A 72089-nucleotide genomic window follows, 5' to 3' on the forward strand; every position below is an offset into this window, starting at 1 on the left:
CTGTGTATTTGACTAGGTTGCCCACAAGGCTGTTCTTTTCTGACACAAAATGTAGGTACCCCCAAAGCAATTCTTTTTCCTATCATTTGCCCTTGAGGATCCATTACTATATTGCATCTTTTTCATATGCACTGTTAATTGCCAGAGTGAATGATTTTGTGAAAAATAATTTTCCTTTCCTCGGTAATGGGAAATTCTTTTCATGCCGTCCAAGTATAATAAGTACCATTTATTCAGTGTTTATATATGCCTGACTACACTAAATTCCTTACATAGTCTCATTTATTCGTCTCAATATGCCTCTAAAGTCGGTATTATCATGATTCTATATTTTTACATATGAGGTAACCGAAGCCCAGAAAGTATAACTGACCTGCCTAGAGTCACGTGACCCATAAGGGCAGAAGCCAGTACTTAAACCTAGACCTTTCCCCAAAATTCCTGCTCTTAAACTGATTGATATGCATAGGCAAGAATATGCAGTGGGAAGCAAGAGGGGACTGATATATTCATACAAGATGGGAGAATATTCTAGCTTCCACCTTCTCACTTGCATGTTCATTCAAGTCCATTATAGGTAAATAAAAAATCCCCCATTACAGATTTGTGGGAGTCTTCTGGGGACTCTTTTACCTACCAGCAAACTTTTCAGTAATGGTGGGGATTATTTTTAAAAAACAAAAAGGAGGAGAAAAGTGAGAAGTGGAAATGATGGAGAATATTTTCCCCTCTGGGTCCAGGCAAATGCATTTGTCTTATTAACTATCTTGACTCCTGGTGAAAAGACAGACACTCAGCAAGTGAAAGTAGTGCTCTTCCCTAGTACCTGTCCTACCTGTGTGAGGACTAGACATAATCAGGGGAGAATATCCTATTCAATCTTCTGCATCACATGCTTATTCGATTGGCATTGCTCCAGAGCAAATAAATTACTATGGAAGGAGCAGCTTTACTTGAGTTTCGACTAAACAATAAAAACATCAACAAAACAATAACAATAATAGCAAAAAATAACCATATTAACCACTGTGGATTTGTGTGCCACCTGGATTTTTCAGGAATATGAGGTCCACAGCCCTGATGTGTCTGTTGTTTAGTGCCTGGTCTTCTATGGTACATACAGATCAAAAACTCTTCCCTGAAAACTCATGAGAAATTTACATACAGTGAATTCACAGAACCCTCAGTTTTTTTTGTAACAGAACCTGAACGATCATACTTTATTCCTTTCTACTTGACTTTCAAAAGTAACATTTTATTATGCAGGGACATCAAATGTCACATAATTTGCATATATTTGAAGAAATTAACAAGTTATATTTTTTATTCATTTAGTACCTGGCTCAAAATACCAACCTTGAAACATCTCAGAAGAATCCTTATTAATTAGAACTCTCAGTTTTTTTTTTTTTTTTTTTTTATTATTATTTTATTTTATTTTTTTGGGGGGTACACCAGGTTCAATCAACTGTTTTTATACACATATCCCCATATTCCCTCCCTTCCTTGACGCCCCCCCCTCGATTCCCCCCCACCCTCCCTGCCCCAGTCCTCTAAGGCATCTTCCATCCTCGAGTTGGACTCCCTTTGTTATACAACAACTTCCCACTGACTATTTTACAGTTGGTAGTATATATATGTCTGTACTACTCTCCCGCTTCTTCTCAGTTTCCCCTTCACCCCCCGCCCCCTCCCATACCTCGAGTTCTCCAGTCCATTCCCTGTATCTGCTTCCCTGTTCTTGTCACTGAGTTCATCAGTACCATTTTTAGATTCCGTATATGTGAGTTAGCATACAATATTTGTCTTTCTCTTTCTGACTTACTTCACTCTGTATGACAGATTGTAGTTCTATCCACCTCATTACATATAGCTCCATCTCATCCCTTTTTATAGCTGAGTAATATTCCATTGTATATATATGCCACATCTTCTGTATCCATTCATTTGTTGATGGGCATTTAGGTTGCTTCCATGTCCTGGCTATTGTAAAGAGTGCTGCAATAAACATGATGGTACAAGTTTCTTTTGGGATTATGGTTTTCTTTGGGTATATGCCCAGGAGTGGGATTACTGGATCATATGGTAGTTCTATTTGTAGTTTTTTAAGGACCCTCCAAATTGTTTTCCATAGTGGCTGTACCAACTTACAGTCCCACCAACAGTGCAGGAGAGTTCCCTTTTCTCCACACCCTCTCCAACATTTGTTGTTTCCAGACTTTGTGATGATGGCCATTCTGATTGGTGTGAGGTGATACCTCATTGTGGCTTTGACTTGCATTTCTCTGATGATGAGTGATGTTGAGCATCTTTTCATGTGTTTGTTGGCCATCTGTATGTCTTCTTTGGAGAAATGTCTATTTAGGTCTTCTGCCCATTTGTGGATTGGGTTATTTGCTTTTTTGGTATGAAGCTGCATGAGCTGCTTGTATATTTTGGAGGTTAATCCTTTGTCCGTTGTTTCATAGGCAATTATTTTTTCCCATTCTGAGGGTTGCCTTTTAGTCTTGTTTATGGTTTCTTTTGCTGTGCAAAAGCTTTTAAGTTTCATGAGGTCCCATTCGTTTATTCTTGATTTTATTTCCATGATTCTAGGAGGTGGGTCAAAAAGGATGTTGCTTTGATGGATGTCAAAGAGTGTTCTGCCTATGTTTTCCTCTAGGAGTTTGATAGTGTCTGGCCTTATATGTAGGTCTTTAATCCATTTGGAGTTTATTTTTGTGTATGGTGTTAGGAAGTGTTCTAATTTCATTCTTTTACATGTTGCTGTCCAATTTTCCCAGCACCACTTATTGAAGAGGCTGTCTTTTTTCCATTGTATACTCGTGCCTCCTTTGTCAAAGATAAGGTGCCCATATGTGTTTGGGCTTACTTCTGAGTTCTCTATTCTGTTCCATTGATCTTCCTTTCTATTTTTGTGCCAGTACCATACTGTCTTGATCACTATGGCCTTGTAGTATAGTTTGAAGTCAGGAAGCCTGATTCCACCAACTCCATTTTTCCTTCTCAAGATTGCTTTGGCTATTCGGGGTCTTTTGCGTTTCCATACAAATCGTAAGATTTCTTGCTCTATTTCTGTGAAAAATGCCATTGGTAATCTGATCGGGATTGCATTAAATCTGTAAATTGCTTTGGGTAGTACAGTCATTTTCACGATGTTGATTCTTCCAATCCAGGAACATGGTATGTCCCTCCATCTGTTTGTGTCGTCTTTGATTTCTTTCATCAATGTCTTAAAGTTTTCTGCATACAGATCTTTTGCCTCCTTAGGCAGGTTTATTCCTAGGTATTTTATTCTTTTGGTTGCAATGGTGAATGGGAGAGTTTCCTTAATTTCTCTTTCTGCTCTTCCGTTGTTAGTGTATAGGAATGCAAGAGATTTCTGTGCATTAATTTTGTATCCTGCTACTTTACTAAACTCATCAATGAGTGCTAGCAGTTTTCTGGTAGAGTCTTTAGGGTTTTCTATATATAGTATCATGTCATCTGCAAAGAGTGATAATTTTACTTCTTCTTTTCCAATTTGGATTCCTTTAATTTCTTTTTCTTCTCTGATTGCTGTGGCTAACACTTCCAAAACTATGTTGAATAACAGTGGTGAAACTCTCAGTTTTTTATGATGCATTTGGTCAGGGACTAATTGCCATATCATAAACACTCTTTGAACAGCTGCTTTTTTTAAAATGTGTGTTGGTTTCTCGTTTCATCAAACTTAATACATTTTATTTCCCTTGAATATGGAATTCTAATTCAATATTTACCCTTGACTCAAATTTTACCCTTTTTAAAATAAAGACACATTAGTTTTGTAAAAATATTTTTTCCAATTATCTGCTAAGTAAACTTCTTTTCTCTTCTTTTACCTCTAACGGAAACAACTCAATCTTTATGCAAAGATATTTGATGATATATATAATACTGGTTTTACAGAATACCATGTCATTTCATTGCATAATTCATTTTAGTGCTTCTATCTATCAAAATACAGTATTTTGATATTCATCAGAAGTTTCTCTAATAATTTTCTTTCTCCTTTCAAATAGGCACATATAAATGAAGGAACTGCCTTACAACACGTAATTGGGCTGACTTATTTGCTTGTATTTGGGGATTTATACAGTGATTTGTCTCCAAAGAGCAACGGAAGTAATTTCTAAAGATGGGAAACATAAAAATGTTAATGTGAAGACGAGAGGGAAGGTTTTAATTAAGCAGAGGGCTGATGAATTGTGCTGGTGATGACAACTCTGACATCATTGCCTGTCTCCGTGAGGACACGAGAGACAAAACAGGAGGGTGCCTTTGGGAAGTCGTAGTTATCATTACCCAAGGCAATGAGCTGTTCAGTACAGCTTAATTACGACTGCTGCTTGTCACCCCGATACTTGACAATGCACCATGTGCACTTTCCTTGCTCTGTCAACTGCCCGCTCTGTCAGCCGACGGAGCATTTGCTGCCAAACGTGTGGCCGTCTTCCATCGCCAGAGAAGATGGATGGTTTACCCACATCTAGCCTCCAGGCAAGGGCCAACTCATTTTCTCCTCAAAATATCTTGTTTCCTGGGACAGGTTCCACCAGAAATTTGACGGGAAATTTGTTTGCTTACTTACCACATCTTAGGTCAGAAAAAAAGGGAGGGAAAAAAATCCCTCGTTTCTGACCGTTCTCATGAAAAATGACTGAAATTGGTCAGATGACAGAATAATTTTAAAAGGAAAACAGCTGAGGTTTTCCAGAAGCTCAGTGAGCTCCAGGAGCTAATGAAACAACTGTATCCTCCACAGACACAGCAAAGGAGCACAACGGATTCAAGGGCTGCTCTGCAGCTAACAGTTCTTTGAAAGTCTTTCATTTATTTCTCAGAAGAGATGAGCTCAAGTTGAATAAAGAATTGTTATTTTTTTAAAAAGACAGAGAATGGGAGGTTATAAAAAAGAGTATTTTAGATTCTTATACATGAAAAGACGCACATTTTTTAAAATTACAATCTCTCACTAATGAAGAATATAATTCTCCAGTTTTCAAAGAGTAAAAATTAATGTTAAATTCCAATTTTTTTTACAAATTGAATCATCCTTCAACTATTTCATGTGTTCACCATTGTTTTATTTTTGTTTTTTTATAGAAAATTGATACCATAGTTTAGGTAAATCAGCAGCCTTACAATTTTTTGTTTTGTTTTGTTTTAGTTAGGTAAAGTATTCTTTTCATGCATAAGTCCAAGACTCAAGAGTTAGTTTTCAGTGTTGGGCTGACAAATATGGCCTAGGTAACCTTTGCAATTATTTTTGCCTTTCAGAGTAAAAGACCTTTGTTCTTTAGCAGTTACACCACACACACACACACTCTCTCTCTCTCTCTCTCTCTCTCTCTCACAACTTGAAAACTGAGCTTCTGCCAGGCCCCTCTGCCATCTGCCCATGTATGAAATCGGTAATTTGATAGGCTGTATCACATAGACTGACCATCTGCAATCCTGGTAACAGTATTTAAGCTCTGAGATCCCACTAGGAAATCTGTTCAAATATAGATCATCCACTGCTTTATGTTTTCAACTATTTTAAAACTAGATAAAAGAGAAACCTTGGTTATATTCGTAGAAATTTCCTTTCCCAAAAGAGAATAACCCAAGTAAGCACTTTTGAAGTTTATATCCAGTTGCATACAATTAGACATTGTGCATTTCTGCAAAAATAGAAGGTTAGTTAGAGATATCAATCAGTAAACAGAGTCTGTAAAATGTTCAACAAATACAGACATTGACTTTGGCATATTCATAGAATTAATGTCTTTTTGGATATAATAGTAGATAATTTTTGTTCTTTAGAATTAACATAAGTTTACATAGTTACTTTCAGTAAATTTAATCACTGGAACTGAAAGAAAGCTGCCTATGCAGCAGTATTGAATGGAGCACTTACAATGTATCTGTAGCATAAGTGGAATGTGCTAGGGAAAAGAAAATTAGAAGATAACTTCAGGAAGAGTTCCATGGCAAAAATAATTTCTACAAATCACACAAAGAGCTATTTGTTTCCTCTCATAAATGTACAGTGAGAATATCTGGTTTAAGTTGTAAAAGATACACACAAAGGCTATCCATAAAGTATTTAATTAATTATACATTTTACAAAGGTACATTTCTATGTCTAGTTACTAATAGTATCAAAATGCCTTAGTGTTCCCCAATCTTATAAAACTTAATATTCAAGAATGGGTTTGATTTCACTGTTTGTTGTCCATTAAAAAAAAAACAGCTTCAATTAATCCAAACATATTCCTTATATTATTAGGCATTAGAGAAACACTGAAGCATCTGTGGCTCCAACAATCCTTCTTTCTAACTCTGGGCACCTACGTGCCAACAGACAACGCAGAGTGGAGCAGACAGTAAACACCTGCTCTTCAGGATCAGTGATCATTAACCCTGGAGCTCTTCCTAGCAATTCTCTTCCACTCTGGATCTTACCTCCTTACTTCTCTATTCCGCCCCCCCTTAGCCAACTTCCCTGATCACTGCTGTTTGTTTCCTTAAACCTTTAACATCTTCCAGCTCTCTCCTCTCCTCTAGATTTCCTGTGGGAGCCTCCTGACCACCTTGCTCAATTGTCACTTAGTACCTCAGGATTACAGTCTGTGTCTTAACTCTCCTACAAGATTCAAAGCTCCTCAAGGGTATACACATTTTATGCTTCAACCATACAAAGTATTTTGCTAATTACATTACTCAGTAAATTTAAGTCAGTCTCTAGGGCCATCCGATTTCAGCATCAAATTCGCTGGACGAGATCAAAAATAGTCAGAAGATTTTAATCCGCAGGACCCTCCGGTTTATTGGAACTGGCTGCCTGAAAAAAGACTGCATAGCAATACCTGCCATGTCTGTGGGAGGCGGGAATAATGACACACGTGCAAATGTCTGCTCCCCGAGACTAAGTGATCTTGGCACGAATTAAATACAAGACGTTGCAGCTTCTCACCCAATTGTTTTCAGAAGATTCTGCAGAAAAAGAATCTTTGACTGGACTTTTATAGGATAATACATGTCCCTGGTTATATGCGCTGCTTCTGCTGAAATGAATATTTGCTTCAGATGAGTATTTATTTCCTTTAGACCAGTGGGTCAGACTCTGCTCAAGAGTCTGAGAAATGTGTTGGGTGCAGCCCAAAATGAATGCTTGCTTTTGGGGATGCAGATCTTTGGGCCTGCATAATATTATCCTTTATACGTACCCTGCTCCTACTCTAAGGATGGGCCGTGTGCAAGGATGTTCAGCCTCCACAAGGGACTGACTCTCCACTGTTTCAGATTTTAGTAGTAACAGCCATAACAATAGTAATTTCCTGATTTTATTTGCTTTGTTTTATTTTATCATATTTAATAGCAATTGTTGAAATTTTTACGACATAAAAACAGAGGCCAAGGCAAGTAGACTTGTATAAGCTTTGAAATTAAAATAAATGGTACTCTGCTTTTCCCAGAACATCCTAATCCCACAGACACTAAAGGATCCTGAGTGTCACTGAACGTGAGGCTTGGGCTCTCATCTCTCCATCTCACATCCTTCACTGCACTGCCAGAGCCAATCTTGATAACAGCTCCTTAGTAGTGTGTTCTCATCACAAAACACCACACACCACACTAAACAGCTAAGAAGTCAGCCAAGTTGCCATTTGCCTTTCATCACTGTCTTAAATCTTAGAAGTTTAGATTTCAGAAGACCAAACAGTACTTCTCTTGGAATTATAAAGCATTATGTAACCAATTCCATTACCTAAGAAAGTAAAAGCTAACATGACAGTTGCCTACTTGTGCCAAATGACCTACCTGTGCTTTAATTTCACTCAATTTACTCTTAGGATCTCACAGCTGCTATATCTTAAGAGCTGCTGGGGATGTTTTTCTACTAAATCTACAGAGGTCTTAATATATGGGGGTAATTTTCCTCCTGCATGGAGCGTAAATAAACTAGATAATCAAAATCAGGCTCTGTACTGATGGAAGCAGTGATACAAAAAATATATATATAAAAAGTTTCACACTTGGAGAAATAATTATGAGTGAAAGAAAAGAAAAACCAAACACTTAAAAAGTACAAAAAAAAAAAAGTACACAAATTTAAAATACTAACAGCATGTATAAACAAATGGGTTAGCCCATACTGTGAAGTGGTAAATGGATTGAGCAAAATGATATGTTCCACTTTCTCTTATCTACACTCGTCAAAGTTAATATTGTATAAAGACTTTTGGCTAGCTTATATGTTCCCATTTGTAAAAAAGACCTCTGCACACTCTTCGTATCTTTCCCCCTTTTTTTGTTGATAGGCAGGAAATTTCATATATACATTTTGCTTATTTTTCTCTGTCAATAGTTTCTTCAGGTCAGTGTAACATTAGAATGATTTGATCTTTTAAGAAAAAGTGTGCTACTGTTTTAAATAACTTTTAAGTAAAATTTTTATTTCATTTCTTTATGACGGAGTTGGCACATAAAGTTTAGAAGATTAAACATACTTTCTTTGATATACTGGTGTGGTTTTATTTCTCTTCTGTTACACGGGACTAAGAGTCACTTAAACACTCAAATGGGGTGATCTGTGGATTGTACAATGACAAATGCATTTTTAAATAAACCTCTCGCTGGTGCTTAGCTTTGCGGGAGAAGAACTAAATTAAAGGCAGAGAAGTGCATTCCATTTTCAACATACACATTAAGAAGAACTGTACATCATATCCTTCAAAGTCTTTCCAGTTTCATGGCCCTGTCGTTAAAAATGTGCTGAGTGTAGTTTCTCTTCTTAGCTTACATATAAGACATGCATATACTTACTCATTTTTGTCATTACTTTCCCACTCATGTCATACCTCTCCCACTAAACAGCTTACATGAGGTTAATTTTTACCCTGAACTTCAGAATGTTAGTACTTTGTATTCATATAACTTTAATTTTGTAGAAAACAAGAGTATTTAACATTCTCTCTAATGGAGTAGGGAAGGGGACAGGACATGCGAAAAACACCTTTTCCAAAATGGATTTGAGCTTATCTGGCACCTTGGAATTTACCAAAGCATCTTGGGAACTTACCAAGTCCCACTTGCATTTAAGGGACCTAGATATTCTCTGCTGAGGACGTGACAGGTAAGTTTGATTTCAATTCAAATACATCTTGCAAGTGAATATTTGCAAATGTGAATGACTCCGTAAAATGAAGAGTTACACCAGATACGGAAGAATTTTTAAAGCAAGGGATGCAATACACTTTGATATAACTATCAGAACATTTGTACACTGGGTTTCAACTTTTTCAGATTTAACAACATCTATCTTAATAGCTATGATTTTAACTATCACTAAGAAGACTGAGCAAATATTGTAATAAAATGTTAGAAAAATTGTTACACTTTTGTATAAACAATGTAACTTGTTTTAGATGTATTTTGCACATGCAGATGTTTAACCTGTCCCCCTTTTATTGATCCCACTGTTTTAATCCTGAGAATGCTTCGATATTTCTTTATAAATGTAAATATTTAAATAAGAATTTTGTCTTCATTGGAATTTTATTTGAAAATATTCACCAGGTAGCAATTACTTTCTATAACATTTTACGTTAAGCTTTCCTTTGATTAATCAGTTTGTTTTCCATATCCACTTTTTATTTTTTGGCCATGCCATGGCACATGGGATCTTAGTTCCCCAACCAGGGATTGAAACTGTGCCCTCTGCAGTGGAAGCATGGAGTCCTAACCCCTGGACCACAAGGGAATTCCCTCATAAATCCACTCTTTTTTTTAAATGTATTATTTTACTTATTTATTTATTTTTGGCTGCATTGGTTATTTGTTGCTGCCTGCGGGCTTTCTCTAGTTGTGGCAAGCAGGGGCTACCCTTTGTTGTGGTGCACAGGCTTCTCAGTGCGGTGGCTTCTCTTGGTTGCGGACCACAGGCTCTAGGCTCTCGGGCTTCAGTAAATGCGGCACATGGACTCAGTAGTTATGGCACACGGGCTTAGTTGCTCCACAGCATGTGGGATCTTCCTGGACCAGGGCTCAAACCCGTGTCCCCTGCATTGGCAGGCAGATTCTTAACCACTGCGCCAGCAGGGAAGTCCTATCCACTTTTATACTTTGTAGCTTTTGCCTTTTCAAGTGTTCTTTTGCAGACATAAATCTATCAAATCCAAATTTCTCCATTCAAATTTTGTAGTTTTGCTGTGTGTGGTTTTTACTGTCAATGTAAGTTTCTGTTGTTTATTTTCACTATTAATATTTACTGTGAATCCTCTCACATAATTAAATGAGGATTTCCACATTGGTCTAGGATAAATCTACTATAATACTATTTAATACAACCTACCAATTCTAAATATAAACTTTTGGAAAAAAGTCTTTTTTTTTCATAGTGACATAAAATTTAGTTGTCTTAGATTGACTCTTTTTAGAGTCAATGGAACAGTAATTTAATTTTCCAAACACTTATGCTCACTTTGGATATAATACACAAACTTACTATTGCAGAGCAAATGAAGATTAAAAACAGGCACAAGGTGATTTCAAGATCAAATCACTGGGTACAAATTGGCATGTGTCATTTTCCCTGTTCTCTATGACTTCTGCTATGCAGACAGGAGAGGTTTTTTCCCTCTTGCATGTGTCCTTTAGGCCCCCCTCAAATTCACATCAGCCAACTAAAATAATTATCAAATGGACTTCCCTGGTGGTGCAGCAGTTAAGAATTCACCTGCCAATGCAGAGAACACGAGTTTGATTCCTGGTCCAGGAAGATCCCACATGCTGTGGAGCAACTAAGCCCCTGAGCCACAACTACTGAGCCTGTGCTCTAGAGCCCATGAGTCACAACTACTGAGCCCTTGCACCGCAACTACTGAAGCCTGCACACCCTAGAGCGCGTGCTCTGCAACAAGAGAAGCCATCACAATGAGAAGCCTGTGTACCATAATGAAGACCCAATGCAGCAAATAAATAAATAAATAAATAAATAAATAAATAAATAAATATCAAATACTAAAGGAATCACCTTTTTGCAACCTACTGGGACTATTTTCTTCTGGTCAATTATCTAAAAGAAGTTACTCTGTCCCAGCCCAGTGCCAGACACAGAGCATGAGCTAAATAAATATTTATGTCTATTCTTGAGATGTAAGGGAATACAGAAACCAGTAGTTTTCGAAAGCAAGGTACATTGTGTACATTTATAACATTAGACATCAGTCTGGAAATACCACATTATCTCAACACTTTGCAAGTCTTTAAATAAGCATTTTGGACGTCTTAATGCTGATTTCCACACTCCCAGTCTATTGATGCATCTGTGAAAAACCTTTTGACAAAGATAATCTACATTTTATTTGTGTATCGCTTAAAGTAAAATTAAAGGAGTCGTTCAACAGCAGTAGAGAGCTCAACCAATACTCTAGAAGCAGCTGGAAGGCACCCAGTTGATACCAAGAGCATCCTTTACATGGGAATTCCTCCTTCATGGCAAAGAAAAGAGACAGAAACAAGGAGAGATGATAGAAAAGCCCTCAAACTTGTTGTCTCTGGAAGATTGTAAAAACTGTTTAGACCCAGAAAATTTAACATCAAGTTAGACTATTTGCAAAGAGTAATAACAAAGAGCTCCTAATGACACACATCCCTAGAGGGTTAATGTCCCTGAGTAAGTGTGGACAGAAACAAACTGGACAAACCTTGAAAGGTGGAAGAATGATAAGTTAAAAATTATGGGTGAGAAAGATGAGGAGGAGGAGGAGAAGCAGTTGAGAAAAACCTAAAGTAAATTATGCACATGTTAGATTTCTGTTATTTGTTGCTTTCTTTTTAAACTAGAACATTTCACAGGTAATATGTATATAGGAAAGTTAGTAGATGTATATTATTTTGATAAATCACTTCCAAACATTTTATTATATTATTACCTCCACATTTTTTTTTATAAAGACAAGATGTACTGGGGACAATATTTTAACATCTATGTGGACTTTGAGTTCTGGCCATGATAGAATACAGCCAGAAAAAACTACAGAACTGGAAAAACCATGTCAAGCTATTGCTTTTAGGCACTGGACAACAGAAAGAACGGGATATAATCCTTCAGAAAAGAGAAATGCATGAGGCTACACATTCACTCTGATTTTTTCCTGGGAGCCCTCTTTCCAAAATGAAGTGGAAGCAAGCTGAGTCCAAAAAGAAAACAGTGATCATACTGATTGGAGGAAACAGAAATCAATGTTTGGGGATGCTGAGGGAACTGGAATTTGCTGGAAAGGTACCAGAGAGGAATAAGATGTTCAGAAAAGGAACAGAAATCTTCACAGGATTCCACTGAGTCTGGGCCAAATACTACTTTATACTATGTACAGGGCAAAATGTTACAAGGACTAGAACAGAACAGTTACTGGGGGGCTGTGAGTTGAATAATGATTCTGGAGACAATATGATGCTAGGAAAAACTGGAATTCCAACTATCCACGGTGGAGAGAACTTGCTGAACATTCTGGGCATTTAGTTGAGAGCCCAAAATGGATCTGCTTCAGGGGAGTTACACTAAGGCCATCCCAAGCACAACAAAATAAAGTCTTAAACCAAGCCTCAATAGGATCAAGCTGACCCTCTAGTACATTACCTGCCCATAAGTATGAAACTCAATGATCTTTATATGAAAACAAGAAAATCTAGATTCTCAATAATATAGCATCTACAATTCCCTGCAGACTATAAAAAATGACTAGATGTGTGAAGACATAGGAAGGTATAATATGTAACCATGAGAAACAATAGACAAAACAAACAGTCTCAAAGATGACACAGATGTCGGCATTGGAAAGTAAGGTCTTTAAAAACAGCCATTTATAAACACACGAAGGGTTAAAAAAGTACACGTCAAGATGCTAAAGAGTCAAATTATCAAGAAATCCTATACAAACAGATGAAGGGACATACCATGTTCTTAGATTGGAAGAATCAATATTGTGAAAATGACTATACTACCCAAAGCAATTGACAGATTCAATGCAATCCTTATCAGTTTACCAGTGGCATTTTTCACAGAACTAAAACAAGGAATTTTATTATTTGTATGGAAACACAAAAGACCCTGAATAGCCAAAGCAATCTTGAGAAGGAAAGATGGAGCTGGAGGAATCAGGCTTCCTGACTTCAAACTGTACTACAAGGCTACAGTGATCAAGACAGTATGGTACTGGCACAAAAATAGAAAGGAAGATCAATGGAACAGAATAGAGAGCCCAGAGATAAACCCACGCACATATGGGCACCTTGTCTTTGACAAAGGAGGCAAGAACATACAATGGAAAAAAGACAGCCTCTTCAATAAGTGGTGCTGGGAAAATTGGACAGCAACATGTAAAAGAATGAAATTAGAACACTTCCTAACATCATACACAAAAAATAAAATCAAAATGGATTAAAGACCTACATGTAAGGCCAGACACTATCAAACTCCTCGAGGAAAACATAGGCAGAACACTCTATGACATAAATCAAAGCAAGATCCTCTCTGACCCACCTCCTAGAATCACGGAAATAAAATCAAAAATAAACAAATGGGACCTCATGAAACTTAAAAGCTTTTGCACAGCAAAAGAAAATCATAAACAAGAAAAGAAGACAATCCTCAGAATGGGAGAAAATATTTGCCAACAAAGCAACGGACAAAGGATTAATCTCCAAAATATACAAGCAGCTCATGCAGCTCAATATCAAAAAAACAAACAACCCAATCCAAAAATGGGTGGAAGACCTAAACAGACATTTCTCCAAAGAAGACATACAGATGGCTAATGAACACATGAAAAGATGCTCAACATCACTAATCATCAGAGAAATGCAAGTCAAAGCCACAATGAGGTATCACCTCACACTGGTCAGAATGGGCATCATCAGAAAACCTAGAAACAATAAATGCTGGAGAGGGTGTGGAGAAAAGGGAACCCTCCTGCACTGTTGGTGGGATTGTAAGTTGGTACAGCCACTATGGAAAACAGTTTGGAGGTTCCTTAAAAAACTAAAAATAGAACTACCATATGACCCAGCAATCCCACTACTGGGCATATACCCTGAGAAAACCATAATCCAAAAAGAAATATGTATCACAATGTTCATTGCAGCACTATTTACAATAGCCAGGACATGGAAGTAACCTAAATACCCACCAACAGATGAATGGATAAAGAAGATGTGGCACACATAGACAATGGTATATTACTCAGCCATAAAAAGGAATGATATTGAGTTATTTATAGTGAGGTGGATGGACCTAGAGACTGTCATACAGAGCGAAGTAAGCCAGAAAGAGAAAAACAAATACTGTATGCTAACACATATATGGAATCTAAAAGAATGGTACTGATGAACCCAGTGACAGGGCAAGAATAAAGAGGCACATGTAGAGCACAGATTGAGGACACAGAGGGTGGGGCAAAGGGGAAGCTGGGACAAACTGAGAGAGTAGCACTGACATATATACACTACCAAATGTAAAATAGTGGGAAGCTGCTATATAACACAGGGACCTCAACTCTATGATGGGTGATGACTTAGAGGGCTGGGATAGGGAGTGTGGGAGGGAGTCGTAGGAGGGAGGGGATATGGGGATATGTGCATAAATACAGCTGATTCACTTTGTTGTACAGCAGAAACTGGTACAACAGTGTAAAGCAATTATACTCCAATAAAGTGCTTAAAAAAATGCCGTAATCCTCTTTCAATGCACAGAATTTCAAACTACATACTTAAAAAAAATGAAAAAAATTAAAGGGAAGAACTGACAAAGCCACAATTATAGTTAGATATTTTAACATTCCTCTCTCAGTCACTGACAGAATAAGGAAACTGAAAAATCAGAAAAAATATAAAAGACAATATTATCAACCAATTTAATCTAACTGATTGTATTTATGGATACTACACCTAGCATCTAGAGAATACATATTCCTTTAAAGTGCACATGTAATATTCACCAAGAAAAATCCTGTACTGAGCAAAAAAGAAGTCTCAAAAAATGTAATAAGATTAAAATCATGCAAAGTATGCTCTCTGACCACAATAAAATTAAATTAAAAATCAATGAACAGGGCTTCCTAGGTGATGCAGTGGTTAAGAATCCACCTGCCAATGCAGGGGCACGGGTTCGAGCCCTGCTCCAGGAAGGTCCCACATACCGCAGAGCAACTAAGCCCGTGTGCCACAACTATTGAGCCTGCACTTTAGAGCCTGTGAGTCACAACTATCGAGCTCATGTGCTGCAACTACTGAAGCCCATGTGCCTAGAGCCAGTGCTCCGCAACAAGAGAAGCCACAGCAATGAGGAGCCCGCGCACCACAATGAAGAGTAACCCCCACTCACTGCAACTAAAGAAAGCCCAAGCACAGCAAAAAAAAGAAAAAGACCCAACACAGGCAATAAAATAAATAATAAATAAATAAATAAAATTAAAAAAAATCAATGAACACAAAATATCAGATATCAAATATTTGAAAATATCAAAATATTGGAAAATTAAGCAATACATTTCTAAATACTTCCATAGGTCCAAAAAAAGCATAGAATAATTAGGTAATACTTTTAACTAAATGATAATGAAAGCAAAACAGGTACAAATTTGTGCAATACGGCTAAAGGGAAATTTATAGCTCTATATTAGAAGAGAAGAAGTAAGTTCAACTTTAGCTTTAAAAAGAAAACTAAATTAAATGCCAATAAACAAAAGGAAGAAAATAATAAATATAGAAGCAGAAATCAATGAAACAGAATTTAAACAAACACTAGAGATAATCAACAAAGTCAAAAGTTGATTCTTTGAAAAGATTAATAAAATTGATAAACCTATACCTAGACTGACCAAGAATAAAAGAGGGGGAAAAATACTAGCATCAAGAATGAAAGAGGGTGTCACTAGGGAAACTGCATACATTATATATCAAAAAGTACTATTATTAAAGATTTTTTGCTGAAAAACTGGACAACTCAGGACAAATGCAAGAAAAAAACTGAGGGGAGGAGACACAAATTGCCAAAACAGACACAAGAAGTTAGAAAATCTGAGTACTACAACATCGCTTTGAATTTGTAATCAGAAGCTTTCCCTCAAGGAAAATTCCAGGCTAATCTGGAGTCTCTGGTGAATTCTACTAGCATGTAAGGAAGAAATAATACTAATTCTAAACAATTTTTTTTCAGAAAATAGAAGGAGAAGAAATACTTTCCAACTCATTGTATGAGGCTCAGATAATCTTGATACCAAAACCAGATAATGACATTACAAAAAAAAAATTTACAGACCAATATCTCTCATGAACATAGACACAAAAGTCCTTAACAAAATATTAGTAATTAAATCTAGCAATGTATAAAAGAGAAAATATACCACATCTGAGTGAAATTTTTCACAGGAAGGCAAAGTTAGTTCAACACCAGAAAATCAATTAATACAGTTAACCACATAAACATTAAAATGGAAAATTGTATGATCATCTCAATAGATACAGAAAAAAGTCAACATCTCTTCATGATAAAAAAAAAAGTTAACACTTTAGGAATAGACTCTTATAAGAGATATTTGTAGAAAACCTACAGTTAAAAGTATATTTGATGGTAAAGGACTGAAGGCTTTCTTTTTAAGATTGGGAACAAGCAAGAGATGTCCACGCTCACCACTTCTATTCAACATTTTTCTTGAAGTTCTAGCCAATGAAACAATATGGGAAAAAAAGTATAAACATTGGAAAGAAAAAACTAAAACTCTCCCTTATTTACATATAATTGTTTATATAGAAAATGCCAAAGAATCTACAAAACAACTTCTAGAACTCTTATGTACCTTTAGCAAGGTTACAGGATACCAATACAGGTCAAATACAAAAATCAATTGTTTTTCGAGATTTTAGCAATGAGTACTCAGAAAATGAAATTTAAAACCATCATATATAATAATATTAAAAATATAAAAAATACAATACTCAGAGATAAACTTAGTAAAATATGTGCAAGAGCTCCTCACTAAAAACTACTAATCATAGCTGAGAAAAAAATTAAAGAACACCTGCACTAAAAGAGAAATAGACATCTATGAATTAGAAAGCTCAATATTTCTAAAATGTTATTTTTTCCCAAATTGATCTGTAGATTGAATGCAATCCCAATCACAATCCCAGCAGGCTTTTTAACATTTGTTTCGCTTTTAGAAACTGGTAAGTTGGTTCCAAAATGTATATGAAATGCAAAATATCTAGAAAACTAATCTTGAAAAAGGAGAAATAGATTGGAGAATTTACAGTACTTGTTCAAGAAATACTATAAATTTATAGTAATCAAACTAGTGCAGTATTGGCATAAGGACAGACAAGTTGATCAAGGGAAAGGCATAGAAATCACAGAAAGAAACCCACACTTACTTAAGATCATGAACCTAAAAGCAAAAGCTAAAATGTTGATACCTCTAGGAAAATATTAGGAGAATTTCTTTGCCAACTTGATTTAGGCAAACACTTCTTAGAAGACAGAAAGCGCTAACAATAAAAAACACAAAACAGAAAAAAAACTAGATTTCATTCAAATTAAAAACTTCTGCTCACCAGAGACACCATTAAGAACATTAATAAACAAGCCACAGACCAGGAGAAAATCTTTGCAAAATATATATCAGACAAAGAACTTGTTTCCAGAATACATAAATAAGTCCTACAAATCACTAACAATAAGACAACCTCATGTGCAAAAAAACTGGCAAAAGATTGAACAGATACTTTACAAAGGAAAAATATACAAATGACAAGTAAGACATGAAAAGTGCTTAACATGTTTATCAGGGAAATTAAAATTAAACCCCAAATGCAATACCACTACACACATGCTAGGATGACTCAAATGAAAAGCAATGACAATACCAAGTGTTGGTGGCAACAACCAGAACTCTCACACATCGCTAGTGAGAGGGTAAAATGTCACAAGATTTGGAAGACAGCTGTGAGGTTTCTTATAGCCTTAAATTCCTACCTATATCCCATCAATTCCCTGGATATATACCTGAAATTAACGTAAATGTATGTCCACAAATGTGTGTACAAGAATGTTCATGGCAAATTTATTCACAAGTTGATATGAAGTTAATATTTATAATTCATATCATTTATTCACAGTAAGCCCTAAATGGAAACAATCCAAATGTATGTCAAAAGGAAAGTAAGTAAACAAACTGTGCTATATTCAGACAACGGAATACTGTGAAGTGACACAAAGGAATGAACCACTGCTGTATGCAACAACAGGAATGAATCTCCAAAATACTCTGAGCGAAAGAAACCAGATTCATTGATATGAAGATGCAGAACAAGCAAAACTACTTTATGGGTTTAGTCCACAGCAGTAGTTTCCTATAGGAAAGGGAGTTGACTGGGAAGGGACAAGAAGAAATTGGGAGGAAGGAAAATTTCTATTATCTTGAAAATGATGTGGGTTAGATTTACGTGAATTTGTCAAAACTCTTCAAATTATGCTCTTATGATCTGTGCATTTCACTGTATGTAAATTTTACATTAATACCCTTTTTAAAAAAGGAAACCATATCTACTCATGGTTTGCTCTAAGAATACAGTTCTTTCTGAAAACCTAACAATGTCAATGCATGCGTAGACAAGGTGCTTTGTTCATTTCTGTCAAGGCTTTGGTTTTGCATTGGTACTTGATCTGGACCATATTTCATACAATCCACTAACAAATACATTTGAAACATTACTAATTGTTTCTCTAAATGATTCAACCTTTGTTACACTTTTCTACCACTTGAAAAACAACCCATTTTTGTTGTCAAGAATCTGGTCAGTAGCAAGGAGTGTTTTTAGTGAGGATTAGCTGCTTCCTGCGGCATTAACTCCTTCCCGTACACCCTGCAGTTCAGTAATAACTCTCTGCCATTAAAACATAATTTCCTGGGGGCTTTCCTGGGGGCGCAGTGGTTAAGAATCCACCTGCCAATGCAGGGAACACCGGTTCGAGCCCTGGTCAGGGAAGATCCCACATGCCACGGAGCAACTAAGCCCGTGCGCCACAACTACTGAAGCCTACAGGCCTGAAGCCTGTGCTCCACAAGAGAAGCAACCGCACTTGAGAAGCCTGTGCACTGCAAAGAAGAGTAGCCCCCACTTGAAAGCCCATGCGCAGCAACAAAGACCCACCGCAGCCAATAAATAAATAAATTTATAAAAAAACAAAACAAAACATAATTTCCTATGTCCTTAAGCTTGGGCAGCTCTTTCCACCTCTGTATTTTGGTTTGCACTTTGCCCATGATCTGAACAACTTCTGCTTTTCTGCATTTCTCATTCATTCAATAAATATTTATTGCATAGCAACCAGGGGTCAGGTGATGGGTGACTGTATTCAGGCTGGTAAGCATCCAATCCAAAAAAAAAAGCAGATAAGGTTTCATCTCTGAGTTTATAGTCTGGAGTATCTGGGTTCAGACAAATCAAATAATCACACAGGAACGTGTAATTAGAAGTGTGAAACAGCATGACACACACACTGGGAATAGAAGTGAGATGGTACATGACAGCATTTAACAAGTGGATCTCATTTATAACATAACAAGTAGACTTTGATGAGATAAATTTTTAATTGACATCGAGACTTTAGAAGAGCAAACTGGGAAATATAGATGAGATGGTGGGTGAATGGGTTTCAGGCAGAGGGAGTGAGTGGCATGTCCAAAATCGTTACAGCAGGAGGGAGCACGGCATTCTACAGGAGCCAAAAGAAGACCAGAGTACTAGAGGGCGCAGGATCAATTAAAGCTGGAGAAACACGCATGCTAAATACTCTAGCCTTTTTGTTCTTGAACAGTAGGAAGCCACCAAGGGGGTTTAAGTATACGTGTTGGGGAGAAGAAAGAATTTTTAAATAGATTTGAAAACACTGCTTTAGCAGTCACAATTCTTCAAGGTTGTTTTACATACTACCTCCCCCATTGTCTTTCCCCTCTAGCAGAGGTGATTTCTAGCTCCTCTGAACACCACAGCCATTTTCTTCATCCCTTGTAGAATCCTCACTTACAAAAGTCTCGTACTATTGCTTACTTGTTTACTCATTTCTACAGTATTAAAATGTTGGCAGTCTGGGAATTTCTATTTCACCTTAACTCTCTGCCGTCCTAACAGTGTACTAGGGGTCCAATGTATTTGTTGTCAAATCTATGAAAAACACTAGGGGGAAAGGTACTGATTTATTCTCATCAAATGACCAAACACAGGATGAGCCAGAGCATGTCCATACTTGGCGTAATAAGTGTTGCAATGAGGATACAACACATGGCAGTGAGGTCAGTTACCTCTCAGGAGAGATCTGTTGGCTTCCCAACAGGCCCACGCAGTCAGGAGAACCTCAGGACCATCATCTCATTCCAGTTCAGCTTTGGATGTCTGGGATTTTGATTTCTGGTACATGTAAGGAAATCAGACTCTGGCGAATTGATTCATGGTAACCAAATTCAGAAACAACTGGTATTTTTTTTTAAAGGATGTTACTTTCATTTTACAGAGAACAATTATGTCTTGTGTTCAAATTATGATTTGTAAATTATAGGTGAATATAGCTATAGTTGAAAACATCTCTTGAAAAAGCAAAAAAAAAAAGAAAAAGAAAAAGCAAAGAATCAGAGCAAGATAAGTTGTCTCCCCTGGATGACCAGAGTTACCCAGCTACCCCACTAGGTATGTAGCAAGGGCCACATCATCAGATTTGTTAGCCAAGGCAAGCTTTTCCTGGTTAGTGCTAGGGACACTCTGGGAAAAATTACTTAAAAACTTTCCTTTCCTAAAAGGGGCATGATATTCTTTAGTATGATAGTCTTTTCTTCAATGTATTAAAATTTTCAAAAAGGTTATGCGTAAACCTAACAGTGCAGTTTATGAGTAAAACATTTAAAACAATGCCCAGTAAATTATTATCTGATTCATTTAAAGTGAGTTCTTGAATATCTCTTTTCTTATTTTTTTAAGCTCTTTATTGGAATATAATTGCTTTACACTCTTGTACCAGCTTATGAGGTACACCAAAGTGAATCAGTTGTACTTATACACATATCCCCTCCCTCCCGCGATGTCCCCCCACCCTCCCCATCCCGGCCCTCTAAAGCATCACCCAACATCGAGTTGATCTCCCTTTGTTATACAGCAACTTCCCACTAGCTATCTATGTTACAGTTGGTAGTATATATATGTCTATGCCACTCTCTCACTTCGTCCCAGCTTCCCCTTCGCCCCCCACCCCCCCAACCCCATGTCCTCCAGTCCATTCTCTGCATCTGCATCTTTATTCTTGTTCTGTCACTGGGTTCATCAGTACCATTTTTTAAAAAATTTTTTTAGATTCCGTATATATGAGTTAGCATACAATATTTGTTTTTCTCTTGGAATATCTCTTTTCTGATCCAGCATGAACTGATGTAATAATTTATATCTGGGACTTCCTAGATGGAGCAGTGGTTAAGAATCTGCCTGCCAATGCAGGGCATACAGGTTCGATCCCTGCTCCAGGAAGATCCCACATGCCACAGGCCAACTAAGCCCATGCACCACAACTATTGAGCCTGCGCTCTAGAGCCCATGAGCCACAACTATTGAGCCTATGTGCCACAACTACTGAAGCCCGAGTGCTTAGAGCCTGTGCTCTGCAACAAGAGAAGCTACTGCAATGAGGAGCCCGCGCACCACAATGAAGAGTAGCCCTGCTCACAGCAACTAGAGAAAGCCCGTGTGCAGCATCAAAGACGCAACACAGCCAATAAATAAATTAATTAACTAACTAATTTTAAAAAGTATGGCATTAACTATTAAAAAATAATAATTTATCCCTGAGAGGCAATCGTATTTCTTTACTTCCACGTTCTTAAGCATGGAGAAGGTTCCTCGCTATTCTTTATTGGAAGCAAGCTACATTTATTTTGAATAAGTATAACATCTTTACAGCAGTCATCCAAACAATATTTCCTAACGAGTGCAATAAAGCATCTCGATAGCTCAAGAGTTAATTAAGAATCCTAGGGTGCCTAAATTACTTCCCCCCAAATTAACTCAATCTTTATTAGGAAGCATCTCAGTGGGAACATAAGGCTGTGAGAGCCACAGTTTTAACCTTCAGCATTATGCAGGTTAAATTCACACACTTTATGAAATATCTGGCATTAGTAAGAGTGCCAGCATATCCGTAGGTCAATCAGAACAAGTTGGTTTATTTTGTTGTTCACTTGTCTGAGAACCTAGTAATTACACACAGATACATGTTAACATATTCCACTATGTGGTAACATACTTTTCTAAGATTATGAATTTGTCAAATTTGTTTTTTTATATATCTAGGGGCTAATTTATTAGGTACGTTAGAAGTTTAGGGTTAGTAGATGCTCTCAAAGAATATTAGTCATAATATTGTTATCCTCTTTATCTTCAGTAATACATTTTGCCTTAAAGTCTGCCAAGCCTGATTCTAATACACATGCATGTTTTTTGGTCTATCTTTTGTCACCCTTGCACTTTCAACTTATCCTTATGTTTAAGATATTTTTCTTAAGAACAGCACATAGCTGTATTTTTAATGCAATCATATAATCTCATTCTCAAAGTATGATTTTCAAATTGCGGTCTGAACCCATGAGGGTCCCCAAGAACCTTAGGTGGTGGTGGATATCTTAGTCCATTTGGGCTGGTATAGGGCTGGATCATGTCATAGCTGTTTGTTTTTCAGGAACCTCCATATTGCCAGCTTTCGATAATGGCTGTACCGATAATTTACACTTCCACCAACAGTGCACAAAGATTCCCTCTTCTCCACATCTTCACCGTATGTATTACCTCATCTTTTGGATAACAGACATTCTAATAGGTGTGAGGTGATATCTCATTGTGGTTTGGATTTGCATTTCCTCAATAATGATATTGAGCATTTTTTCATGTACTTGGCCATTTGTATGTCTTTGGAAAAATGTCTATTCAGGCTCTCTGCCCATTTTGTAATCAGATTTTTGCGTCTTGCGATTGAATTGTGTGAGTTCCTTATATTTTGGATATAAATCCCTTATCAGATGTATGGTTTGCAAATATTTTCCCCCATTCTGCAGGTTGCCTTTACATTTTCTTGATTGTTTCTTTTGTAGTGCAGAAACTTTTTCACTTGATGTAGTCCCAATTGTTGATTTTTACTTTTGTTGCTTGTGCTTTAGATGTCATATCCCAAAAATCCATTGCCAATCCAGTGTCAAGCAGATTTTCCCCTATGTTTTCTTCTAGGATTTTTATAGTTTCAGTTCTTATATATAAAAGTCCTTAGTCCATTTTGAATTAATTTTTGTGAATGGCATTAAGATAGGGGTCCAATTTCATTCTTTTGCATGTGAATATCCAGCTTTTTCAACACCATTTATTGAAGTATCACCACTATCCTTTCCCCACTGAGTATTTTTGGCTGCCTTGTTAAATATTAATTGGCCCTGTATGTGTGGGATTATTTCTTGGGCTCTCAATTCTGTTCCATTGGTCTATGTGTCTGTTTTTATATTAATACCATACTGAGAAACTCTTTTTAATTATTACTAAGACATTGTTTTTGTCATTCTCATTCATTCATGAGTGTACTGTGGTTTTCCAGAGGCTAGATAGTGCGTGATATTGCATGAGGTTGAATGCAGAAGCAGATGTGTAAAACCAGCCAGACAGTAAAGTCAGACAATAAAGAGATTTGTAAAAATGCAAAAACACCTTTTAACAATTTGAAACTCTCAGATCTTACTGACAACAATAAGATCTTATTGATGACAATAATTCATTTTATCTTGACACTTGTGTGAAAATTCAACTGAGGTAGAATTCCAGATTACAGTTATATCCTCTTGATATTCTGAAGGTATTATTCCATTGTCTTCTTATTTCTTTTATTACGTTTGAGAATTAGTTGTGTTGGCTGAAATTCTTAGGGATATAATCTTGATGTTTTCTGATCTGTTGATTCTAGCTCATGGAGTAAATATTTCCTCATATGTTCTACAATTTAAATTGTGGGTTTATCTTCATTGAGACCTAATACCTGCACAGTTCAAAATGAGAGAGGAAGTCCCTCTGAGGATGTTTTGTATATGCTCCCTTCAAGTGCTTCAAGGTGACCACCAGTCTCAGACCATTTTTTTTTAATTTTGGTAAAGTATACACAACAAAATATTTATCATTTTAACCATTTGTAAATATACAGTTCAGTGACATTAAATACATTCACAGTGTTGTGTGAACCACTTTTATGCCCAAAACTTTTTCTTCATCTCCAGCATAAATTTTGTATCCATTAAACAATAACTTTCCATTTTTCCCTCCCACAACCTCAGGTAATCTCTATTTTCTGTATCTAGGAATTTGCCTATTCTAGGTACCTCATATAAGCGGAATCATACAATATTTGTCCTTCTCTGTCTGGCTTATTTCACTTAAAATAATGTTTTCAGAGTCTATGCATGTTGTAGCATATATTAAGATTTCATTCCTTTTCGTGGCTGAATAATAGTCCACTGTATGTATATACCACATTTTGTTTATCCATTCATCTGTTGATAGACACTTAAGGTTGTTTCTACCTTTCAGCTGTTTTGGATAATGCTGTTATAAAAATTGGTGTACAAATACTTAAGTCCTTGCTTTTAATTTGTTTAGATATGTACCTAGGAATGGAATTACTGGGTCATACGGTAGATCTGTGTTTAACTTTTGGAGGAACCATTAAACTGTTTACCCCAGCAGCTCCACCATTTTACATTCCCACCATAATGTATGAGGGTTCCAATTTCTCCACATCCTGGCTAACACTTGATACTTTCCACTTTATTGATTATAACCATCATAGTAGGTGTGATGTAGAGACCACTTGTGATTTAATTCGTTAGCTTGGGGTTTCCTGGACCTCACAGGTAGTTCATACTCAAAACCCAAACTTGTGTGAGGGCTGATCCTGGCTATCAAATCCTCAGGGGATCAGATTATTGCCATACAATGGCCTAAGAGCCTATGCCTATCCCAACAAGCTTCCTATCATCTCATTGTCCAAGTAAGCAGATTTTTCTAAGCCACCCATTTCACTAAAGTGCAGACCTCCAATATATAGAATATGATTGCATGTGCCCATCATCAGAAGACACTGTAGCTGGATTACCATTAAAATCCAAACTACCCCACCCCCCCGACACACACACACACACACACACACACACACACACACTTCTCCCTTAGCCCTCCTTTTTCAGGGCTCCAACAAAATCAGCTCACAGATTTTCTCCTAGGGTTCACCTACCCACAAAAGCCTGCTTCACGTGCCACCTTTATCTGTGACCCAAGAGCATTCTCCTTACTTTATTGCAATTCGGCGATGCTTTAAAATATATTTATCTTATTTTACTTTATATTTTAGTATTTTTAGTGGGAGGATTTTCAGATTACTTAGTCCATCTATTGTCAAATTATCCTCCAAAATATTATGTTCAATCTTCTGGCTTTATTTTTAGAAACCAATCATACTATGTGATTGGCAAATTTAAAAATCTAGAAATAATTCTACTTATCACCTTTTAAACTTATGTTCAACATTTGATCAAAATATTTACAAGCCTTAGGAGTAAAGTGCAAAAATATGTCATCATAAAAGTTTGGATTATTGACATATTGCAATATTTCTCAGAGTTAGGTAGAAGAATTTTCAAAATCAACTAATATTTTAATTATGAAAATAACTATTTCAATATCATTAGCAAAGTGTTGTATTAAACCAGATTAAACCGCTTTCATAACTGCAAGACGTATGTAACATACATGCTGAATCTCTAAGAATGCATTTCTCACATTTATCTTCCTGGAGCATTTTGTGGTACTAAATATTCAGACACATCACTTCTGGGAACTCTGACTTCGACATTTAAAATTCAAATTTCCAATTTTTCCATCAAGTTATATAAATCAGGCCGTTATCATATCTGGATCATGACATAAATGAGTCAGTAGCTTTTAGAATTAATGATGGGCTCTGATTCTTGGTAGCGACAATATTTTTACCTTAAAAAAAGCTCAACTTTTAATTCTTCATTTTTAATATTACCATAATCTCTGATACATATTTTATATATCAATAATCATAATAAAAAAGTTTTAGAATACTTATAGTCTTTGATATGTTAGATTATGGGAATATAGAAAGGAATTAGAGATCTCAATACAGAAGGGAAAACACATATTTAAGGAGTAAGTTCTCCATAGCAACAGAATCATATATATTTGTCCCACAGTGATTGTACCAAAATAACTTATCTGAAGCCCTGGACACTTTAAGTTAATGGAAACACTGAAGAGAACATTAAAGTCTCATTACTCTAGATGGTGATTTATGAATTAGGTTTAATAGTCTAAGTATTCTCCCATCTGCTGAAAAATATATCTTTAGAGATTTAATATTAATTTTAATAATTCTGGTTTTGAAAGCAGTTTTTCATAGAACTTGTTAAAAGAATTTGTAATACTACTTTGAAAAAAACCTCTAAAGTTTCATATGATTGCAATTGCTCTGAAATATAAAAACAAAGCCATTAAAATATATGTAAATATCAAAGGAATGGAAATAACTTCATAAAAAATTTACACAGTTCATTGTCTACTAAAGGACTGATTTTCCAGTTTGTAAATTGTGGTAATTCCTAGATTATTCTCCTGATTTTTTTTCTACTAACTAGTCATATCTCTGTTAATTAACTATATCAAAAGGTGAACAAAACTGAAAATTTTTTAAATCACAAAATATTTGAGTAGGAAAAGTCCCCAGAGAGGATCTATTGAAGCCACTTAATTTACAAATAAGGAAACTGATGCCAGTTTCTGCACTGTTTAAATTTTAATAAATTCCATTATCAAAATGACTAAAATCCCAAATAAAAGATTACTGTATTGTTCTAAAATAATTCCATATTGGCAAAACATATCACTGCCATTGGTCACATTCCTTTAAGGGAGAGCACTCACAATAAGAGTATCACAGTTTTGCTTCAGCTATTTGTTTCATTTTTATTTTAAATCTTAAAATGGTGGTAACTTACCTCTCTCTTAGAGCTATGGTGAGAACTGAATGAGAGAATGAAACCAGAGTGCCTAGCTCAGAGTCTGGGGCATAGCAGGTGGTCAAAATAAATATCGCTTTACTTTGCTCTCTGCATTGTCATTATATAATTATTCCATTATATAATTATTTTACCTTTAGTTCAAAGGTAGTAAAAAGTGTAAAACTCGATGGAAAACTATGGCCCACTTCAAATTACTTTTTCCAAGTTACTCAAGAATTCAAAATAAATTGATAAGACATAAACAAATATGAAAAATAAACAAATGTCCCATCTTGCCTGTGCTTACTTGGAAGATATAAGACAGGTTATACTAAAGCTCCAGGTTTGCCATTGAAAGCTCAGTCCACTTCTCTATCTTTTTTAGTACCAGAAAGTAACCTGAGGGACACCTAGACATAAGGAAATCACCCAGATGCAGTCGACTTTCAGCAGCTCTAGTTTTAATCAGGAATTCAACACACATACATTATGGAGCAACTGCTATGTAGTGGCCACTGGGGTAGTTGTTCGTGAGTATCAAAATTAATAAGAAACTGTCCTTTTCCTCAGAAAACTAAGGAATCTATTACAGCACTTAAGCTCAGTATAGAAAATGAAATACGACAGAAAGGAATAAAGGTGGAGAACCGTTTAGGGAGATGTCTGCCTGCTTGGAAGTAGAAGGAGAAATTAGGTCTGAGCTTCGTCTTGACTAGGAATTAGCCAATTCAAGGGCTGGCAGAAAGGAGAACATTTTATCCAGGACATGCAGAGACAAGAGACAAGATGTTATGAAGTGGATGGGAAAGCGTGACAGTGCAAGCCACAGGAACATATGGGAACTTGAGGCAATTATTGTGGAGACTTGTTGATTTTCCTTTCAGTAACAATTATTTCTGATGAGAGTGACAGATATTCAGGGAAGAACCTTGCCACATATAAATTTTCTTTTTAAGAAAAGATGACTAGGTACAAATTTCAATAAAAATTATTAAATAAACAAAGAACAACCTAACCTTACACCTAAAACAATTAGAAAAAGAAGAACAAAGAAACCCCAAAGTGAGCAGAAGGAAAGAAATCATAAAGATCAGAGCAGAAATAAATGAAAAAGAAAGGAAGGAAGCCATAGCAAAAATTAATAAAACTAAAAGCTGGTTCTTTGAGAAGATTAACAAAATTGATAAACCACTAGCCAGACTCATCAAGAAAAATAGGGGGAAAAGATGCAAACCAACAGAATTAGAAATGAAAAAGAAGTCACAACGGACACCTCAGAAATACAAAAGATCATGAGAGACGACTACAAGCAACTATATGCCAATCAATTGGATAACCTGGAAGAAATGGATACATTCTTAGAAAAATACAGTCTTCCAAGATGGAACCAGGAAGAAATAGAAACCATGAACAGACCAATCACAAGTACGGAAATTGAGGCAGTGATTTAAAATCTCCAAACACAGGACCAGATGGGTTCACGGGCGAATTCTATCAAACATTTAGAGAAGAGCTAACACCTATCCTTCTCAAACTCTTCCAAAATATTGCAGAAGGCAGAACACTCCCAAACTCATTCTACGAGGCCACCATCACTGTGATATCAAAACCAGGCAAAGATGTCACAAAAAAAGAAAATTATAGACCGATATCACTGATGAATATAGATGCAAAAATCCTCAACAAAATACTAGCTAACAGACTCCAACAGCACATTAAAAAAATCATACACCACGATCAAGTGGGGTTTATCCCTGGGATGCAAAGATTCTTCAATATACGCAAATAAATCAATGTGATACATCATATCAAAACATTGAAGGATAAAAACCATATGATCATCTCAATAGATGCAGAAAAAGCTTTTGACAATGTTCAAAATCCATTTATGATAAAAGCTCTTCAGAAAATGGGCATAGAAGGAAACTACCTCAACATAATAAAAGCCATATGTGAGAAACCCAAAGCCAACATCGTTCTCAATGGGGAAAAACTGGAAGAATTCCCTCTAAGAACAGGAACAAGACAAGAGTTTCCACTCTCACCACTATTATTCAACATAGTTTTGGAACTGTTAGCCACAGCAATCAGAGAAGACAAAGAAATAAAAGGAATCCAAATTGGAAAAGAAGAAGTCAAATTGTCACTCTTTGCAGATGACATGATATTATATATAGAAAACCCTAAAGATGCTACCAGAAAAGTGCTAGCACTGATAGATGAATTTAGTAAAGTAGCAGGATACAAAATTAATGCACAGAAATCTCTTGCATTCCTATACACGAACAACGAAAGAGCAGAAAGAGAAATTAAGGAAACTCTCCCATTTACCATTGCAACCAAAAGAATAAAATACCTAGGAATAAATCTGCCTAAGGAGGCAAAAGATCTGTATGCAGAAAACTATAAGACACTGATGAAAGAAATCAAAGACAACACAAACAGATGGAGGGACATACCATGTTCTTGGATTGGAAGAATCAATATTGTGAAAATGACTATCTTACCCAAAACAATTTACAGATTCAACGCAATCCTGATCAAATTACCAACGGCATTTTTCACAGAACTAGAACAAGAAATCTTACGATTTGTATGGAAACACAAAAGACCCCGAATAGCCAAAGCAATCTTGAGAAGGAAAGACGGAGTTGGTGGAATCAGGCTTCCTGACTTCAAACTATACTACAAGGCCACCATGATCAAGACAGTGTGGTACTGGCACAAAAATAGAAAGTGAGATCAATAGAACAGAATAAAGAACTCAGAGGTAAACCCAAGCATATATGGGCAGCTTATCTTTGACAAAGGAGGCACGAATATACAATGGAAAAAAGACAGCCTCTTCAATAAGTGGTGCTGGGAAAATTGGACAGCAACATGTAAAAGAATGAAATTAGAACACTTCCTAACACCATACACAAAAATAAATTCCAAATGGATTAAAGACCTACATGGAAGGCCAGACACTATCAAACTCCTAGAGGAAAACATAGGCAGAACACTCTATGACATCCATCAAAGCAAGATCCTTTCTGACCCACCTCCTAGAATCACGGAAATTAAATCAAGAATAAACCAATGGGACCTCATAAAACTTAAAAGCTTTGGCACAGCGAAAGAAACCATAAACAAGACTAAAAGGCAACCCTCAGAATGGTAAAAAATAGTTGCCTATGAAAGAACGGACAAAGGATTAACCTCCAAAATATACAAGCAGCTCATGCAGCTTAATACCAAACAAGCAAATAACCCAATCCACAAATGGGCAGAAGACCTAAATAGACATTTCTCCAAAGAAGACAAACAGATGGCCAACAAACACATGAAAAGATGCTCAACATCACTAATCATTAGAGAAATGCAAGTCAAAGCCACAATGAGGTGTCACCTCACACCGATCAGAATGGCCATCATCACAAAATCTGGAAACCACAAATGTTGGAGAGGGTGTGGAGAAAAGGGAACTCTCCTGCACTGTTGGTGGGATTGTAAGTTGGTACAACCACTATGGAAAACAATTTGCAGGTTCCTTAAAAAACTACAACTAGAACTACCATATGATCCAGTAATCCCACTCCTGAGCATATACCCAAAGAAAACCATAATCCCAAAAGAAACATGTACCATAATGTTTATTGCAGCACTATTTACAATAGCCAGGACATGGAAGCAACCTAAATGCCCATCAACAAATGAATGGATAAAGAAGATGTGGCATATATACACAATGGAATATTACTCAGCTATAAAAAGGGATGAGATGGAGCTCTATGTAATGAGGTGGATAGACCTAGAGTCTGTCATACAGAGTGAAGTAAGTCAGAAAGAGAAATACAAATATTGTATGCTAACTCACATATACGGAGTCTAAAAATGGTACTGATGATCTCAGTGACAAGAACAAGGACGCAGGTGCAGAGAATGGACTGGAGAACTCGAGGTTTGGGAGGGGCCGGGGGGTGAAGGGGAAGCTGAGACGAAGCAAGAGAGTAGCACAGACATATATATACTACCAACTGTAAAGTAGATAGCCAGTGGGAAGCTGTTGTATAACAAAGGGAGTTCAACTCGAGGATGGAAGATGCCTTAGAGGACTGGGACAGGGAGGGTGGGGGGGACTTGAGGGAGGGTGGGGGAGGGAGTCAAGGGAGGGAGGGAATACGGGGATATGTGTATAAAAACAGATGATTGAACTTGGTGTACCCCCCAAAAAATAATAAATAAATAAATAAAATTTAAAGAAAAAAGAAAAGATGACTAGCTACAAATTTCAATATAAATTATTAAATAAACAAAGAAAGTGAAGTGACTGATAAGGTGGTCAGGATAGGCTTCGTAAGAGCAGGAAGGATTAAAAAATAGACATGCATGAACCCACTGAAATAAAGTAGTTGTACAGGTTTGGAGCAACTAGCAACAGACTTTTAAGTAAAGAAAAGCAAGTCTGAGGACTGACTCCACCTGACTTCAAAACTTACTATAAAGCTGCAGTGATCAAGACAGTATGATATTCATAAAAAAATAAAAAAAATAAATCTATGAAACAGAATACAGAGCCTAGAAATACTTACACAAACATAGACAATTAATCTTTCACAAAGGCAGCAAAGGACAGTAGAACAAGGATAGTCTTTTCAACAAATGATGCTGGAATAATTGGACATCCACACGCGAAAAAAAAATGAATCTAGACACAGACTTTACACCTTCCACAAACATTAACTCAAATGGATCACACTAAAATGCAAAACCACAGAACTCCCAGAAGATAACACAGAAGAAAATCTAGGTGACAAGTATGATGATGATATTTTAAATACAACAGCAAAGTACAATCCATGAAAGAAATAATTGGTAAACTGGACTTCATGACAATTAAAAACTTCTGCTCTGCAAAAGACAATGTCAAGAGAAGGGAAAGACAAGCCACAGGTTACGAGAAAATATCTGCAAAAGGCATATCTGATAAAGGACTATCATTCAACATTTACAAAGAATTCTTAAAACAGCAATAAGAAAATGGAGAATCTAATTTTTAAAAATGGGCAAAAGGTCTTAACAGACACCTCACTAAAGAAGATATACACATGGCAAGTAAGCATATGAAAAGGTGTTCAATATCACATGTCATTAGGGAATTGAGATTTTTTTATAAATTTATTTATTTATTTATTTATTCTTGGCTGCATTGGGTCTTCGTTGCTGCGAGGGCTTTCTCTAGCTGTAGCAAGGGTGGGCTACTCTTTGTTGTGGTGCCCAGGCTTCTTATTTCAGTGGCTTCTCTTGTTGCAGAGCACTGGCCCTAGGTGCTTCAGTACTTGCGGCACATGGGCTCAGTAGTTGTGGCTGGCGGGCTCTAGAGTGCAGGCTCAGTGGTTGTGGCACATGGGCTTAGTTGCCCCGTGGCATGTGGGATCTTCCTGGACCAGGGATCAAACCCATGTCCCTTGCATTGGTAGGCAGACTCTTAACCACTGTGCCACCAGGGAAGTCCCAGGAATTGAGAATTAAAACAATGAGATACCACCACACACCTTTTAGGATGGCCAAAATCCAAAACACTGACAACAGCAAATACTGCAGAGGATGCAAAGCAACACAAATTCATACACTACTAGTGGGAATGCAAAATGAGGCAGCCACTTTGGAAGACCGTCTGGCAGTTTCCTACAAAACTAAACATATTCATCTCACACAATCCAGGAATCACTGATCTTGGCATGTACTCAAATGCTGACATCTATGTCCACATGAAAACCTGAACATGGAAACTTACGGGAACTTTATTTATAACTGCCAAAACTTGGACGCATTCAAGATGTCCTTTAGAAAGTGAATGGATAAATACACTGTGGTATAAACAGACAATGGAATATTATTCAGTGCTAAAAATGAGTTACCAATTCATGAAAAGACATGGAAGAAACTTAAACACATACTACTAAGTGAAATAAGCCAGTCTGAAAGGGCTGCCTACACACTGGATGATCCCTCCCAACTACCTGAATTCTGGAAAAGGCAAAACCATGGAGGCATAAAAAGATCAGTCGCTGACAGTATTGCAGGGAGGCAGAACACAGAGGGTTTTTAGGGTAGTGAAAACACCCTGTATGATACTACAATGGTGGATACATATCATTATATATTCACCTAAACACACAGAATGTGTAATACCAGGAATAACCCCTCATGTGAACTATGAACTCTGGATGATAAAGATGTGTCCATGTACCTAAATAGACATTTCTCCAAATGAGATATTCGGATGGCCAACAGGCACATGAAAAGATGCTCAATATCACTAATTATTAGAGAAATGCAAATCAAAAATACAATGAGGTAGCACCTCACAACAGTCAGAATGGCCATCATTAAAAAGTCGACAGGGCTTCCCTGGTGGCGCAGTGGTTAAGAACCCACCTGCCAATGCAGGGGACACGGGTTCAATCCCTGGTCCGGGAAGATCCTACATGCCGCAGAGCAACTGAGCCCGTGCGCCCCAACTACTGAGTCCGCACCCTGCAACTACTGAAGCCTGCCAGCCTAGAGCCTGAGCTCCGCAGCAAGAGAAGCCACTGCACTGAGAAGCCTGCACACCACAACGAAGAGCAGCCCCTGCTCATCACAACTAGAGAAAGCCCGGGCCCAGCAGCAAAGACCCAATGCAGCCAATAAAGAAATAAAGAAATAAATAAATAAATTTTAAAAACGGTGTTCTTCAAGGTTTAAAAAAAAAGAAAAAAAAGGCTACAAATAAGAAATGCTGGAGAGGGCCTGGAGAAAAGGGAACCCTCCTACACTGGTGGTAGGAATGTAAATTGGTGCAGCTATTTTAGAAAACAGTATGGAGGTTTCTTAAAAAAACTAAAAATAGAGTTGCCATGTGACCCAGCAATCCCAGTCTGGGGCCTCTATCCAGAAAAAACTGCAATTTGAAAAGATACACGCACCCCAATGTTCACAGCAGCACTATCTACAGTAGCCAAGACATGCGAGCAACCTAATGTCCATCTACAGAGGAGCAGATAAAGGTCTGCTACACATATACAACAGAATACTTACTGGGCCGTGATAAAGAATGAAATAATGCCATTGGAAGCAACATGGATGGACCTGGAGATTATCATACTAAGTGAAATAAGTCAGGAAGAGGAAGACAAACACCATATGATGTTACTTACGTGTGGCATCTAAAATATGATACAAATGAACCTATTTACAAAACAGAGACAGACTCATAGACATAGAAAACAAATTTGTGGTTACCAAAGGGGAAAGTGGGTGGGGAAGAGATAAATTAGGAGTTTGGGATTAGCAGATACAAACTACTATATATGAAATAGATAAACAACAAGGTCTTACTGTATAACACAGGGAACCATATTCAATCTCCTGTAATAGAGTGGGAAGACAAGGGGTAGGGAAATAAAAGGAGGAAATATAAAGGCCTCCAGGAATTTTGTAAAAGTATAAAGGAAGTCATAATCCTACACTTGTTCATTGATCCTGAGTTCATAATGATATAATGGTAATTAATATTTTATTTAAATATTAATGAAGGGGGCAGAGTCAAGATGACAGCCTGGGAAGACGCAGAGATCACATCTCCCCACAAATAGATCAGTTGCCAGATGCCAGCGGGGGACCTGAGACCCAAGCAGACTGCGGGAACCCCGCAGCAACCAGGTAGGACCTGGGGCAAGTCAGGGGGGCGGGGAAGGGGAAGCCACACTGGACCAGCGCCCCTGGGGGGTGGCTGGGGGAGGTCTGGAGGGACCGTTGAGGGCTGGGGAGATCAGGAAACTGCAACTGGGTTTCTCCCACCCAGGAGGCCAGGAGGCCTGCTGAGCTCCCCAGCTTGAGGGCCTGCTGGGCCCCCCAGCAGGGTCCTCCACCCTCCAAGGCCCCCGCTGGGCTGCCTGGGTCCTGGGGGTGTGCGAAGGAGGGAGGAGGGGTGAGGAGGTGGAGAGGCGGACAGGTGGGGTGGGGGCCTTGAGATTGGGGAATATTACTCAGCCATAAAAAGGAATGAAATTGAACTATATGTCATGAGGTGGATAGACTTAGAGACTGTCATACAGAGTGAAGTAAGTGAGAAAGAGAAAAACAAACACTGTATGCTAACACATATATATGGAATCTGCAGAAATGGTACTGATGAATCCAGTGACAGGCAAGAGTGGAGATACAGAAGTAGAGAATGGACTTGAGGGCATGGGGCTGGGGTGAGGGGCAAAGGGGAAGCTGGAATGAGGTGTGAGAGAAGCATAGACGTATTTACACTACCAGCTGTAAAATAGATAGCTAGTGGGAAGTTGCTGTATAACAAAAGGAGATGAAGTTCATGGGAGATGCCTTGGGAGGCCGGGACGGGGAGGGTGGGGGGGAGTCGCGGGATGGAAGGGATATGGGTATATGTGTGTAGATGCAGCTGGTTCACTTTGGTGTAGCTCAGAGATGGGTACAAGAGTGTAAAGCGAATATATTCCAATAAGGAGTTTAAAAAACATATTCCATTGTATATATGTGCCACATCTTCTTTATCCATTCATCTGTTGATGGGCATTTAGGTTGCTTCCATGCCCTGGCTATTGTAAATAGTGCTGCAATGAATATTGTGGTACATGGATCTTCTTGAATTATGGTTTTCTCAGGGTATATGCCCAGTAGTGGGATTACTGGGTCATATGGTAGTTCTAGTTTTAGTGTTTTGAGGAACCTCCATACTGTTGTCCTTAGTGGCTGTATCAATTTACATTCCCAGCGACAGTGCAGGAGGGTTCCCTTTTCTCCACACCCTCTCCAGCATTTATTATTTGCAGATTTTTTGATGATGGCCATTCTGACTCGTGTGAAGGTGATACCTCGTTTTGGTTTTGATTTGCATTTCTCTAATGATTAGTGATGTTGAGCATCTTTTCATGTGCCTCTTGGCCATCTGTATGTCTTCTTTGGAGAAATGTCTATTTAGGACTTCCATGCTGGGCAATAGAGTTATTAAAAACCAATTTCCACTCTCACTTAGCAGCATGTCTTGCCACTGCTAGACATTTGAAATTGTGTAATTCTGATGGGTATGAAGTGGTATCTAATTATTGCTTTCATTTTGTCATGCAGAGGTTTTAAATTCTCATTACTAACATTTATCAGTCTTTTATTGCTTGCGCTTTTAAATTGATTCCTCAGAAATCTATAATATCCTTCTGTTCCCAAAGTGCCAAAAGATGTAAAGTTTTGCTTTTTGCATTGAGGTCCTTAAATCACCAGAAAATTATATCTTTTGTTTGCTGTGAAGTAGGAATCAAACTCTTGCCACCACGATACCATGAGAGTTAGTTGTCCCAGTCCCATTCATTGACTAGTCTATCATTTCCCTAACAGTTTGGGATGTCATTTCTGTCACACATGAGCTTTATTTAGGTATTTCCTTATTGATTTTGTTGTAAAATATACATAACATAAAATTTTGTATTTATTCATTTTAAGTGTGGAGGTTAGCGGCACAAATTACTTTCACAATGCTCTGCAAACATCACCATTATACTACTTATTTCTCAAACTTTTCCATTTCCCCAAACACAAGTTTTATCCTAATTAAGCAATAATTTGTCATTTTGCTTCACCTCTGTCCCTGATAAACTCTGGTCTACTTTGTGTCTCTATGAATTTGCCCCTTCTATATGTTTTCTATAAGTAGAATCATACAATATTTGCTTCTTTTTGTCTGGCTAATTTCATTTAGCATAATATCTCCATGTTTCATCCATGTTATAGCATGTGTCAGAATTGCAGCCCTTTTTAAGGTAAAAGAATGGACAAATAGATCCATGGAATATAATAAACAGCCCAGAAGCCCACAGTGGAGCAAAGATGGTCTCTTCAACAAATGGTGCCAGAACAACTGGACATCCACAGGCAAAAATATGAACCTAGCCACTCTTTATGAAAATTAATTTAAAATGGGTTATAGACCTAAATGCAAAAGTACAACATAGGAGAGAATTTCAATGACCTTGAGTTTGGTCACTTTACCCCTTGGAGTATTAATAAGTCATCATATAATTGCTGCCCTCCACATTTTTTGTTTTTTTGTTTTTTTTCTAGAATGCCTGGTTCATTATAAGCAGTGTAAGAATTGTTTTAAATATAAATAAATTTCAAAACCAAACTTATAGTAGACCCTGAATATCAAGGAGGCAGGCTTTTATCTGGAGGTTAAAAATCACGTTTCCATGTGAAAACTGTCAAAAACAAAGGACTTGCAATTGTCATTTTCTCTATTATCTTATTTTTGGGTATCCGTTTCTGTTTGGTATATATAAATGGTAAAACGTTTATAAGATTTGCTGTAGGTGAACTTGTTCAATATAAAATATGGGTGACCATAAATTCTGGAAACATTGACAATGTTTGTAAAATAGACAGAGGGACTTCCCTCTTACCCAGTGGGTAAGGCTGTATGCTCCCAATGCAGGTGGCCCGGGTTTGATCCCTGGTCAGTGAGCTAGATCCCACACACGTGCCACAACTAAGAAGCCCACACGCTACAATGAAAAGATCCCACATGCTGCACCAAAGATCCCTCATGCCTCAACTAAGAACCAGAGCAGCCTAAGTAAATAAGGAAATAGATAAACAAACAAACAAACAAAAGAGCAGTTTAAAATAGATAGAATCCCCTTGATTGTTTCATGTAGGGTAAAGGTGCACGTTTATGCCATGGACATTGGATGCACAGATCGTGTGAGGCAGCGTATGACAGATGCACGTGCAGTGACGGGTGGGAGCGCTGCTTTACTGCACATTGTTCATGGCAGCTCTGCACAGCTTCCTCAACTGTGAATTGTAGTGAGCAACCCACATCCACATGGCATCACAATAAACTATTTATCATGGATATTCATCTATGTTTTCAGCTTTCAGTTCAACTTAAATTCAATGGACTGAATAATAATCAGTCTAATTCTGTTACAACAGTCAATTAAAAAGGAAAAAGTACACTTTGTAAAGCATTTCCTGTATGGCATTTTCCCTAATTTGTCCCATTTTGTTATGATCATGAGACTTACCTGCATAACTTTCACTGCTAAAAACACCCCCCCCCCCCATAGAACCCTACAGGACACCAACGACCACATTCCCTCATGCTGCGATTCAATGAGACTGTAAGGAAGTAGGGTAGAAAGTTAGTTATAAATTTGTAAAACCATGGAGAATATAAGAAGGGAACTTTTTGTTGAAATAAATGGGCCAAAAGAGCTGTATGTCAGCTGTGCTTCTCTTAGAGGAAAGACTGTGGCACTGTCATCCTAATGGATAATCTGACTTAACCAATGATAAACATTTGACAGCCATCATTAAGGTAGATTTTTACAGGGCAAGGAAAACTAGCTGCTTATGAGCAATGAGAAATATGTATGTAGTATCACTAAAATGCCCACTTTGGAAAGGGCTGAATATACGATGTGAGGATTTTGATGACTGATGTACACTTTGTGTAAATTAATGTACACTTTGATCATTGATGTACACTTTGATTCGTATGTACACGTTCTTCAAATCAGATGTGAAGAAGTCCCTCCTGGTAATTTTATAAGGCCAGGTGTACATATCAAGTGTAGGTTAAAAGATATCTTTTGAAAGACTCCACACTATTTGAAGCAAAGTGTTCTTATTTAGGCCTATAAGGAATCTAAAATGGAGGCTGCCTGAGTCTTGGAAATTGTACACTTTCAAAGAAGCATTGAAAAGATGACTCCCCCTAAGCAGTTCATCATTTTAAGCTATGTTATCTGGACATTAGGACTTTGTCATATCTTGGAACTATGCATAATACCATTTGAGGGCATTACCACATTTTAAGGGAAAAAAAAAGCATGTTTTTGCCAGAGGGCAAAAAAGGAATACTGCCAGATACAGGATTCATTTGAAACATCTTCACATACTTTTGAGCCCCTTTCATTTAAAAAGAAAACAAAACCCACACATCTGACCCAAGCTGTGATGTGCAATACAATGTGTCAGTTGCACAGCCCCCTGGGAGGTGGGTGAGAGCCAACAGGCCTTTTTGCTGGTTTATTTTATTCCTAGAGCCCATTTGCTGCCGGCCTTTACCTTGTTTCCAAAGTAAAGAAATATATGGTCTTGGGTTCAGATCTTTTCCTCAAGGAAATAAAAACACTATGATAGTGACACCTGCTGACTGGAAGAGGGCTAACATGGGACAAATAAGATATTTTCTCCCACTAGAGGTTGGCAGTATTTTGCTCATATTTAAAGTTTGTGATTCTCTAACCTGTGGGTCAGAGCTCAAGCTAGTGAAGACCTGCAGAGGAAAGACCTTTGCCAAAGGACCAAAGAGCATGAGCATTTCTGCAAGCAGAGAACCCATCTGGGGCAAGGCTGACAGGGTCTGGGGGCCTTGGAGTTCTGGGGGGTCAGGGCAAGGTCACTGGTCCTTCTCCTGTGCTGCCAGTGTGTTATGTGACATCAGAGCTACCACGAAGGACCTTTCCATGGGTGGACACTCAGATCATAAGGAAAGCCTGTGAGACCTCTGTGGGTGGTCTCAGATAGAGGTTTCTGAGGGATGAACTGAGAGGTCTCTGGGTGAGATTTCTCACTGTTGGTCTGTAGGTGGTCCCCATGTGGGGTCCCTGTGGGTCCCTGTGTGGGGACTCTTAGTGGGGGGCCCTCCATTGTTGGCCTTAACTGCCCCTCATGGCAGCAGAAGAGCAAAGGGATTTGCCCCTCCCTGTTCCTTGCTGTTCTGTCAGGTCCCTCTGTGCCACTTCCCTGACAGGCACATGGGGGGTCCAGCTCCCCCACCCCAGCCCTCCCCTTTTGGTGCCCCTGAGAGGACCCGGCAGCAGCCAGGCTCAGGGTCCGCACTCTGTGCCACCCTCTCCTGAGCTGCGGAGGGCGCTCTGTGCCCTGGGCCCTGCCTCCTCCCAGGGGCCCTGGCTGTGCCCCCGCTGCTGTGCCCACCCTGAGGGTGGGGCCCAAAGAGGGGGCCTGACTTCAGGGAGAAACGGCGGCAGGAGCAGGGCTCTGCCCGCTTCCGACCCCCCCGATCCAAAACCCTCCAAACCCCACCAGCACCCCCCAACATGCAACCGCAGGTTTTGGTCCCACAGGACTTGGAACCAGACAGGCTTGGCGGCAGGGCCATTCCTGATGTCACCTATATCAGGGGCAGATCCCAGAGCAGGACTCTGAGCTGGCCTTGACGGGTGGTCTGTGGGAGGTCCCTGTGTGGGGTCAGCATAGGTGTGTAGGAAGTCCCTGTGTGGTGTACGTGTGGGTCTGTGTTGAGGTCCCTTTGTGGGGTGCGTTTGGATTTGGGGAGGTCCCTGTGTGTGGGGTCATGGTGGGTCTGTGGCAGGTCCCTGTGTGCAGTCAGCGTGGCTCTCTGCGAGGCACCTGTGTGCGGTCAGCGTGGCTCTGTGGAAGGTCCCTTTGTGGAGGTCCATGTGGGCCTGTGGGAAGTCCCTTTGTGGCATCCGTGGGGGCCTGTGTGATGTCCCTGTGTGGGAGGTCCGTGTGGGCCTGTGGAGGGTTCCTGTGTGTGTGGTCCGTGTGGGTGCGTGGGAGGTCCATGTGTGGGGTCAGCATAGGTGTGTGGGATGTCCCTGTGTAGGTCAGTGTGTGCGTGTGGGAGGTTCCTGGGTGGGGGTCCGTGTGGGTGTGTCGGAGGTCCCTGTGTGGGGTCCGTGTGGGTCTGTGGGAGCCCCCTTTGTGGCGGTCCGCGTGGGTCTGTGGGAGGTCCCTGTGTGTGGGGTGAGAGTGGGTCTGGGGATGGACCCTGTGTGGAATTCCTGTGGGTTTCTGGCAGGTGCCTGTGTGGGGAGTGTGTGTGTGTGAGTTCAGTGTGTGTCTTTGTGCGGTACCTGTATTGTGTCCGTGCGGGTGTGTGAGAGGTTCTTGTTGCGGGGTGGTTAGGGTGGGTCTGTGGGCTGTCCCTGTTGGGAGTCAGTGTTGGTGTGCGGGAGGTGCCTGTGAGGGTTGAGTGTGGGTCTGTAGGAGGTCCCTGTGGGGGGGGTTCGTGTGGTTCTTTGGGAGGTTCCTGTGTGGGAGGTCCCTGTGTGTTTGTGGGGGGTGCCTGTGTGGGGGTCCTTGGAGGCCTGTCGGAGGTCCCTGTGTGGGGGTCAGAGGGCAGCTGTGGGAGATTCCCGTGTGGGAGGTCCGTGTGGGTTTGTGGGAAGTTCATGTGTGGGGGTCCGTGTGGTCTGTGGGAGGTTCCTGTGTTGGGGACAGTGTCTGTGGGAGGGCTTTGTGTGGGGACTCTTAGTGGGGGGCCCTCCATTGCTGGCCTTACTTCCCCCCAGTGGCAGGAGAAGAGCAAAGGGACTTGCCCCTTGCTGTTCCGTGCTGTTCTGTCAGGTCTCTTCTCTGTCACCTCCCGGACAGACACATTGGGGGTCCAGCTCCCTCCACCCCAGCCCTCCCCTCTCGGGGTCCTGCAGGTTGGGTGCCAGGCAGACGGCCACTGTCATCATGTCACAGAGGCGAGGAGAGGGGAGAGGTGCCTTGTCACCTCCAGGCCTGGGCCTGGCCAGGGGGTGGCCTTGGCAAGGGCTCTGGAGCCCTGCTGGACACAACACCCAGCCTGTTTGCTGGGCTGCCCAGCTCACCTCGCAGGAGGCCGGGCGAGCTATAGGGCGCCAGGTGGAGCAGGCCATGGTCTTCTCTTACCTCATTCTCCCCCTGAAGACCACCTCTCTGGGGACCATTGGCTGAATCTGACATTGACAGTTGCTCATTGACAGTTGCTTGCTGGGGGAGGGGCCCACTGTGGTGCAACCAGTGGCTGAGCAGGACCTCTAACAAGCTCTAACCCTCCTGCATTAATAGTCTCCCAGCAACCATTGCCTGGTACCTGGGTGCAGGGGAACAGGGAGCAGCAATGGCCAGGGCTAAGGGCTGCCCATGCAGTGCTCTGTTACAATGTGAGCTCCATCAGGTCGGTCTCTGCTTCCTGAGGCCAGGGTCCCCCTCCAGCCCCCACACGAGGCTCTCAGGGCCTCAGCACTGCCAGCAGATCAGCCCTCATCCGAGACCCTTGTTCATGGCTGGTGACCCAGTGCTCAGGGGCCTGTCCTCTGGCTGAGATTGAACTCAGTGTCCAGTCCTGGGCCTCTAGTCACTGAGTTTGGGACTTGCCCTGGAGCCCTCGGCCACACCTGGACACCTGGTCTGACATCTTTGGATGGAAATCCTAGTGTTCCCTCTGTTCCCTGCCCAGGCTGGCTTGTCCACAGAGGGAAGATGCTCTGTTCTTTGTTGAGGATAGATGTCCTATTCTTTCCCATCACAGGAGTCTCTCTAGTTGATTCAGAGAAGTGGAAATAATGATAGAAAAGATGAGCGAATCATGTGCTTTTGGGTTGAGGCCAAAGTTTCCTTACCTTCCTGATGTTTCCTAGGAGGTGGTAAGGATGGATTCTTCTGGAGGTAAGGAAGTAACAGGAATAAGATCCCCAGTGCACACAGAAAGGCAAAGATGGTATCAATCACCCAGGAAGTGGAACTGAGTTAAACCAATCATCAAAAGTACTTTTGAGGGTAAAGAGAGGATTCTCCATCCTGTGAATCACACTGCTGCCCTCAGGCAACTGAGCACAGGGTGTGTTCTTGGGGACTGAAATCCTAGGCCCACATCACAGAGCTGTGGTCTGGTCACAAAGGGCTCCTGAGGGTGGGGAGGGAGTTATAGAGGAGGAGCCTGGACCATGGCCCCACCCCAACCATCCAATCCCACAACCTCATTCATCTACCTTCTCTGAGCCTTCCCCAACTACCTCCTCCTCCTGGTACACATAGAAGTTAGTTAAGTTTTTATTTATTTATTATTTTTGGGGGGATACACCAAGTTCAATCATCTGTTTTTATACACATATCCCCGTATTCCCTCCCTCCCTCGACTCCCCTCCCACTCTTCCTCGAGTCCCCCCCACCCTCCCCGTTCCAGTCCTCTAAGGCATCTTCCATCCTCGAGTTGAACTCCCTTTGCTATACAACAACTTCCCACTGGCTATCTACTTTACAGTTGGTAGTATATATATGTCTATGCTACTCTCTCATTTCGTCTCAGCTTCCCCTTCACTGCCTGCCCCCTCCCAAACCTTGAGTTCTCCAGTCCATTCTCTGCATCTGCATCCTTGTTCTTGTCACTGAGTTCATCAGTACCATTTTTAGATTCCGTATATGTGAGTTAGCATACAATATTTGTCTTTCTCTTTCTGACTTACTTCACTCTGTATGACAGACTCTAGGTCTATCCACCTCATTACATAGAGCTCCATCTCATCCCTTTTTATAGCTGAGTAATATTCCATTGTGTATATATGCCACATCTTCTTTATCCATTCATTTGTTGATGGGCATTTAGGTTGCTTCCATGTCCTGGCTATTGTAAATAGTGCTGCAATAAACATTATGGTACATGTTTCTTTTGGGATTATGGTTTTCTTTGGGTATATGCCCAGGAGTGGGATTACTGGGTCATATGGTAGTTCTATTTGTAGTTTTTTAAGGAACCTGCAAATTGTTTTCCATAGTGGCTGTACCAACTTACATTCCCACCAGCAGTGCAGGAGACTTCCCTTTTCTCCACACCCTCTCCAACATTTGTGGTTTCCAGATTTTGTGATGATGGCCATTCTGATTGGTGTGAGGTGATACCTCATTGTGGCTTTGACTTGCATTTCTCTGATGATTAGTGATGTTGAGCATCTTTTCATGTGTGTGTTGGCCATCTGTATGTCTTCTTTAGAGAAATGTCTATTTAGGTCTTCTGCCCATTTGTGGATTGGGTTATTTGCTTTTCTGGTATTAAGCTTCATGAGCTGCTTGTATATTTTGGAGGTTAATCCTTTGTCCGTTGTTTCATAGGCAACTATTTTTTCCCATTCTGAGGGTTGCCTTTTAGTCTTGTTTATGGTTTCTCTTGCTGTGCAAAAGCTTTTAAGTTTCATGAGATCCCATTTGTTTATTCTTGATTTTATTTCCGTGATTCTAGGAGGTGGGTCACAAAGGATCTTGCTTTGATGGATGTCATAGAGTGTTCTGCCTATGTTTTCCTCTAGGAGTTTGATAGTGTCTGGCCTTCCATGTAGGTCTTTAATCCATTTGGAGTTTATTTTTGTGTATGGTGTTAGGAAGTGTTCTAATTTCATTCTTTTACATGTTGCTGTCCAATTTTCCCAGCACCACTTCTTGAAGAGGCTGTCTTTTTTCCATTGTATACTCGTGCCTCCTTTGTCAAAGATAAGGTGCCCATATGTGTTTGGGCTTACTTCTGAGGTTTCTATTCTATTCCATTGATCTTCCTTTCTATTTTTGTGCCAGTACCATACTGTCTTGATCACTATGGCCTTGTAGTATAGTTTGAAGTCAGGAAGCCTGATTCCACCAACTCCATTTTTCCTTCTCAAGATTGCTTTGGCTATTCGGGGTCTTTTGTGTTTCCACACAAATTGTAAGATTTCTTGCTCTAGTTCTGTGAAAAATGCCATTGGTAATTTGATCGGGATTGCACTGAATTTGTAAATTGCTTTGGGTAGTACAGACATTTTCACGATGTTGATTCTTCCAATCCAGGAACATGGTATGTCCCTCCATCTGTTTGTGTCGTCTTTGATTTCTTTCACCAATGTCTTAAAGTTTTCTGCATACAGATCTTTTGCCTCCTTAGGCAGGTTTATTCCTAGGTATTTTATTCTTTTGGTTGCAATGGTGAATGGGAGAGTTTCCTTAATTTCTCTTTCTGCTCTTCCGTTGTTAGTGTATAGGAATGCAAGAGATTTCTGTGCATTAATTTTGTATCCTGCTACTTTACTAAACTCATCAATGAGTGCTAGCAGTTTTCTGGTAGAGTCTTTAGGGTTTTCTATATATAATATCATGTCATCTGCAAAGAGTGACAATTTTACTTCTTCTTTTCCAATTTGGATTCCTTTGATTTCTTTGTCTTCTCTGATTGCTGTGGCTAACACTTCCAAAACTATGTTGAATAATAATGGTGAGAGTGGACACCCTTGTCTTGTTCCTGTTCTTGGAGGGAATTCTTTCAGTTTTTCCCCATTGAGAATGATGTTGGCTTTTGGTTTTTCATATGTGCCTTTTATTATGTTGAGATAATTTCCTTCTATGCCCATTTTCTGGAGAGCTTTTATCATAAATGGATGTTGAACTTTGTCAAAAGCTTTTTCTGCATCTATTGAAATGATCATATGGTTTTTATCCTTCAATTTGTTGATATGATGTATCACGTTGATTGTTTTGCGAATATTGAAGAATCCTTGCATCCCAGGGATAAACCCCACTTGATCATAGTGTATGATTTTTTTAATGTGCTGTTGGAGTCTGTTAGGGAGTATTTTGTTGAGGATTTTTGCATCTATATTCACCAGGGATATTGGTCTGTAGTTTTCTTTTTTTGTGACATCTTTGCCTGGTTTTGGTATCAGGGTGATGGTAGCCTCGTAGAATGAGTTTGGGAGTGTTCCGCCTTCTGCAATATTTTGGAAGAGTTTGAGAAGGATAGGTGTTAGCTCTTCTCGAAATGTTTGATAGAATTCGCCTGTGAACCCATCTGGTCCTGGGCTTTTGTGTGTTGGGAGATTTTTAATCACTGCCTCAATTTCCATACTTGTGATTGGTCTGTTCATGGTTTCTATTTCTTCCTGGTTCAGTCTTGGAAGATTGTATTTTTCTAAGAATGTATCCATTTCTTCCAGGTTATTCAATTGATTGGCATATAGTTGCTTGTAGTAGTCTCTCATGGTCTTTTGTATTTCTGAGGTGTCCGTTGTTACTTCTCCTTTTTCATTTCTAATTCTGTTGATGTGCATCTTCTCCCCTTTTTTTCTTGTTGAGTCTGGCTAATGGTTTATCAATTTTGTTAATCTTCTCAAAGAACCAGCTTTTAGTTTCATTTATTTTTCTTATGGTTTCTTTCCTTTCTTTTTCATTTATTTCTGCTCTGATCTTTAAGATTTCTTTCCTTCTGCTCACTTTGGGGTTTCTCTGTTCTTCTTTCTCTAGTTGTTTGAGGTGTAAGGTTAGGTTGTTCATTCGATAATTTTCTTGTTTCTTAAGGTAGGACTGTATTGCTATAAACTTCCCTCTTAGAACTGCTTTTGCTGCATCCCATAGGTTTTGGGTTGTTGTGTTTTCATTGTCATTTGTTTCTAGATATTTTTGGATTTCCTCTTTGATTTCTTTAGTGATTCCTTGGTTGTTAAATGGTGAATTGTTTAGCCTCCATGTGTTTGTCTTTTTTGCAGTTTTTTTCCTGTAATTGATATCTAGTCTCATGGCGTTGTGGTCTGAGAAGATGCATGATATGATTTCAATTTTCTTGAATTTGCTGAGGTTTGATTTGTGACCCAAGATGTGATCTATCCTGGAAAATGTTCCGTGTGCACTTGAGAAGAAAGTGTAGTCTGTAGTTTTGGGATGGAATGTCCTATAAATATTCATTAAGTCGAGATGGCCTAATGTGTCATTTAAAGGTTGCATGTCCTTATTTATTTTCTGTTTGGATGATCTGTCCATTGATGTAAGTGGGATGTTCAAGTCTCCTCCTATTATTCTGTTACTGTCGATTTCCCCTTTTATGGCTGTTAGCATTTGCCTTATGTATTGAGGTGCTCCTATGTTGGGTGCATAGATATTTACAGTTGTTCTATGTTCTTCTTGGGTGGATCCCTTGATCATCATGTAGTGTCCTTCCCTGTCTCTTGTAATAGTCTTTACTTTAAAGTCTAATGTGTCTGATATGAGTATTGCTACTCCAGCTTTCTTTTGACTTCCATTTGCATGGAATATCTTTTTCCATCCCTTTACTTTCAGTCTATATATGTCCCTTGGTCTGAAGTGGGTTTCTTGTAGGCAGCATATGTAAGGGTCTTGTTTTTGTATCCATTCAGCCAGTCTGTGTCTTTTGGTTGGAGCATTTCATCCATTGACATTTAAAGTGATTATTGACATGCGTGTTCCTATTACCATTTTCTGAATTGTTTTGGGTTTGTATTTGCAGGTGTTTTCCTTTTCTTGTGTTTCCTACCTAGAGAAGTTCCTTTAGCAATTGTTGTAAGGCTGGTTTGGTGGTGCTGAATTCTCTTAACTTTTGGTTGTCTGGAAAGCTTTTGATTTCTCCCTCAAATCTGAATGAGATTCTTGCTGGATAGAGTCTTCTTGGCTGTAGGTTTTTCTCTTTCAGGACTTTCAGTATATCCTGCCATTCCCTTCTGGCCTGCAGAGTTTCTGCAGAAATGTCAGCTGTTATCCTGATGGGTTTTCCCTTATATGTTGTTTGTTGCTTTTCTCTTGCTGCTTTTAATATTTTTTCTTTGTGTTTAATTGTCGTTAGTTTGATTAATATGTGCCTTGGTATATTTCTCCTTGGGTTTATTCTGAATGGGACTCTCTGTGCTTCTTGGACTTGGTTAATTATTTCCTTTCCCATGTTGGGGAAGTTTTCCACTATAACCTCTTCAAATATTTTCTCAGACCCTTTCTTGTTTTCTTCTTCTTCTGGGATGCCTATAATTCGAATGTTGGTACGCTTAATGTTATCACTGAGGTGTCTGAGACTGTCTTCCATTCTTTTTATTCTTTTTTCTTTTTCCTGCTCTGTGGCGTTTATTTCCCCCATTCTATCTTCCAACTCACTTATTTGTTCTTCTGCCTCAGTCATTCTGCTGGTTATAGCATCTAGAGTATTTTTAATTTCAGTTATTTTGTTATCCATTGCTGTTTGTTTTTCTGAGTTCTTGTGAACTGTTTCTTGTACTTTATTTTGTTATTGAGATTTTGTATCATTTTTACTATCATTACTCTAAATTCTTTTACAGGCATTTTTCCTATTTCCTCCTCATTTATGTGGTCTTGTGGGTTTTTTTCCTGCTCCTTTGCCTGCATGGTGTTTCTTTGTTTCCTCATGGTTGTCCAAACTTTGGGGGTTGCTTGTCCTTGCAATAGAGGTGTTTATAGAAGACTGTCCAAGCCTCAGACTAATGTCCGCACATTGGGTTAAACAAATACTGAGTCTAGGAAACACATACATGTATAAGACACACAATTACTGAATCCGTTAGGACATAAGGCTCTAGAAAGACCTGACAGAACCCCAGTGTGCTATCAGATATTCAAAGAGAAACCCAACAGAAATTGAGAACTGAATCAGAACAAATCAGAGACAAAAGCAAAAGCAAACAAACAAACAAATAACACCTTACACATACAAACATTAATCCAGGGAGATTTTGTAAGCTAGGATCCAATATAGAAAAGAGCCAGAGTACCACCAGAGAGAATGGAGATTCTCAGAATGTAATTAGACAACTGTACTAAGAACTACGATAAAGACAAAAGCCTAATATTAAATACCAAGGCAGTGCGTCATCTGGAGAATAGAGCAAGTAGTCTGAGCAGACCGATAGTGTTGCTTATAAGTATGTTAAGATAAAATAAAGTTAAAAAGGCTGGAAGAAAGGGGAACAGAAGAGTGTAATGTGGTTGGAAATATGCAAATAAAGAGAAAGGAATAGAAATGTATAAAAAATAGGGATGAAAGGAAAGTATGAGAGATATATTGTCCGTACTACCAAAAACTTAGCTAGATATAGAAGTATATAAAAAAGGCAAAAAAAAATCATTAAAAAATTTTGTTATAAAACTTGTAGATCCCTTAGAGCTAAGATCGTATTTAATAAAGAAAAAAAAAAAGAGAGAGAGAGAAAAAGAAAAAAAAAATCCAGAACTGATCCCAGAATGGACCAGTTCAATAGGTATTGATACTGCTATTTCTGTTTCCTTAGCGTCTCAGCTGTAAGTGTCCTTCTCCTTGCCTTGGGTTTTTTTGCATTATTCTGTGACCAGCAGAGGTTCCTTTATTGTTCATCTCTAAGCGTAGGTGTGTGGGGAGGGAGAGGGTACAATAGTGGCTCCTTCTCCTGGGAGTGAGTGAGCAGTGGCTCACTGTTGTTTCAGTCGGGCTTGGAGGTGCCTGATGCAGAGGGAAGCCGGTGGCTCAGGCGTAAACAGAAAGTCTTAGAGTTGGGCCTCTCTAGGGTTTTTTTGTTGTTGTTGCTGTTGTTGTTGTTTTTTTCCCTCTGCAGGCTCCCTGCTGCTGGCGTTGCAAGGGGTTTTAATCTAGCCCCGCCCGAGTGCCTGAGGGTGCTTGTTATCCCTGAGCGCCTTAGGTGGCCTACAGGCGTCTCTCCACTGCCTGTTGCAGAGGCGGAGAAAGAGAGAGAGAGGCTACACATGTGCGGCTCCTCCCCCCAGCCCGTGAGCCTGCAGCCTCCAGCCGCCATCATGGCCAGGCAGCTCTCTGGGACGGGCACTCCTCTCCACGGACCTCCTCCCTCCTGTCCTCTCGGTCCGTCACCCTACCGGCAACAATGTTTCTCACCCTGAACCAGCTCTCCGGTTCCCACGCTCCCGCTCCTGGACCCTCCGTTCAGCTGCGGATCGACCTCTCGGTCCGGGAATGCTGAGCTGCACTGCGAACCCTCTGTATTTTTCTCACTCCCTCCCGTCTGCCACAGCTCCGCCGCTTCACCCTCTTTGAGCCATTGTAGTTGCCTCCCTACCGGCTATGTCGGGCTCCCTGCAGTCCTTTCTGGTGTCCGAGGCCGTCTGCTGGTGTTCAGCTGGTTCTCTGTGGGAATTACTGTGTCCTTCCGTGCATTCCCAATGCATCTGTGGAGAGGGATGCACTCCACGTCTCTCTACTTCGCCGCCATCTTTTCTCCTTTTTTTTTTCCTTTGTGCTTTGTCTGGTTTCACTCGCTCATAGGGTGCCCCGGGCAGACGCCTCTCAGCGGGTGCTTCAGGCCAGAGTTCCTTGTGTGACACAGCTGAGCTGGTACCTCGGCCCGGCGGGCAGTGTGCAGAAGCTCAGCGCCCGACGCTGAATCAGTCCCTTTTCTTTATAGATGGCTCCATGAACATGCAAAGTAGCAAAGGCATAAGTTGAGTCTGTGTAGATGCTGACTCGCTTCCCTTCGGCGTGCCTCAGCATCTGGATGAGTGCCCACAGCTCAGCCTGTTGTGCCGACCACCCCTGTGGCAAGGCTTCAGCCTTTATCATCTCATCTGTTGTTGCTATTGCATAGCCTGCTTTGCATTGTCCTTCCCGGACAAAACTGCTTCTGTCACTGAACAATTCCAGTTCTGGGTTCTGGAGGGGAGTTTCCATCAGGTCTGGCCTGCTCGAGTAGATTTCACCTAGGACTTCTGCACAGTTGTGATCCTGCCTCTGTAGGTAAGAAGGTGGCAGGATTCAGCGTCCGCACAGTCTCGAGGCGGACCCGTGGGTTTTTGCAGAGCAGTCCTTGATAGTGAGTCATTCTGGCATCGGTCAGCCATTTATGTTCCTGGCTGTTCATCAGCGTGGTAACAGCATGGGGGACTTTTACATTTACATTCTGCCCCAGTGTAAGCTTGTCTGCTTCTCTGACCAGGACCACTGTAGCAGCTACTGCCCAGAGGCACGGTGGTCATCCCGCAGTCACAGGATCCAGTCTTTTGGACAGCTATGTGACCAGGCACTGCCATGACCCAACTGTTTGTGTGAGGACCCCCAGTGCAGTATGATTTTTCTCATGCATGAAGAGGTTAAAGTCCCGTGTCACATCTGGCAGCCCTAATGCTGGAACGCTGGTTAAGAGTCTCTTTCTCTCCTTGAAGGCTTTTTGTTGTTTAGGCTCCCAGTCTAGGGGGTCCTTACCAGACCTTGCCATGGCCTCATTCAACAGCTTGGCAGTTTCACAGAAACCCAGTATCCAGATCCGGCAGAATCCAGCAGCCCTGAGGAAGTCATGGACCTCTTTCTTGGTGCTTGGCTGAGGTATTGAAAAGATGGTTTGCTTCCTCACATGTCTGAGCGCCCAATGCCCTCTCAAGATGACAAACCCAAGGTACTTGACCTCCTGTCTGCAGATCTGAGCCTTTTTCTCTGACACTTTGTACCCCCTTGTGGAGAGTAGGGCCAATAGGGCTTTGGTGCCTTTCCAGCAGTCCTCTTGGGTGGGACTGGCTAGCAACATGTCATCTACGTACTGGAGTAGGGTGCAGTTCAAAGCTTTTCAGGGGAAGGCAGCAAGATCCTCAGCCAGTGCTTCAGCCAACAAGGTAGGCGAGTTTTTGAAGCCTTGTGGCTGTTGGGTCCAAGTCAGCTGTGTCTTTCTCCCAGTGTGTGGGTCTTCCCATTCAAAGGCAAACAAGGGCTGGCTGGCTGGTGATAGCCAGAGGCAAAAGAAGGCATCCTTGAGATCGAGGCAGGTGAACCAGCTCACTTGGGTGGGTAAGAGGCTCAGAAGGGTGTAAGGGTTCGGGACCACTGGATGGATGGTGATCACTGCATTGTGGATGGTGCGGGGGTCCTGGACGGGCGATAGTTATTCCCTCCAGGCTTCTTGACTGGTAGAAGCAGAGTGTTCCAGGGAGACTGACACTCGATCAGAATTCCAGCATTACGCAGGCATTGGATGTGGTCCTGGATTCCCAGACGCGCCTCTTGCAGTACTGGATAGTGCCTCTGCCTGACAGAAGTGGCCCCTGGCCTCAGGTCCACCACGATGGGTGCATGGGTTTTGGCTAAACCTGGGGGCCTCTTTTCTACCTAGACAGCAGGGAACTCTTCTAGCAGGCTAGTTGGATTCGTTTGTTCTCTTTCTGAAGAATAGAGATGCCATTCATCTTCCCTGGGCACAGTCACAGCCATTATCAGAGCTGGTTGGCTCCCCAGGGTGAGGCTTGCGGGCTTCCTGGGGACAAAGGTGATCTGTGCCCCAAGCTTTGTCAGAAAGTCTCTGCCCAGCAAGGGAATGGGGCACTCTGGTAAGTACAGGAATTCATGAGTCACTAGGTGGCCCCCTAGCTGACATGAGCGGGCCTTGCAGGATGAGTGGGCAGTCCTGTCCGCTGTGGCCCCAATGATAGTTGCTGTTTGACCTGTGAGCAGAGCCACAGGTGTGGTTACCACAGAGCGTTCAGCTCCAGTGTCCATCATAAATGTCATTGATTGGCCCCCTACTTTAATTGCGACCACAGGCTCCGGGGGGCCCAGGATCAGGGCTCCCGGTCCTCCTTACTCCAGTTCTACTCCGGCCAGGCCAATAAGGTTTTGGACGGCTAGCTCAGGCTGGTACCTTCCTCTGCTGGGTTGATTGACCTTCTTTGACCCTTCAGATATCCCTCTGCGATGGGGACATTCCTTCTTCCAGTGTCCGGTCTCTTTGCAATAGCTGCGTTGGTCGTGTCATAGTGGCGGTCTCCTCTTGGCTTCCCCTTTCTGCGGGGGAGCAGTCTGCTTTACTCGATCAGAGTTCCCAAGTGCAGCGGCCATCAGGGACACCTTCTGCTTCATGTGCTTGTCAGCCACCTTTTGGGCTTCTTGGTCGTGGTTCACAAACGTCTTGTTTGCAGCTTCCAGCAAATGGGTGGCATTCATTCCAGTGAAGCCCTGAAGCTTATGAAGCTTATGGCGGATGTCAGCATAAGACTAGGCCATGAATGCTGCATTAACCATGCACTGGTTTTCCCGTACTTCAGGGTCCTAAGGGGTATACACCCAGAACGCTTCACACAGTCTCTCATAGAATTCCATCGGTGATTCATCTGGCTTCTGGTGCACTTCTGTTGTCTTGGACATGTGGGTTGGTTTTCTAGCTCCTGCTCTCCATCCCTGCGGCAGGGCTTATCAATATTTATCAAGGGAGCCCTTCTTGTCCGGGCTGTTGAAGTCCCAGTTGGTTCGACCATCCAGTGCAGCCCCCAGGGACCAGGCTGCAGGATCTACTGTACCAGCTGGTGCCTGCCCTTAGAGCCATTTCCGTGCCTCTGACAGGATCTGGCAGCGTTCCTCGGTGTTGATGAGAGTCAGGAGGAGATGGTGACAGTCATCCCAGTAGGTTGGTGGATGTGAAAAATGGACTCAAGGAGGTCAGTCATTGCTTGTGGCTTCTCCGGATAGGACAGGGTGTGGTGTTTTCAGTTGAGAAGGTCGGTAGTGCTGAAGGGCTGATAATAAATGACTGGGAGTCCTGGCTGGAAGGAACTATCCTCATTGACCTGGGGAGGGCCTCAGGCCTCTCACAAGGGCATCTGCAGGGCTGCGGGCTGTTGAGCTGGTTGGTTGGCTGAGTGAAGTCTCCGCAGGCTTGGAGGGCGCTCTGGATTTGGAGGCAATGGAGACACATGGCGGAGGGCCATCTGGTAAAGGGTGAGGAGGCTGACTGGGAACCGGTGGAGCAGCTGGCATATAGGGCAGAGGCACAGGGGGCTTTTCTTTGGGGTCGTCTTGGTGGATAACCTTTGTCAGTTTATCTTTGCTTTCCCTTGGAGCCGGTTGGGCCATAGAGATCCTACACTGTCCCTGCCTATTGCACAGAACCAAACCCAAGGAGGGAGCTGAACGGCAATTTGTAAGCAGGAATCTATGTATGGAAACTGGTCTGGGTACCCGGAGGTCCGTCTCCACTCGGTACACAGCTTTAACCGTAGGAAGGTCCAGAGTACCCTCCATGGGCCATCTCACCGAAAGGTCGGCCATACTAACTCTCGCAGCGTGCGGAGCTTTCTCGAGGTTATCTTAACCCCATAGCCTCCAGGAAAACCTTTCTTAAAGTTTTTCATCATACAATCCAGAACAGTCAGCTCGGAGGAACTTCCCCCCATGTTGACAAGTGCAGTCTACCTCTTTGACCAGGGAGGAGAGGGGCACTCAAGGGAAGGACCTTGTTAGGACCTTTTCACCCAGATAGTGCTAATGTCACTACTCCTGGAAAGCCCAGTGTTCCCAGACAGCACAAGTACGTGCCTCCTTGAAGATGGCCCTGATCGTTACATGTCTCAGGGAGACAGGGCTGAAAGGAGGCTGTCTCTTGTAATGGGGGTTTCTGGAGGAGTAACTTTAGGTGGGGCTCTGGAGGGGGTCTGGGGTGATTGACCCTCTTGAGGGCACTGAGCAGGCAGAGGGAGCAAGTGTGCGTACTCCTCACCTAAGTGAAGAGCCTGAAATCCTTGGGGAATTAGAGGATTATGAAGGAAAGGTGACAGAGGAAGGCAGCCTCGAAATGAGAATCCGAAAGTGTCCAAGAACACGTCAGAGTGTGCTGCTCTACACGGACCGGTCCAGGGGACCAAGAGGGAGGGAGGTACAGATCTGTCTGGCAAATGGGACAAGTCTTTCAGGGATAACCTAATTCCTCAATAAATTGGCTCCATGAGTCAGCTGACGGAAAGGGAGAGTGAGCCTTCAAATTTTTAAGAAAATAATCTTGGCGGAGGTCCTTAGGGCAGAGTGCCATTTGGACATGCACAATTTTAAATCAAATCAGGAATCAATTGACTCCTCCCCCTGCCGCCATCTATCCTGCCCTGTGTTGGTGTCACAAAAACAAAGGTGGGTGCCCCCTAAAAAGAGGACACCATTCAGGTGCCTGCCTGGCTGTGTCCCCATGGGGAAATTAGGTGCCTCTTACCTTTGCAGGCCAGTGTAAACTCCTGGCCTGGATCTGACTCACAGGGAGGGACTGGGTCCCCCAGAGACAGACACCACCCTGAGCCATATGAGGTCACCATGAAACCACAGGTTAAGGCCCACTCAGACTCAGTCACAAAGGCCATGGAGCCACACAGTCGCCCTGGAACGAGGAGGAACCAGGGTTCTCACTCACATGCACATTCGGACCAGAGTTCATCACAGTGCCTCCCCTCTCTGGGAAGGTCCCTAACTGGTGGTCTTCTTACTGAAGATTATAGGAGGTGATCAAGCTCCTCTTCCATCCGGAGATGGGACCTGACTGGGTTCAGTGCCCCAGGGCCTTACCTGGTCCTGTGGCCATTCCTGGTGAGTTAGTTTGTCCCTCCAATGAGTCTGGTCGGGGCCCAGCCATACAGAGAGTCAGAGCACTGGTCCAAAAGAGAACCTGGAATACTGTCAGGTGGCGTGCCTCCTCGTTCATCTCGTAGCTCCTTCCCTCCGACTCGCCTCAGCTACCGGTCCGGTGGCTCAAGGGGCTAGCATGGTTGGAATCTCACTGGGGCCTCCAGAAATGTTGCAGAAATTGGTCCATTGAGACACCAAGCACCACACTTGGAGGGCTGGAGAACCCAGCTATATTAAGCCAGCAGCCCCAGATGAGCTAACGCTTCAAAGTTCTGGGCTCCGAGCTCAGGGTGAGCTTTACTTTTATAGGGGTCAGTGCAGATGGTTACAGTTAGCATTGTAGATTGGTGAGTTGGTTTACAGAGCACAGAAGTTTCCAAACAGAAACTTACAAGAGCAGGTGCAGAACATTCCATATTTAGCAAAACATCCTATGGTTACATCCGATTGCTAGGGCATCCTGTTTTTGTTTTTCCTTTTCAGCGCAGCAAGCATATTTTACAAAAGCAGAACACGGAGCAAGCATATTGTATGAAAGCAGAATGAGCACACAGTTATTTTTAGCTGAGTGCAAGTTTCTAATTTTCCTCTTCAAAAAAACTAAAACTAGAACTACCATATGACCCCACAATCCCACTACTGGGCATATACCCGGAGATCATCATACTTCAGAAGCATACGTATACCACAATGTTCACTGCAGCATTATTTACAATAGCCAGGACATGGAAGCAACCTAAATGTCCATTGACAGATGAATGCATAAAGAAGATGTGGCACATTATATACAATGGAATATTACTCAGCCAAAAAAAAAGGGATGAAATTGAGCTATTCGTAGTGAGGTGGATGGATTTTGAGTCTGTCCTAAAGAGTGAAGTAAGCCAGAAAAAGAAAAACAAATACCATATGCTAACTCTTATATACAGAATCTAGAAAAATGGTGCTGATAAACCTACTGGCAGGATAGGAATAGAGATGCAGACGTGGAGAAAGAACTTGAGGACAGTGGGAGGAGGCGAAGCTGGGATGTAGTGAGAGAGTAGGATTGACAAACACACACTACCAGATGTAAAATAGATGGCTAGTGGGAAGCTACTAGAGAGCACAAGGAGAACAGCTTGATGCTTTGTGAAGACTTTAAAGGGGTGGGATATGGAGGGTGGGAGGGAGGCTCAAGAGGGAGGTGATATGGGGATACATGTATACATGTGGCTCTTTCACTTTGTTGTACAGCAGAAACTGACACAATCCTGTAAAGCAGTTATACTCTAAGAAAGGTTAAAAGAACAGTTTCTCTTGAGGGCAGGCTTTTGTTGAGTAGAACAGAATGCTCAGGGCACACTTCAAAATGCTTACATCCTCCTCTCCCCCCCCCACCCCGCCCCCAGAAGCAGGAGGAGATTTTCTCTGATCTATACTTTGAGAAACTAATAAGGCTGCTGTAGGAAAAAATCCTGAAAGTGTGGGGCCTTATGCAACTGAACCCCCTGGAGTTTTAACTCTCAAGCTCATTTAAGTTGAGCCTCCAGCAGGTCATGAGTTACAATGTAAGTTCTCTTGCACCACTCCTGGCTCTGGCAGCTAAGGGAAAAGTTTGAATCTGAACAGTAGAATGTGGGATTGAAACATTCTGCAGCGGGGGAGGGGCAGAGGGCAGGTGGGCCTGGGTGGGGTGGGGAGATATTCCATGAGGGCTCTGGCAGGTAGGTAAGAACCAGAAGTTCCTTCCACATGACACAGTGGCAACACAATTGGTATGTGCCTCTTTGGGCAACTTATAAATTGCTTTTGAGAGTCACAGCACCAAGGTTGGACTTGATGTTCTCTTCATTTCACTTCTTTCTCCATCAGCCTAGTTTTGTGTCCCTCAACCCACTCTGCTTCCTACCTGGCTCTTGTTGTACTTCAACAGAGACTTGACTCTCTGAACAAAATTCAGAACTTTTAGTCTGATAAACCCTTCGGTATTTATGGCCACATGGAACTGAGTGTTTGAGATTAGGATTGTCTCAGCAGATGCAGCATGGTTGATTGCTCTATGCACATCGTTCCCAAGGAAGCGGTCCTTGTGCTCCAACCAATATCCAGCAAGACCAGCCTTACTAATGCTCCTTTGTGTTGGAAAATCCCCTCAAAAAAACCATCATGCAGCCCACATGTCTAAGGCCAGAATTCACTAACTGTGTTTCTCATGGTATTACATTGTTGTTAAATACCTTTTACCTTTTAAAAATTTAATATTTTAACAAGTAGTACCTTTGCCTGGTTCAAATTCAAAGTGTGCAAAATGGAACTTGCAGTGATGCATCCTCTCACATCTTTCCCCTGTCAACCCAATTCTCTTTCCCAGAGGAAAGCAGTGTTGTGTTTCATTAAAGTCTTTCCAGAGATAAGTTGTGCAACTGAATACGAATGCAATCTATTTTCATTTTTAAAAATGCCTTCGGTTTTGTTTTTGGTTTTTTTTTTTCTGGTTGAAATTCATATATGGTCCAAAATATCTGAGGATAAATCCAATGATTCTCTTTGTACTGGTATCGTGGCTCCTCTGTTTCTGCACTAGTTTCCTAGAATGAGAATTTCTACAGTCTCTCAAATTTCCAAGTACTTGAAAGAATAGGGTGGCCAGATTTAGCAAAGAAAAATAGCAAATGCCTAATTGAATTTGATTTTTGAATATCACAAAAACAATGAATGAGTTTTTTAGTGTAACTGTGTCCTACGCAATATTTTGGACATAGTTTTACTGCAAATTTGTCCCCTGTTTCTCTGAAATTTACATTAAACTCAAAATCTGTATTTTATCTGGCAACACTACCAAAAACTATAATATACTAAGCTCTTATAAGTTACTTATCCTTATGAGAGAGAGAAATTGGAGTGAAGAGACTCAAGTGTGCATCTTGGGTCCAACATGAAATCCCATTGCAAACACACACACAATCTGCAGGCTCTTTGGATGAAATGGATTTGGAGGAGCCATCATACAGCATTGAATGTCTAGGCTTAGTAGGGGTACGGACAGAAGTAAGGAACAAAAAGGCAGAAAATATCTTCTCGTTCTTTATGTTAAAGGGACATCCTAGAGCCCTGGTTTTTCTAGGTGTTGAAAACCCACTACCCATCAAATGGATGTGCACCTTGAGATAATGCCAAGAATTTATCCACCAATGTTCAACTCCCAGTCACACAAACCCACTTCCATCTAAATCCTAGCCTGCAAGCCCTGCTTATAAGCTTGTGCATTTCCTGTCTGCATTACATACCCTTGCACTTTCGAATCAAGGCTCATCAGGGATGGTCCCATACGCATGGGAATCATGGTAGCATCCCTTTTTAAAAAGCTTGGTTGGTTCTTATTTTCATACGGAGAGTCAGAGTCAGTTTATCACTGTCAAAATGATAAGAAAGAGTATTCATGTTCTGTGTTGTGAGAAGAGAGGATTGTTAAGAAACTTGTCAAGGGAGATGAAGGGTGAAAACCTCAGAGGATTGCAACCAGATCTCTTGGGAGACAAGAGTCCCTCGCTGCTGTAGCAGCAGTAGAATTCCTACAGATTGTGGGGTGTTGGAGAAGGAAAGAAAGGTTTAGAAGGACTTTTCCACACTGTGAAAAAGACTCCTGTTGGTGCTTAAGAAGTTCCTTGCCCCTTGTCTGGAAAAATGGACTCAAAAAAAGATGGGAAGGTGAGGTGAGAGTGTTTCAAGCAATATCTTGGTGAACTTTAGATAAAGAAACTCCTGTTGGGGACTGAAAAAAATAAACAACTTGGAAATATTGCTCAGTACTTGAGTGTTGATCATGAAGGAAAACAAATGATTTTCAACCAATAACTTCATACTAGAGGGATGGTGAGGCAAAATATTGTAGCCAGGCACTCAAGAAAGGCAGGCTTCCTTGTTGCTTCCTTCCCTCATTCAGTCATTCAACCAATAATTTACAAGATTCGCACTCATAACTCTGACACAGTATCTGAGTGAGTCTTCTCAGGGCCACTGATACAAAAACTGCGTTGTGGGGCAATTATCCAGTCCCAATACTGCGATCATTTTTATACTACTTCAAAATCCTATACCCCAGAGACAGAGATAATCAAATTAGCCCGAATGGAATTTGGAAAGACCAGTCACGGAAGGGAGCAACTGAAAGTCCTTTGGATTCGTGATCTCTGATTATTCCTGCAGAGATGTTGGGAGCAGGCATCGACTACGGAGAAAAAGCATCTCTGGACATGGATCACAGGCTCAGAAGATAGTTCATCTTTCACTCAATCACGAAACATTAAAGAAACGAAGAGATACCATGTTGGTGTCTCTTGGAGTTTTCAGATCTGTGCATTCTTAGTGCTGTTAGATGTGAGGGGTGTGCTGAGGCACCCTGTTGAGTGAGAAAGGCTCTAATCTTGCAATTGACCAGAAAGAGGATCTGATGACTGAAGTTTCTTTGGGAAGGATGACAAAGTCAGGTCAATAAGTTGATCCTGCTACTATGTATTATTTTTATTGCCAGCTGAAATTCGGCAATATATTACAACAAAGGAGACAGGAAGAGTAAAATTCTTCCCATACTACCTGCTGTGTTGATATCCGCCCAGATTGTCACATCTTGCTCAAAGTTGTAACAAAAAGCTTCCAAAGGAAGCACCTGTGAAATCAACATTTATTCAAAAACCTTCAAGTATTACACACACCAAGAAAAAATATTCTAGTAGAGTAAACGCATTTGGAAAACCTCTCAGAATGGAGGTCAAGAGACAGTATCTCAGAGTGTGTCCCAGGTCTGAAATTCTTTGCTAGATAGTTCTTTAACGGAAACTTCAGTCTTGCTAGGAAAAAGGACTTACTGGTTTTTGGAAGGCACAGACAAGTACCAGGCAACTGCAGTGCAAAGGGCAAGAACTCACTTGCCCCAATGTGAGGATATTGTGCTTAGGCTGCAGCTCTGGAAAACTCTTTGCGTGTAAGTGCATGGATTTCACGTGTCAAGAGACCACCATGAAGCTTGCAGGCCAGCAGACATTGCCAAGTAAGCTCCCCAGTGCAACCCCACCCTTGATTTCTCTCCTCTTCTGCAGGGACCTCCTGGGACGGTTCCCTGACTGCCCTGTGCATGCACGCATGTGCATGGCCACTGGAGGCGGGCTCTCGGGCATGTGCAAGGCTGTCCTCCAACAGGCGGGCATCTGTTGAGCGGATATGCTCGGCTAGGGAAGACAGCAGCGCAGGCTGGAGCGCAAAGGGTGGGGCCCCAACGGTCTTCCCGCCTGGGGGCGGGGCCTCTCGTGGCAACCAGTGGAGTCAGTTATGTGAAAGCTGAGGTAGGGGATGTGGGGACTCTTCACCCCCCAGGTGTGACTGCTCCACGCTGTTGTTCACCCTGTGGGTCATGTGTGCCCTTGTCCTTGCAGGGAGACTCCCCGCATTGTGGATTCACGCCCCCATAGAGCCCGAGACCGCGAGGGGTTTACACCAGGAGTATTGGCTCCCCTGGGGAGCAGGCTGCGTGGCCGGTGCGGGGACAGCGGGGCCTGCAGTGGGGGGTGGACGGTGTGTGTGAGGTTACACAGGCACCTCTGGTCTGTGCCTTGTGAGGAGAACCGGCGCCGGAGGCAAGCGCTTCCCACTGGAAACCTCATCTGGTTCAGGTCACTGGAGAACGAGAGACGAGCTAACCAACAGCGTCGTCGCTTCACCAGTAACTTTTTCACATAAAGACAGCCATGCGCACTTGTGTTCAAACTGTACTCTTCTGTCAATGACGGGAGCAACTTTGCTGAACGTGGTAATAAATATCTATTTGTCGTCTGTTCTCAAATCGTGATTGATTTGCAAACATAGGTGGGGTTTGTACCTATGTAATTGGTTGTGGGACTCGGATACGTAGTCACATGCGTGGGTTGGTTTTGTCTTTGGGTATTTGTGTTTAAGGGGAGGTCGTGCCTGTGTTTTTGTGAGCTTGTTTCAGGGTGAGTGTTGTGTTTGGAGGGTGTTGAGATGTAACGCAGGCATCCTCAAGGAGTTGGGGGTGCGCGATTTGGTGTTTGGGGAATATTTTTATGTGTGTTTTTTTCACCCATGAATTTGGGGATTTGTGTGTGCCTTATGGTGGATTTGGAAGGATTATCTGCATATGCATAAGGGCAACGCTAGGAAAAATGCTGATGTATATTAGTTTGGGTGTACAGTCTGTTTCATATATTTGGGGAATGTAGGATGATCGTTTTTGAATTCAGGGCATGTTCTATGGTTATGTGGTTTTCTGTGTATGGGGGTTTTCAGGAGCTGTCTATGTATATTTTGCAGTGTAGAGGGCAAGTCTGTGACTTTGGGGATTGGTGGATGTTGTATATGTAGGTGTGTTGTGTTTGTATGATTCTGAATTCTGCAAGATGGAAGAGTGAATTCTGTGTGAGCCTTTGGGAATGCGGGGTTATGTATCTGCAGGTAGTGTGTTATGGTATGTGTATTTGGAACAAAGGGTATATGGGGTGATGTTTTTGCATATTTGTAGTTACTGGGTAATTGTGTTTATATTTGGGACTTGTGGAGAGTTGTGTGTATAATGAGTTTGTGTGTGCATTCAAGATGTGTGGGCTTTCGGAGGAATATTTACCAGAGCTATGCATTTGTATTTCTCAGTGGGGGCCTCTTAGGCTTTTATATTTTGGGAAGGGAGAATGTGTGTATTTGTTGGAGAGGTGGGGTTCTGTGTTTCTACAGGGGAGTCAGAGAAGTGCATTTATATGTATTAGAAATATGTGATAGATATTTGTTAGTATTTGCAGATGTATGAGCTGGCTCCTGTTAGCTAGGGATACTTTGATATATGGAAGTTATTTCAACCATGGTTGGCTGGAGATGTTTCCGTGTGTCTTACTTGTGTATTCTAATTTGTGTGTATGTCCATCCTCAGGTGCATGCCTTATCAGAGTGTGTTCATAAGGTGTGGAATTGTTAGGAGTGTTTGAAGTGTGTTTCTTTGGAGAATGCGAGGGTGTTTATACATGTGTTTGGTAGTAGGTAGTAAGAGGTGGTTTGCCTGTATATTCAGGGTGAGGGTAGAAATACACACACACACACATATGTAGTGTCCTTTTGTTTATTTGTTGGGGGAGCAGTGGGGAGGTTGTATTCTGGAGAAGTAGCATAATGTATAGTGTTTGAGGGGGATCTGTATGTTAAGAGGTTGGGAATATCTGCACGTGTGTGTCCATAGGTGTGTGGGAATTGTGTATGTGTATTAGTGCAGAGATTGTCAGTGTTTTTTGTGTTTTGTGTGTGTGTGTGAGCATCTGGGGTGTGTACGCATGAGTAGTTTGTGGGTGTGCGTATTTGTGACATGTGTATATCGGGAGGCTTGGAGTCCTTTTTGTGTCTATTTTGAAATGTAATGCATGAAGAATTTAGTGGTGTTGCTTGTGTGTGTGTTCTCAGTATTAGTGTGGTGGACTTATATGCACAGTTGACCCTTGAACAACATGGGTTTGAGCCACATGGGTCCACTTATAGTGGGTTTTTTCCCGTAAATACTGCATTACTACCACATGATCCATGGATGCAGAACCACTGCGTGGAGGGTTGGTGCCCTAACCCCCCAGTTCTTCAAGGGTGAGCTGTATTTGATAAGTATAGGTTGTTTATGGCTGTGTGTGCTTGGGTTCCTGGGGCATCTGGGGCATGTATCCTGGGGGATGTGAGAGTTCAGTTTGTGTATTTGGAAACCAATAGACTATGTAGGTTATGTGTGTGTGCAGGAATCCTGGAGTGTATGTATTTTACGGCTCTGGGATAGCATAGAGTGCTTTTCTGGAGTTGTACATGAGACAGTTGTGTACTAGGTGAGCCTGTGTGTGTAGGTATTCAGTGTGTACATCTGGGTGGCATATTGGTTGCACACGTTTGTTTTCAGGCCCATGTTATGTGGGTATTTATAGTTGTAAGAGTGGAATGTGAATATTCAGGGTGAATAGGGTTTTGTCTGTAAAAATGTAGGTAGTAAGAAGTGACCGGTGTGTATATTTATTCATGGGGAGGGTAGAAATGTACATGTGCGCTCAGAATATATAGGTATATGTGCAAACACACACACACACATATATATATATGTATATATATATATATATGGTGTCCTTTTGCTTCTATGTCTGTGGTGGGAGCTCAGGGTCCTACTTGGGGTGTAAGTGGACTGTGTGCACATATTCAAATGAAAAGGTATGGAATGTGCTGGAAGGAAGTCCTCAGGGATAGGTAGGACCTCTAGGGATCAGTGAGCTGACAAGGACAGGGATGGGGAGGCTTTATCCCTGAGGGCAAGTTGGGGACTGAGAGCTGGAGAGACTGGGGAGTCCCGCTCTGAGGAGATATGGCTCTGATGTTCCCAAACCCTTTAGATGTGTTCTCTGCTCTTTTCTGAAGGCTCCAGATGCTTCTAGCAGTGGGACGCTCATCTCAGTTTCATGTTACTCTGATAGGATGCACTGACCCTTTTTCCCACTATTCCACATCCAGCTGCAAACCCATCAGAGGGAGCCATGTGATCAGTGTGGCCACCAGCTGACCCCACAGCCACCTTCTGCCTCCCTTGGAGCCACCCAAGAATTCCTGAGCCTTCTTTGCGGTGAGTCTTGTGGCCTTTTCTCCCTCGTTGGGAATCCTGCTGCCAACAAAACATGCTGTAAAAGTTCATAAAAGGAAATCTCAACTAGAATTGGAGTCTGGAAGGCTGTAGAGGGAGCTCTTATGCCCTATCACTCATCATCGATTACCCCAAAAGAAGGAGGTCATTAACTGACCCCAACAGGAAGAGATAGACCTTGTCCCCCCCAAACAGGAAGTGCAGCCACTTTACTACCCCAGCTGGAGGAGGGAAGACTTCCTTCTTGGCCAGCAACAAGCGCAGCTAATAGAAAATTCCACAGTTTAGCGAATGAGAAGCCATGGTCACCTGAACTTTTACCTTCCTCCAATGAACTTTCATTTTTTTTCCCTTGCTGATGACTTTCTTTCCTTGTCTCACCCGCCTTACTATAAAAGGCTCCTGGCACTTCCCTGTGAGTCCAGTGGTTAAGACTCCACTTCCACTACAGGGGGCACAGGTTCAATCCCTGCTTAGAGAATTAAGATCCCACATGCTGTGTAGTGTGGCCAAAAAAAAAAAGAAAGAAAGAAAAGGCTTCCATGTTGTGTAACCCCTTGGAGTATTTCGCTTTCTATCAGATGAGATGCTGCCTGAACCATGAATCATTTAACAAAACCCATGTATTCCAAATCAAAGTAAAGTTTCACATTTACTCAGTTAAATTTTGTTTTTCATATATTGGTGGCAGTAATAGGATGGGAAGCAATTTTCTGATAACATTTGGGGACAAGGAGAAACAGGTGTGGTGCCCACAAATCCTTTGAGTTCACTGTCCTTCTCACCATTCCTGAAGGTTGTTGGTAAGCTCCTCTTGGTTTGAGCGCCATTCTCTTTGCATTTGTGCTTCCAGTGTGATTGGCTTTCCTTTACAGGGCAGGTCAGTGTGGCTGGTAGAGGATTCTGCCAGAGGCCAAACCCCTAGCTTTTCAGATCAAAATTCCTAGGACACAGTAACATCTTTTGGTTATTGCCAATGTATTTTTGCGTGGTAAATCCTAGCCCCTGAGTTTGTTGCCTGGATTCCACACTGGGAACTGCTGACAATTGAGTCTGCACTTCCCCATGCACTTGGAATCAGCCCCCAGTTTCCATTCTGGGAACTGCTGGTGGCAGCTATAGTTCTCCATTTTGTTTGGAATCGGTTTGCAGTCCCCATTCCTTGGGATTTGCTGGTTCGATCCTTTCCCCCAGTCCAAGGATTGCTGGGAATTGGTGGTGATGCACACCAGGCCTTCTTTTGGCCAGGACATAATAACATCTCTTGGTTACTGCTGATATATTAAGGCACAGGTTTGCTTTTCTTGTTTGGGGTTGACAAAAGCTAGCTGAGGAAATGAGATCCTTTATCGCCAGCAAGTTGAGCCTGCCACCTTCTGGCACAGCTGGTTATTTTATATTTAAGAACTATAGCCCTGGAGGCTGTAGTTATCTAGAAAGATGGCAAAATGTTACTAATATTGATCTAGAATGACAATGGTCATTGTGGGGGAAGGTTCCAACTAGACAAGATTGTTCATTTAAGGAAAACACTAGAGAGCGAGGGATCCCAAACTGATCAGGGAGAATGAGGAGTCTACTTTAATTGGTATGTAGAAGCTTAGAGAAGGCTTCAAGATTCCAAAATAGCTTCATGTAGAGACTTAATACAAAAAGATAGTGAAAAATCAAAGAGACTTTTGTCTCTAACACCTAAAACAAAAGACCATAGGATGGATGTGATTACAGACTTAATTCCTCACTGCCCCTCCCTGTGCTTTTTCACCTGAGTACTCATGTTTTACTAAGTCTCTGTCTGAAATACTTTTCTATTCCAAAGAGAAGATTTAACAATTGCCATTCGCAATAAAACTACCCGAGGTTGAAGGTGAGCCCTCTCAGGTGTCCTTACCCCTTGGTCAAAGACTGAACTGAGAGCTATAGTCAAAGAATTCGCTAAACCTATGGTGGAGTCCCCCAAAATTTTTGAAGAATTTAGAGTCATTGTCAGGGCCTACGACCCCAAACTGCTAGATCAGCTTGTGCATATGTTAGTAGGACTGGGGGAAGCCTCAAGATGGATGTGGGAAGCAAAATGGCAAAAGCCCTAGGATAATATTCCAGATGCTCAGCCTAAAAGAGCTTGCAAAATAACAACGAACCTTTTATAAGCCATTCCTCAAATCTTCCCTGCTCACACTGATTGGTCTATTTTTCAGTCATACAGACGAAAGAGGGGTGAGTCTGTGGAAGACGTTAGAGCCAGTTTGCAAGCTCTCTTTTTACAGCATTTGGGGTTCCAAGCAATAAAAAGGCCCCTCAGCCTGCTTTAGCTGCCCTCTTTGTATAAATGGATCATCTTCTGAGATGAGTGGGTTGATAAAAAGGCAGAAAAGAGGGTGAGAGGCCATAGGCCTGACTGAACTCGTGACTGTAGCGGAGCATTTGGAAAGGACCTTGGAGCAAGATGACAAACAGAAATCCCCCAAGCTAATAGCCTTACAGTTACAACAGCTCCAAGGCAAGAGACACAAAATAACAATTGGGCCTCCCCCATTACAACCTCCTAGGGGTCTGCGACCAGTTCGATGACCCAAAGGTGATGTTTCATTTGTAATCAATTAGGACACAGCGAAAAAAGATGTCCTCAAAAGTCCTATGCAAACTCTTCACAAAAGGAAGAGGTGGAGGTAGCACGTTGGGATATAAAGTCCCCCGCCCACAACTTGAGAGTCCCCTCCCCCTCACTCAGTGGCCAGACTCACCTCCTGTGGCTGCAAGTAACAGGGGACAATGAGGGAACGTCAGCTTGGAGGTCAGTGGTCTAGGTTCTTCCCACAGCTCTCTCATGCTTTAAACAACAATCCTGTCCCTGGTGTACCCAGATTAGAATTGCAGTATGTAAGGAAGAAAGTCCAGAGCCTCTTCTCTGGGAACAGCTCAGAGACCTAATCAGAAATATTGGGTTGGTCATATGTTCCTTTGGTATTTACGTAAAAATAAAAGATACAGTTTTCATTTTCACCAAGAACTTTATCGAACAACATATTCACCCTTTTGTTCCACTACCTTCTGCCATTTTTCAGGCAACTTCATAATACCATTTTCCCAAAACTTTTTATCTTTTGGAGCAAAGAACTTCTCCAGGTACGTTTTATAGTCTTCCAGGGAATTGAAATTTTTTCCATTAAGAGAAGTTTGTAAAGACCTAAATCAATGGAAATGTGAAGGTGCAGTGTCTGGTGAATACAGCAGATGAATCAGAACTCATCCTAGCTGTAACAGTTTTTGCCTGGTCATCAAAGAAGCTTGTGACCTTGCGTCAACCGGATGGAAGAGTATGCATTTTCTGTTGACTAATTACGAATGCTTTTTGCCAAGTGCCGCTTTCAGTTGGTCTAACTGGGAGCAGTAGTTGGAATGAATCGTTTGGTTTCCTGGAAGGAGCTCATAGTAGTGGACTCCCTTCCAATCCCACCATATACACAACATCACCTTCTCTGGATGAAGACCAGCCTTTGGTGTGGTTGGTGGTGGTTCATTTCGCTTGCCCCACGATCTCTTCTGTTACACATTATTGTACAGTTTCCACTTTTCATTGCCCATCCCAATTTGTTTTAAAAATGGAATGTTTTCATTATGTTTCAGTAGGGAATCCCATGCAGGAATGCGGTCAAGAATGGTGAACCCATGATCAAAGTGATTCACATAACCAAGCTGGTGCAAATGGTTTTGAACGCTTGATTTGGATATTTTGAGTATATCAGCTATCGCCTGAGTGGTAGGTATAACATTGATTGTTCTCAATTAATGTCTCAATTAGTTCGCTATCAGTTTCAGCTGGTCTACTGGACTGTGGCGCATCGTCCAGCACGAAACTTCGCAAACCACGTTTGACACGTTCGATCAGTCACAGCACCTCTCCATACACTGCACAAATCTTTTTTTTTGTTTCATTTGCGTTTCTACCTTTCTTGAAATAATAAGGCATAATATGCTGAAAATGTGGCTTTTCTTCTTCCACCTTCAGTGTTAAAATGGCTGCACAAAAATTCACCCATTTTGATGTTTTTCTTTAAATGCACACTGATATGACAGTTATCACAATACACTCTAACAAAATGTTTTTGAATGACGTTAAAGACAACTAAGCACTACTAGAACCATCGTACGGAAAAAACGAACGACCTTTTTGGCCAGCCCAGTACTGTTTCTCAATGACACGCAGCTGTTCGCACCCTCCCCCACTCCTATCTGCAGAGTCCAGTAGATCAGGCACCCTTAAGTGGCTAACGTAACCTCTCCTAATGCAGTGCATGCGCGCCTGTGTCCATGTTCCTGATATAGCTATGTGTTGATTGTCTGCTTCCTCCGCTCAATTGTAATATCCATGAGAGGGGTCTTGACCATGTTCATTGATGCCTGATAAATAATGGAATGAAGAAATGGTGATTGTGTTCACAGTTTGGACTCTTTGGCAAACAGATGCAGAGAACATGTTTAGGGAACAAGATGTTTACTAAACAGCACCTGTGAGGGGGTAGAAAAAGAAAGGATTGGGCAGGGGGAAAGTTGACCTCTGATCCAGGTGCCAAAACAGCCTCAGCCTACCCCACCGGAGCTGAGGAGCCAGACTGTCTCTTCAGAGTTGTCCTCAGTTAGAAGGAGTCAGCCAGGCCTTTCTAACTCTGCCTCTGTCAGTCTATGGGATATGAGCTGTCCTGGAAAGGGGATAACTCTGGGCAAGGCAGCTCTCTGCAGTCTCGGCAGTCCCTGAAGGATCTGGGAGCTGACGCTGCCTCCCAGCCACACTCTCGTCAACTCAGGACACAAAGCCTTCCCTGAAGAGAGATCCAGGTGGCACATGTCATTGTCACCAAATTCATCCCCTTTACAGCAGAAAGCTGTTTTTTCACAGAAATTCTGCGTGTGTAGTTGTGTCTTCAGGGTGGTGGAAATTGTGTGTGTGTCACAGGTGTGTTTGTGTGTATACATGTGGTTTGTATGTGTGCAGTCAGGGAGTGTGGAGGGCTGTGCTTGTGTGTGAGGGAGGTTGGGACGGCCCTTGTATGTTTGGGTGCAGTGTGCTTGGCGGGGGGCACACAGCTGGTGTATTAAATTAGGCATGTGTAGAGTGAGGGGGCACAAGACCCACAAGGAACTGGCAGGTAGCTCCCTCAGCATCCAAACTCCCGTGTTCAGGAGATGAGAACCTTCGTGTTGCTTTGACTGAAGGCACAGTTTCAGTGCACACACACAAGGGAAGTGACGTCACAAGATGTACTATTTACAGCCACTGGAACGGGGGGGTGGCGGGGCTGGTTGGGCAAGGAGCTGGGGAAAGGCCGTCCTCTGCCCACGTTACAAGCAGGCAGGAACTAGAAAGCAGGGTAGCCGTCATCTCTTAATGATCACGTGGTCGGGGTGGAGGTCCGTAAATTGTGGTGGGCTCAACTGTGAGGGGTTACGTTACAAGGTGTCCCAGGAAGAGCACAACTGAACTTGGGGCAAGAATTCTGAGCTCAGGTGTGAGCAGGGTTATCACACGGTAACATGCCTAGACAGCTCAGAATAGCTGTTTTATCATCACAATTGATGCCTAGGCACTAATCTTCAGGGGAATCATAGGCACGGTCAGGACAGTGACCGTATTAAAGCCCGCTGACAGGGTTTTGGTCACACAGCAGGTGAACCATTGAGCACAGCAGACGCGCCAATCAACATGATCAGTAGACAGATGGCAGTTTCAAATCCTGTTCATAACAATCCCCCCTAGTTTTGGGGTCCAGAAAAGAAACTAAATCACAGCCCTTGGATAAGGTTAAGGTGGGTATTTGATTAAAAGTTGGGTGAGAGTATGGAATACTTGTACCTATTGGGCCATCTTTTGTACGTTTGGCTGAATTTGTCCAGAATTCAGCAGGTGGCCTCCTTCACAGCACAGTTCACCTCCTACTGGGCCGATAAGTAATCTAAAGCTCAAAAGTTAATCAGAGCCATCTGCGCCAAAGAATCATGTGGTTGTTGCACGAAGGCTAGGCTGTGGTGTAACAGCCCAGTGTGTGCAGCCAGCGTGGCTGACGGGCTGGGGTTTGCCTTCATAATCAGTGTTGCGTGCCCATTGTAGCGGCTCTGAAGCCAGACCCAGGCGGGAGAGCAGCAGCCCTGCTCCCAACATAATGGGGGTGGGTACTGGATGCTTTTGACCTGAAGGGCAGAAAGAGAGACAGGTTGGGGGTCCTGCTCAGAGATGTGTAAGGGCGGTCTCAGGCAGACTAAAAATTCTCAGGCACCGGCAAGGTCAGGTGCACTGGAGGTTGAGGGAAGAAGTACACGTGTGAAGAAGTACACACGTATGACAGCTCCAGAGCACTGGACCCACCGTAGGCACCCACTGTTAGATCAAGGAGGCCAGAGTAAGTGGGGTTCCCGCTGGTGGCCGGGCCTTGAGGCCCAGGACTGTGGAGACTGTGCTCTATAGGGTGAGGTGCAGGTCATGTTCATCCACGTGGTGGTTGGTGGTGTCTGGGCAGGTATAGAGGAGTATAAAGGGGGCGTGGGGGCTCCTGCTGGGTGCTCCGTACTGTTATTACCAAGGGTCCTGCGTGGAGCACTCGAGTACCATTGAGGGTGGCTGCGGAAGCTGCAGGGACACATGGGGTGCCTTCTGTTGGGCAGACGGGGGCAGGGTCCATAAATCAGCCTGATAGGACATGAATTTAGGGGAAAAGCCTTTTTGGAGCCCAGTCACATGTCCAGCAATGGTGGTGGCCCAAAAAATGAGCTCTGGTTTCTGCCCATTGTATAAAAATATTAAGACTATTGCAGAGCTTGAAGGGAGGCCTCTGGAGCCCTGAGTGGTTACCATGGGAAAGGGTGCCCTCAGGGTGGTGTGCTGAGGGGACTCTGTGGCTGTGATCCTGAAGGTTATAGGGAGGGATGCTGTGGTGGCAGCAGCACTGCAGCCAGGTCAGGGTCCTCCCAACAGAAATTAAATGTACTAATCCCCAGTAGGATGCATAACGTGAACCCATCTGATGGATGTGGTGAGGACCAGCACCTACATGAAGTGTTTAAAAGGGCCTCCATGTGGCTATGAGACTTGACACGTACCTTGGCCTTCCAAAGCTCAAAGGCACAGCAGAGAGCAGCCTGGCAATCACAGTACCATCTCATACTCAAGCAGCAAGCATTATAGTAAGTGAGCAAGGGTTCCTTTGGGGAAACACATAGTTAGCTCTGGAAATGCCACTCAGGGTGGTCATCAGCAGGGAATGTAGATAAATAAACATTCAATCCAGCAGCCAAGTCCCAGTGCCGTGTCTTCCTTGGTGTTCTCTCTGCTACAGTGGAAGCTTGTAGAGGCAGCATTAGGGATGACGTTGGTGTCATGAGCTGGGGTGTTATCATATCTTGAGTTCTCATGTTCCAATCCATCCATGTTGTCATCTCTCAGACTGTCACGCCCCACACTTTTGTGGGCTGGGGCGTGGCAGCTCCAGTGTTGTCACAGGTGGAGGGAGCCGTCCCAGAGGCTCCGAACGTAGTGGCTCTGCTAGGGAGCAAGCAAGGAGGGGAACTGAGGGGCCAGGGGGTGTCACAGAGCCCTGATTAAGGTTTGCTTGCCCTGTCGGGAGCATCTCCTGGTATCACAGCTTCTCAGTAAATTTTGAGGGTCCTTGGGAGTTTACCTTGCAAATGATTGGGTGGTGTACTCCTCTGAGGCATAGCAGGTCTCCTTCCATAAGCAGTAAAGGTTGGAGGCACATGTGTAGCCTTGGCTAAGGACAATTTAGTTACATGTTCTCAAGGATCTAATGTTTGGCCTTGAATTACTACAGATAGGTCTGAACTGCACAGGCCTATCAAACTATTAGGATTGAAATTAGGGCAATGTAATGGCCAGCTCCCGGATGCCAGGAGGTTGGTGATTATTTGGACAGGGCTGGTGGCCTTGATGCATTTGTGTCACTGGTCCCATTTAAGATCCAGGGCTTGAATTGCCTGGCTAGTATCCACAGCTGGAGGCATTTCAAGTACAGCCCCTGTAGGGCTGGCTTCCAATACTCAGCGTCTCCAAATCCTGGGGTGCGATTTTGGGTGACTGCTGTGCCAATCAAGCAACTTTCTAGTGTTGCTTCTCTCATGTCGAGGAGAAGCCCTAGGACCCAGATGGCACAAAAAGAACAGAGTAAGGCCAGAAGCAGCGACCATCATTTTATAGTTTTACATCTGTCCACTGGCTGTCCCATGTGGAGGGAAACTATGGGGTCATTGTGGGTCAGCGGCTTGTTGGTAGCCTCCTTCAAAGTGGGGCAGGGCCAAGGGTTGTAGTTGCCTTGTCATGCTGTCATCTTCGAATGTTGCTAGTGTCAACCAACCAGAATACCTCTTTTCCCCTTTC

This window comes from Hippopotamus amphibius, chromosome 2, assembly GCF_030028045.1.
Source record: "Hippopotamus amphibius kiboko isolate mHipAmp2 chromosome 2, mHipAmp2.hap2, whole genome shotgun sequence".
Classification (NCBI taxonomy): domain Eukaryota; kingdom Metazoa; phylum Chordata; class Mammalia; order Artiodactyla; family Hippopotamidae; genus Hippopotamus; species Hippopotamus amphibius.